The sequence below is a fragment of the Cervus canadensis genome, chromosome 27 (genome assembly GCF_019320065.1).
Source record: "Cervus canadensis isolate Bull #8, Minnesota chromosome 27, ASM1932006v1, whole genome shotgun sequence".
Lineage (NCBI taxonomy): Eukaryota > Metazoa > Chordata > Mammalia > Artiodactyla > Cervidae > Cervus > Cervus canadensis.
Window position 1 is genome coordinate 286,754 of NC_057412.1, and position 54,475 is coordinate 341,228.

At 45.9% G+C, this 54,475-nt stretch overlaps 1 protein-coding gene across 9 annotated transcripts; it reads left to right on the plus strand.

The window, feature by feature from the left end:
- The first annotated feature begins 20,030 nt into the window (after positions 1 to 20,030).
- On the plus strand, positions 20,031 to 26,714 carry KCNE1 (potassium voltage-gated channel subfamily E regulatory subunit 1). Of its 9 annotated transcripts, none has more exons than XM_043449121.1 (3): positions 20,031 to 20,268; positions 21,238 to 21,332; positions 26,080 to 26,714. In XM_043449121.1, the coding sequence occupies exon 3, from the start codon at positions 26,134 to 26,136 to the stop codon at positions 26,521 to 26,523; it is 390 nt and encodes a 129-aa protein (XP_043305056.1). In that variant the 5' UTR covers positions 20,031 to 20,268; positions 21,238 to 21,332; positions 26,080 to 26,133; the 3' UTR covers positions 26,524 to 26,714. The 9 variants fall into 9 exon arrangements, with proteins under 9 accessions (XP_043305056.1, XP_043305057.1, XP_043305053.1 ...); XM_043449122.1 differs by having other exon boundaries at positions 26,102 to 26,714; XM_043449118.1 differs by having other exon boundaries at positions 20,034 to 20,268; positions 26,098 to 26,714.
- Positions 26,715 to 54,475: the final 27,761 nt, after the last annotated feature.

Genomic DNA, 54,475 nt, shown 5'->3' on the forward strand with positions numbered 1-54,475 from the left:
GACCAGTTCACAAGGAGAGGAGCTACTCCAAAATGTCAGGAGGAAAAGAGTTTGGTGGCATATGTTCAAATGCTAGACCCTCAAAGAACTTGCTTTTCCTAAGGATGTACTTCCCTTAGAGTAAAGCAGGTGGTTTTTCTAAGGAAGGAGATTTTGGAAGATGAGAACTCACCCCTGCCTGATGGTAGCCATGGTGAGATTTGAGTGGAAAGCTCAGAAATTCTAGAGCTGCGCCTCTTAAGAGAAACAGCTGTGGCTTAATAAGGAGTGTTGTGGCCTCTGATCACGTGGTCATCTGACAAGCTCTGGCTCCATCCCAGCCTTGGACCTGTACCCTGAACGACTCTCGGCATTTCACCTGTCTCGGTAGTGAACGGTTGACAGCATGTCCTCAATGTGCTCTTATTGACTGAAGGAGGGACAGAGTCATCGGGTGGGGTCAGGTGACTGAGTGCAGCGGGTGGGGTGGGGCGGGGCATGGGCTTTCCTTCTCTTCGAATAATATGAGCTCCATCCAGGAGGCACTAGGGTTTATTTAATAATAAACTCCTGTTTAACAATAGGAGTGACCATCAACAAAAACTCCATGGTATATCTATACCAGTGTGACAGACAGGGCATGAAATGAAATGGAATAATGAAATGAAATGAAAAAGCCAATCTGAGTTTTGGTGTTTATTCCTGGTTGGTGCAAAGAGATGAGAAACTAACAACCTGGGTGACTTGGTCAAATGGCAAACCACCCTTAGGCCAGTTTCTTCACCTGTTGAATTCATTCAGTCATTCATCTCTGAAGTTACTGACACCTGCGTGGTGCCTGATATGGGGCAAAATGATGGAGCTAGAGCGATGAGTCTAAATCCTTACTATCTAGCCAGGAGGAAACCAAGCAGGACTCTGTGGGGCCCTTCTGAGTGTAAAAGCTTTTCTGTGTCCCCCACTTCTTGTCCGTAGGAAAATGGTTTCAGCCTCCTAGACCTTCCCTGAGTCCCATAGGCCAGATTGAAACAGTTAATAATTAGAGGAAAGACGCAAGGCAGAAACAAAAGAAAGGCAATCAAGAAACAATAGGGCCAGGGTGGGGTGGAGTCCTGATATTGAGCAGGGCTCCTAGACACAAAGACTTTCTGTGCTCCCCATTTCTTTGATCATAGGAAACAGCCTTCACTGAGCCTCCATGACCTTCCCTGAGTTCCATTGGGCAGACTCAAGCAGTTGTTAAATAGGGAAGGGAGGGGATGAGAGACCAGGAAGAAACAGTTAAGAGCAGCCTTGGGGTGAGGTTCTGTTTCCCCGTCAGTGAACACACACAACAGTGTCTTTGAGCTATTTTGTGGTATGCTGCCCACAAGGATGTAGACGGTAGACCAGTTGGACCTGAAGGTTGCCAACTTACCTCACCACCAACCCCCAGAAGAATGTCCACGAGCTGATCACACCCTCTTTCAACAGTTACTATAAAATTTCTCACTCTCTCCCCCAAGTTGAGACACATGGTTTTAAGGTCAGTAGCTCACTGTGACCCCCTTTGCCTAGCAAAGTTACAAGGTTGTCCTTTTCCACTTCACCCAAAATCTGTCTCCAAGATTCACTTTGGCACTGGTGTACAGAGAAGCTGAGTTTTCAGCATTAGTCATAGTTCCTCCTGAAGATATACTTAACGATATATCTCTGAGTTCTTCTACAGGAACCAAGGCCCCCACCTAGCAGGAGCATTCCAATCTGGTTGGGACCAGAGGCTGAACATCGCCCTATTACTTCACCACCCGCCATCAGAGGAAGGTCACATACCCTTCAGCTTACTGCCCCCACCCAAAATTTGCCCATTAAAACTCTTCCCCCAGGACTTCCCCAGCGGTCCAGTGGTCAAGACTCCACGCTTCCAATGTAGGGGGCATGAATTCCATTCCTGACCAGAGGACAAGGATCCACACGCTGCGTGGCATGGCCAAGAAAAAGAAAAAAAAAGAAATCTTTTCCTCCAAAATTGTTGGAGACTTTGGGCTTTTCAAGCATGATCTATCTGTTCTCCTTGCTCGACCTAGCAATAAGCCTTTCTCTGCCTCAAACTCCGACATTTTGGTTTGTTTCGCCTCCCAGTCCATCAGACACACAAACTTGGGTTCATCAACAAGGACCAAATACAAGAGGAAGGATTGGGCCATTCGACCTGAGAGGACCCAGGAAAGACTCTTGCAGTGGCTTGATGCTAATGGTGACACTTGGCACACAGGAAAGACTCTGCCACATGGATCAAAAAAAAGGAAAGGTGTTTTAGACAGTTGACACAACAGCAGACTCACAGCAGTGGAGTGTTTAATCCTGTCTGTCTCCAGTTCCCAGGACATCAACATTCACACCCTTACTGAGGTATGGGACTTCCAGGTCTACATCCATGGCTGGTGATAACCCCAAGCCAAAGCCCACCTTGGGATCCAGTGCCCCCCAAGGCTTACAGAGGTTGAGGATTACTATTAAGCTCACTGTTTCTGGAGTTCAGAGTGCAGCTGAAGAGTAACAGATGCTGGCCATCATTAGCGTGTAGAAGTCACGGACACTCCAACTGCCGGGAATGAGCTCATCGTTCAGGGGTGGGTCCTCCCGTCTGGGCTTGTTCCTGGGCCACTGGCATGGGGCCTATGAACCCACAGCTTTCTTCTGTGTACCCACCTTTACACTCCCAGCCTCTAATGACTCTTTAATACTCCCATGTTCTCACCGACCACACCTCTTGGACCCAAAAACCCTTCTCATTCACCTCCACCCAGCCCTCTGGGGCCTGAAACCTGCAAGATCTCATGACCTCATCTTCTCTCTCAGACGGTTGAGTATCTACCTCTAGAGCAATAACAAGAGTGGAGTCCTGGGGTTGGGCACGTCCTTCCAGACCAATGAATGCCTGTCCCCACTTCCGTACAGGAGAGCCATGGGCAGCAGTCATCAAGGTCTACCCTGATGGTAGTCGCTCATATCTTCCGTTTGGAGCAGGCAACTTCTGTGTTTCAGGATGTGGGGACACTTTTTCCATCACCTTTTCTTTGGGCAGCAGCTTACTGTATCAGATAACCTTGATGTGCCTAGGCCTACTCTCCGCTGTGATATGTATATGAGTTCCCGATCCCCCTTCCATATTTGGGGTGGCCTCCATCAGTCAGCTCCTGTGTGCCTCCTGGGCCATCTGCTTTCCATGGTAGTGCAGCTCCTTACCTGGCATCCACACACGCATATTCCTCCTTGTCTACAGTCCGTATCTCCAAAACTCAGCAGTGATCAACCAAGGCGAGTCCTGCAGCTTTAGGCTGTGGTCAGCTGACCCTGGAGCAATGTCCCATAACGTCTCACCTTCCTCACTCGTTCCAAAGCGCAATTTGGCAGGTGACACCTCATTTTAAGGAAACTTACAATTCTCATATCTTAGTGAAAGCAGGAAGTTACAACTTGGGAGTCAGGCACCCAGGCTCACTTCCAAAAGAGACCCAGAGTCAGGGTACCATCTATTTCACTGTTTACATTTCCAGTTCCCCAAGAAAGACACTTCTGGGACACCAAATTGGTAAAGAGCTTGGTTAATTTTTTTTTTTTAAGTTTACACACGTCTCAAAGAGACAGATAAAGGATTATTTTTTTTTTTAATCTGTGTATTTTATTTGCCTACACTGGGTCTTAGCTGCAGCATGCACAATTTAGTTCCCCGACCAGGGATCAAACCCGGCCTCCTGCATTGGGAGCCCAGAGTCAGCCACTGGACCACTTGGGAAGTCCCCAGAGAAAGGATTCTAAAGGAAATACTCTAAGAAAGGGAGGGAGGGAGGGAGTTCTCTTTCCCTTTTTGCATCAGGGAAAATCTTTTCCTTTCATTTGTATTTACAATTACGCTGCCCAGGGATGTCAGGAGCAGAGAGGATCCACTGAGGGGGCAGAGCTGCCTGGGAGGATGATGCCCCAGCCGGAAGTGCCCCTTAGACCATGGGGGCACCAATTCACTGGCTCTCCTTTTCACGTTCGCTGGCTGCCTTCATTCTCAGGCCACTGGCCAGTCCAGGGACCACTTGTCTCACAAGCCCCCTCCCCAATCCATGTTCCCACATTTTCCTTTCCTCATCTCCACCCTCTTCTCTCCTTCTGAAACATATCATTTGCAGCATGGAGTGACCTTGGAAACACAAAAGTCTTTCTTATTTTTGAGCCACTGGCATCTGCAAATAATTACAGAAAGTGTCACCAGGTCCTGGGGAAATGAACTAAAATCCAGATGCCTGGGACCCTCCCCAGGGTGATTAACCCACAATCACTGGGCAGTTTTTAAAGCTCTCCAGGATTCTAAAGTGTAGCCAAAGTGTCAGTTGAAAACCACTGACGGAGGAAGGACATGGAAGGATCTTTGTGTATTAGTAAGGAGTGCAGACTGGAGCCTTTGAGAAGGGAGAAGGATAGTAGATTGGAGACTTGAAAAGACGTTCGGCAGTATCTATCTCTCTGGGCTTCTTGGGGAGGGTACCCAGGAGAGGAACGGGTTGGGGACCAGGTAGGAGACTGTTGGGTGATCCTGGGGAGAGCCTGGGCTGGGGTTGGAGCAGCAGGGTCAGGAGGAAGAGTCAGAGAAGGATTAAAGAGGGCTTTGACCTTGCTCAAGGTTGTCCTTTCCCTGTCTTTCTACTCTCAGATTCTGCAGCCTCTAAGTCAGTTTCTAGAAGAATAGGAGTTAGCGTGCACATCAAGAGATGAGGCAAATGTCCCTTCATGAAAGGGCAGAAATGTCTGCTTACGTCATCCATCAAATTCTAGTGCAAGGTGATCCTAACAGCACAACGGTAGGAGTGAGAGATTCTGGATAATTTTATCTGTACCCATTTTTGTAACATGGTTACATTGCATAGCTAAAAGGAAAGCCAGATTTATAATAGTAAAGAGCATCATTAAACAATTTCTGCTCGTGGTTAAAGTTATTGTGGCAGATTTGAAGTTCCTGGGATGGGATGCTTGGGATCAAACCCAGGATTGCTGTCTTCAGTTTTCTTCACCTTGTTTCCAACAGTCTGCGAAGGAAAAGGACCAGTTTTCCAACCTATTTAGCAGTGAAATTTTCTAAAATGAAATAACAGAGGCTTTGTCACTCAGTAGGTGCTGACTCTTTGCAACCCCATGGACTGTAGTCCGCCAGGCTCTTCCATCCATGGAATTCTCCAGGCGTGAATCCTGGAGTGGGTTGTCATTTAGGGTGGGGCTTAAGTCTTGGGCACCTGTTGAGGTTCATGGACATCTCAGGTGTGATCTAATCAATCACTATTTCTGGCCAGTTCAGTCGCTCAGTCATGTCCGACTCTTTGCCACCCCATCGACTGCAGCACGCCAGGCCTCCCTGTCCGTCACCAACTCCCAGAGTTCACTCAAGCTCATGTCCACTGAGTCAGTGATGCCATCCAACCATCTCTTCCTCTGTCGTCCCCTTCTCTCGCCTTCAGTCTTTCCCACCATCAGGGTCTTTTCCAATGAGTCAGTTCTGCGCATCAGGTGGCCAAAGTATTGGAGTTTCAGCTTAAGCATAGTCCTTCCAATGAATATTCAGGACACATCTCCTTTAGGATGGACTGGTTGGATTTCCTTGCAGTCCAAGGGACTCTCAAGAGTCTTCTCCAGCAACACAGTTTTTTTTCTGGCCAGTAGGGGGCAGTGTTTGCTGCTCGGGCCTCCTTGCACCCTTACATTCACCAGAAGGTAAGATGCCCCCCTGCAGGGATGGACCGTATCCTCTCTTCCCAATTCATCCTCTTAGCTCCTGTTTCCAACCACTGCCACAAAAAATGTTTCTCATGTGTGAGAATTCATCAAGAATGATGGTTGCATTTCTTTTTTACCTGGAAAACCTTGATTTACTTTTGCATCTTTGTCTTATTAGACATTTCAGCAACGCTTGCCAGTTAACCACCCACTCCATCTTGAGATGTTTTATTTTCCTGACTCCCAGGATGGTACTCTTTCTTGCTCTTCCTCCTACCTCTTGCAGGTCTCTCTCAGTCTCCTCTCTTGCTTTCCTCTCCAGAGAGGCTGAAAATACAATAAACAATAGTCAGATCACATATAAAAAGAGAACCCTGATTCACAGCCTGGGCAATCTGTCCAGAAAGCCAACTCCTTGTCTACAGTAACCAGCCCAGGAAGCCAGCCCACTGTCAGACGTGTGGGCAGTCAGACTGCCATCTCCACTAATGACACAGTAAGCTCATTGATAACTTCAGCAACAACGGGCCCCAAATAGCCAGGACTTAATAATTGACAATTTTCCAATTTTTGTCCCCACTTCCAACTTAAGGCCAATCAGAGAAAGCCAAGTATACACCCTAAGCATTCACATAAGAATGCTGTAATTACCTCCCCCACCCCCCACCTCCACCCCCACCCCCAGGTACTTCTGGCTTCCCTAGTGGCTCAGAGGCAAGCAATCCACTTGCCAATGCAGGAGACTTGGGTTGATTGATCCCTGGGCTGGGAAGATGCCCTGGAGAAGGAAATGACAATCTGCTCCCGGATTCTTGCCTGGACAATCCCATGGACAGAGCATGGCAGGCTACAGTCCCTGGGGCTGCAAAAGAGTCAGACACAACTTAGTGACTAAATGACGATAACCAGGTACTTCCCCCATGGTCCAGCGGCTGAGACTGTGCTCCCAATGCACAAGTCGCAGGTTCAACCCCTGCTCAGGGAACTAGATCCCACATCCTGTAACTAAAAGATCCTGTGTACCCCAACTAAGACCCAGCACAGTCAAATAAATGAATAAAATATTTTAGAAAAATAATTACCCCGCACACACGCCCCCACAGCTTTCCTAAGTCCACAGCCTCAAATTAGGGCACACTGAAGCCTTCTTTTTTTTAACCACTCTGAGGTTTTCACAGTCTTTGTCCTGCCTTTGAATCTCTGCCAAAATGCAAGTGGTGGTGGCTGACTCTCTTGCTGGAGAAAGTTCTGAGTAAATAGCCTTTGCTTTTCTCATCTGATTGGTCCTCATTATTTCTGCACTTCTCTTGAGTAGCTCAGATGGTTAAGAATCTGCCTGCAGTGCAGGATACCCAGGTTCAACCCCTAGGTTGGGAAGATACTCTGGAGTAGGAAATGACAACCCACTCCAGTATTCTTGTCTGAATTCCATGGACAGAGGAACCTGGTGGGCTACAGTCCATGGGAGTCCCAATGAGTCAGATACGACTGAGCAACTGTGAAACTCGAATTCCTAGAGTGTCTTCATGCTTGAACTGCAGACATCTCTTCTCTAGCTACCCTTTCTCTAGTGGGGGTGGGGGGCAGGCATCTCAGCAAGTCCCTGGCTGAAGCACTGTTGGAATACTAATGACCTCCCAGTGTGTATATCTTTGAGCTCCACACTCAACACACAAGTGCCTGCTTCTAGACTTGGACTTTGAAAGGCATCCCTCACTCTCATGTTCAAAAGACACACTTCTTAAATTCTTTCCCATCTTCCTCATCTCAGTTAGTGACAAACAGCCACTCAGCCTTTGCTGCTACCCCAACTATCCTCTTAAATTCCTTTTCTCACTTCTTGGACTCTTGGGCTCTGCCATGTTATTCAGAACACATTCAGTGACTTTTGGCAGCTCAGCCTTGGAATGTTTCTATTTATTTGGTGTCCCCACCCTTCTTTCTCCTCTGCTACCAGCCTAGTTCAGATCTCACCGTATCTCACATGGTCCATGGTGCTGAGGGAAGCAACAAGTAGCCGGGTTGGTCTCTCACTGACCTCCGATATCTGGCCGTCCCCAGGGGTTCTAAAGAGCCTTGTCAGCAGATGCAATTTATCTTCCAGGAAAATTTGTGATTACATTTCATGAAAGATGTGATATTAACAAGGGGCTGGTGAAATGTCAAGGTAACTAATCTTTGAGTTGGAACTCTCGATAAAAAAGAAGCCAAAAATTTCCATATTGCAAAGGATCTATGCATCCATTTCTCTTCAGAAACACCGAGGCCAAGGATTGATCATAAAACACTTATTAATTCTCCTAGGTTGTTATTGTTCTATATGGTATGGGTTGCATGTTCTTATAGAACTTTCTATCTCTCTGTATACATATGTACATATCTGTGTGTGTTACTAGGAAAAAGAATAGAGGATAAAGTTATGATTAACCACGTAGCTGAACCCAACTATATGACAACTTACATCTTGCAACATGTATTCCAGATGTTTCATATTTATAAAATATTATAGAAACCCTCTACACCCCCAACTTGATTCTATTTCTTTGCCTCTCTCTGTAGAGGCAACTGCTATGACGAGTTTGCTACTTATAATTTCACGTGTGTTTTTATACTCAGATTACATTTTATGTCTGTAAGTAAGAAATAATTTGTTTTATTGTTGGTATATTTTTAAAAATTGGTATATTTTAGGTATTATTTGGCAGAGTATTTTTCAAATTCAAATTGTTTCTTATGTTTACCCATGTGGAAACATATTCTGAGTCATTCTTTAGGCATCCCTGTTTTCTTTCCATCATTGAGGTTTATTGAATTGTACAGAAAAGTAGACAAATGAGCATCAGCTCAATCAATTTACGTAACAGGAACATATCCCTGTGACCACAAACTGGATGAAGAAATATAATGTTAACTGCACCCCACAAGCCCACACATGACATCACATAGCCATCATCTGCTCAACTTCCCCAACAGGAACATTTTTTTAACTTCTCATGCCATAGTTGCTGACTCCTCACTCCCAGTACAGAGGACCTGGGTTTGATCCCTGGTCATGGAACAAGATCCCGTATGCTGCAACTAAAGATCCCAAGTGATGCAACTAAGGCCCAGTGCAGCCAAATAAAATATTTTTTGAAAAGAACTCTATATGGAAAGAATCAGAGTCCTTCCATATAGTCTATAGCCTTGTGTCTGACTTCTTTGGCTCAACTTTGTATTTGAAAAATTCATCTATGTTTTTTGCATAGCAGTAATTTGTTCATTTAAAACTTTCCCTTTAGTAGAGTTTATTTTTAGAACCATGTTAGACTGTCAGGAAAATTGAAGAGATAGTATAGAGAGTTCCCATATACCTTGTTCAGTTTCCCCTGTTACTAACCTCTGAGGTTAGTATGTACATTTAATGAGCCCATATCGATACCTTATTAACAAAGTTTGTGATTTATTTAGATATTTTTAGTCTTTACTTAATGTCCTTTTTTTTTCTTCTGTTCCAGGGTCCTGCATGACATTCAGTAGTCAGGTCTCTTTAGGCTCCTGGTGGCTGTGGCAGTTTCTCAGACGTTTCCTCTTTTGATGCCCTCAAGCGTTTCTATGGGGACTGCGCAGGTGTTTTGTGGAGTGCCTCGCTATTGGGATTTGTCTTGTGTTTTTCTCCTGATAAGACGGGGGTCCAAGTGTGGGAGGCAGACTAGGAGGTGAAGTGCTGTTTTCATGACGCCGTTCCCAGCACACGCACGGCCGACATGACTGATGGCTGTCGCTGGCGGCTCTAGTCACCTGCCTGAAGTTGTGTTCGTCCGGGTTCTCCCTGAAAAGTGACTCCTTTTCTCTCCCTGTATGTTGTACGGCTTGGAAGAAGGTCATTCTGTGCAGCCTTCACCTACAGAGTGAGGACTTCATTCCCTCTCCTTGGAGACAGAATATCTACATATATTCCTCGGAATTCTTCTGTATGGAAGAGTTGTCTCCTTTCTCAGTTATTAATTTATTCAATCACTTATCCACATCAATATGGACTTGCAGACATTTACTTTATATTCTGGGTTACAAGCCAATACTGTTTTATTTTGTTGCCCAGAAGTTCCAGCTTTGACCCCTGGGAACTCTTTCGATTGTTTCCCGTGGTCCTTTGTCCTTTGACATACCCACCAATGTTTTGTTCTGAGCTCTTCCTTACTTTCAGGGACTACCAGTTATCCAGACTTATCTTGTATATTTCCTGCCCCAGTCTTAGAATCATCCGTTTTCCCAAGGAGCCTTGATTCATTCGTCTTAATAGAAAATGGTGTTACAAACAAAAATCTGGGTACTAAACCAAGCTTGTTGATACTGGGGTGTCATTTTTTATAAGACTTCTCAGATGACAGAGCAAAAATACATGTGTTTGTACTAAGTGGTGTATATATACTTAGCTATAAACACTTGTATATGTAAACCATCTGTACCAATTCTAAGCCAAACATGGGTTCATATTAATATCTCAAATCCATTACTACACAGATCCCACCCTTGTTATAAACTCCCACTCCAATAGTGATACACGTGCCATCCATTGCCGTGACTGTTCCAATCCAGTGTATATATATAGCAGTCTCAGGATTGTTAACCAATACCCCAAAGGAAATAACTTTATCAACTAGGGTACAGAGTTCCTTTTGCCTGTAGTCTTAGAGACCTCACCCATTTCCAAAGACACTTAGGGTGACATCTCCCCCTGCCCCACCTATCCATCCATCCCCTTCAGTGAGGTTGTTTTGTATGTTTGGAATACAGTTAATTTCTCTTGTCACAGTCTGCATTCCTTTTAGATTCCCCCCAACTTCTAAAATGATTTTTTAAAAACTTGCAGTCATCAAATTTCACTCTTTCTTCTATAACTTTTGACAAATGCATACTACCGTGTATCCACCATTACAGTCATTTTATTGCCCTAAAAACTTACACTACAACAATTTTATTGCCCTAAACCACCCCCCACCCATGATATTCACCCTCCCCTCTTCCCCCTGAACCCTGGCACCCACTGATCACTTTACTGTGTATACAGTTTTACATTTTCCAGTCATATAACTGGAAGCATACTCTATGCACTCTTTTTATACAGACTTCCTTTACTTAGCAATATGCATTTAAGAGACAAAAAATTAACCACCACATCATAATGTTAATATATGCTAATATGTTAATTATACCCACTGATTTTCTTATATTACACTATGTTAAATCAACCTGGCATTCCTGGAATAAACCTACCTTTATTATGATACAGTGCTTATTTTAGAATTGCTGGATTCCATTTGCTAATATTTCATCTAGCATTTCTACATCTATTTTCAGAAGTAATATTGGTTGTGATTTTCTTTTTTTCGCTTTGTCCCTTTTTCCATGTGGTTTGGCATTACACTGTTCGAGGTTCATAAAATGAGTTGAGGATTTTTGACTGTTTTTCATTTGAGGTTTCTTTACATGCTTTAGAGTTTTAATTTTTAGGTTTGTTTTTATTCTTTTCATTTTTCTGCTCACCTGCCTCCACCCCATCCAATGAGGCTCTCCTTGACGATCATTCTGTGATAGTTTTTCCCTGGATCTAGGACTTCATCCTGGACTTTATCAAGGCAGTTTGGGGTTTCTGACCCAAGAGATTGTGGACATTTGTACCATCATGAGACCAGTATATGACTATGCTTAGTTTTTAGCTAGGGGTCGAGTCTTCAGTCTCTTAGCCCCAGACCCTCATTCTTCTAAAGTCTTGGACCCCAGACAGTGTAAACCATGATTTCTTTTTTTTCAGGGCTCCCCGCAGTTCCTGACTTAAGCCATGTACCTGTCTGCCATCTTGGGTGTTTTTGTCTTGGGTTTGACCCACAGGAGACAAACTCTCGCTGGTTTTAGACAAAGAGCCCAGTGAGTCAGAGGCTTCTGGCAGTTTTCTTCTGCCTCTGTTGAGCCAGACTTCTCTTTTTAGCTTTCTATTTTTATACTTTATCTGTCATGGCTCTGTGTTCAGAGAAAAGGATGGATCAAAGCAAGAGCTCATTGAGCTGTCTTGTTCAAAACACTCTTCCCTATCTTTCTTGCTTCCAATGTACTGTCTTGTGGCATAGGAATTTAAAGGGCTATTTGATTTCATGACACCAATGCAATGAGTCAAATAGAGCAGGTATTCTTATCACCTTGAATGACAAATGGGCAAAGCAAGGAACAGAGTTCAAGCGCTTCACTTCAGGTTTAGTGAATGAATGGATGGTTACCTGCAAGCCTGTGCGTCCCATTTTATCAATACTTTCCATCACTCTTGCTACCAAGAGAATAGAACACTGAACAATCATGGCATTCATTAAAGACAACTCCCCTGACTGATTTCTCAAAGCTTTGATACCTTGAGCATTTTGTGATTTCAAGAATAGTATCAGAGGGAAAAACGTCCAAACTGCTGTCACAGCGCTGGATTTTAATTTAGATACTGTCATTTCAACTTATCCCACCCATTTATCATTCTTGTCCAAGTTTCCATGCTCCAAAATCCTCTTCTATTCCATTCAATTCAGCAAATGTTCAGTGAAGCTCTGTCATGCTCAAATACTACCAGGTAATATGGTCTGGTCTGTGACTGGCCCAGAAAGGGACATCCCCCAAATCATGAATAGATGCTGTTCAGTCACTAAGCAGTGTCCAACTCTTTGTGGCCCCATGGACTGCAGCACGCAAGGCTTCCCTGTCCTTCACCATCTCCCAGAATTTCCTCAAATTCATGTCCATTGACTCCGTGAATAGATGAATATCAAGTCCACGAATAGATGAGCAACCAGTTATCCATTCAAGAAGTATCTAGGCTTCCCCCTTCCACATGCCAAGCTCCTTGCTGGTTGCAATAGAGGACGGAAAGGCAAGTCCTTTGGGAGAGCCCATCCTTCTGGAGCTTATTGCTGGAAGAGAACTGGCAAGGCCACTGATTACTGATGAGTGAGGCAGAAATTGATGAGTGGCAAAGTGGACCATGAGAGGACAAAGGAAGAGGGTCAGACTTGACCAGGAGATCAGCCCAGAAACTCTTGCAAGATTCCTGGTAAAAGCTGACCCAGGCTGGCCTTTGGTAGGGGCTTCAGAAATGAAAGGAGAAAAAAACAGTCCCGAGATCACTATGAGGGTAGAGGACCATGGTCAGAGGTGATGCCCTGTTGCTGTTGGAACCTTCAAAGCCATCCTCAGCAGGGAGAGAAGACTGTTTCTGCTGGAAAATCTTTCGTGTGTTTGGGGGGGAATGTGGGGAAGGTTAGCAAGAGAAAGGATATTTTCGCTCTAATTTGCAAGGTGAGTGAATACCATTGATTGAATGCACTTCAACCTACCCATAGAAGAACTCAGTAAATACTGAAATGAACTGACTAGTCATCCAAGGAGAAGATTTGGTTATTGATAAAAATTGTAAGGAAAGGAGTCTGAGTTCAGACTAGGACATAAGTTAGAATAATGATTCAGTTTCAAGATCGAGATTGTTATCAACCAACAAGGACCTACTGTACACCACAGGGAGCTATACTCGATATTTTACAATAACTGATAAAGAGAAAAGAATCTGAAAAATAATATATAAACACAACTGAATCACTGTGCTGTATACTCGAAACTAGCATAATATAAATTGACTTTACTTCAATGAAAAATATTTTAAATAAAATAAAAGTTTAAAAGTTAATAAATGAAAGATTGTTATCCAAATCTTTTCACTGTTTACAAAGCTTGCACTTAAAGGTATTTTGGAATTTGCCTTTTTAAAGACTTTCTTTTAATATTTTCCCTCTCATTCCCCTTTGCATCATGCCAGATGCCACTCCTGATTTCTTCACTTATTCCTTCAATTCCCATGGAGGACCCACAGAAACCCACGTGAATCTAGACTTCCAGGCTGAGGTCCCCACTGAAATAACACAGAAACCATGACAAGGGCTGTGTTGGAAAGGACAGATCACTTCTAAAACAGTGACCTTCACACACATTCCCAGAAAGGCTGCCTATGCTGATTTTAAACTCAGGCCTGCCAATGCCCTTCCATTTCAGGCACTTTGGCCACAAGAGTGCTTCTGTGTTATCAGGAATTGGAGGTACACCAAAATAATCTCTGACAGGCAAAGAACTGAAGAGATGCTAATCTCACTCTTGCATCTCCTTGTTCTTTGGCTGAGTAAAGCAGCCAGCACATTGCTACGTTTGTGATTTTAAATCTACAACATTTAAAAGGATTAGACATATGTCAGTGTAAACTGGAGAGACGGAGTCTAAAAAAAATTAACACAAGGGAAATGTTTGTATTCAAATGTCAAACACTTTATGTGTAGATTTAGCGTTCTTTCTTAGCCACAAATAACATTCCAGGCTGTAATTAATTTATCCGTGTTCCTATCGGCCCAGCATTATTCCAGAGCTTAAAGGGGTAGAGAAAGGCGGGGTGGGGGTGGGGGGTAAACCAACACTGTTATTTCTTTTGGAAAAACTTTCTTAATTAGACTTGTGCTCTTGTCATAACAAGGTGAAGGGTTTTTTTTGTCAAACGCAAGGGCAGCTGTGATGCCTGGATTTGTGGGTCTGTAGCCAGATGTATCATCTTGTTTGGATGATTCAAGGGTGACAAAAATTAGTGCAGGTGCCCCCAAGCTGAGCTTAAATGAGTATTTTAGTGGATGGATCTTGCGGTCCACCCATCAGGCAACATTCAGTGGAACCAGTCACAGTAGGACCCCATAGAATTGATGCTATAGAATTGAATTTGTTTTACAGGAAAGGCAGTCCTTGGTCTAAATCCTAACGTAACAGCCATGAATTACCCAGCATTTCAGGGGTCCATAGGTCTGCAGAGGTGTAGGTAAAATATTGCCCGTGTGTGCCTTTGGGGTGAGCATTGGGGAGAGCCATACCTTTTCTCAGATTTCCAAAAGAATCCAGAAAAATCAAGAACCATTGCTCTGAAAGGATAAACAGAATATATACATCAATTCAGTTCAGTTCAGTCACTCAGTTGTGTCCAACTCTTTGTGACCCCATGGACTGCAGCATGCCAGGCCTCCCTGTCCATCACAACTCCTGGAGTTTACTCAAACTCACCTTCATCCAGTCGGTGATGCCATCCAACCATCTCATCCTCTGTCGTCCCCTTCTCCTCCCACCCTCAATCTTTCCCAGCATCAGGGTCCTTTCCAAGGAACAGCCAGAGAAAGGCTCTTGCAGAAACTTTGTTCTGAAAGGGACCCAGAACAAAAGAGACAAACTCAATCCCCACAGAACCAGGCAGAACATTCCATAATGTCTTGGCACCAGGCAGGCCTGCTAAGTGTCGTTGTTAATAAAAGTGCTGGTCACCCAGTCATGTCTGACTTTGCCACCCCATGGACTGTAGCCTGCCAGGCACCTCTGTCCATGGAATTCTCCAGGCAAGAATGCTGGAGTGGGTAGCCATTCGCTTTTCCAGGGGATCTTCCCGACTCAGGGATCGAACCCGGGTCTCCTGGCATTGCAGGCAGATTACCATCTGAGCCACCAGGAAAGCCCCAGAGAGAATATGGAGTTTTCATTTTTCTGGAAAGGGGCTGTGCCATTAGCTCCTGTCACTTGCTGTTCTGATAAATATGGGCATGAAGTTTCTGGATCCAATGGGTTTGGTGAGAGAAGCCAAACGTCTTGATAAGTTTGTATAAGAGCTCTCAGTCTTTTTAATCTGAAAAATCAATTCAGAATTAAAGCAAACAAACAGACCCTCTGCCTGGAGGCTCAGAACTGGCCCACGGGTTCCGTCCTCTAAGACCTTTGCGGAAGATCTGGGATTTGACCAAGTCCTGAGCCCCAGGTGGAGGATGATCATCGATCTGTGGTTTGGGAAGTTGGAAGCAGAGGGCCAAACCCGAGGAAGGGTGTGGGGCAGGGAAAAAGATGGGCCATGCACAGAGGGGCTGCATCTGCTGCTCTGGGAGCTCAGAGGAGCAGAGGTGAGAAGTGAGGTCGGGGAGCTGCAATGGCCTGTAGGACCCAAGCAGGCTGGGGATGGTCTCTTTTTGGACCAGGAGCAGCCCCTGAGAGGGTGTTAGGAAAATGCTGCCATTGGGTAAGACGCCTCTTCTGGGCAGGACTCCCAAAGAGGAAACTGAAGCTGGCCTCCTGTGACCAGGTGAATCAGATGGGAGATGTCGACTAAAGGAAGAGGAAAAGATAAGATGTGAGCACCTAGTGGCCAGCAGAGAAGACATGAACAGGTTCACTCATCTGTGAGGGATGCTGACACGGCCGGAGCAGCACTGGGTGGGGGGATGAGGGGGTGGGGGCGGTGTCAGGTCCCAGATGGCATCACCAGGCTCTCTTCCACCACTCTGCATCTCCCTACCTGTCACCAGAGGCAGGACGGGGACTTCAATGTCTCCTCCTCCATCTTGTCCTTCTCGGAGGGAGGAAGTATTACAATTTCAGCACAACGCAGCACCCAGGTTATGCCCTGCGGCTGCTCGAGAAAAGTTGCCGGCTTTCCAGGCATTCTTATTGAGAAGTGAGAGCTGCCCCTGGGGGTAGTAGCAGCCCTGGGGAAAGGGTCAAAAAGCAAGAAGGAAGGGGGCCTCGGGGGAGGGAATGTCCCCAGGTTAATGCAGGGGCATCTGGACGCTCATGGGACTGCAGCCAGGGGGAACAGAGATGTCTGCATGATGCCAGGCTTCATATGTGCATCCAGGATGAGTTCCAATGAAGACGGTCCTCTCTGGTGAGTGTGGCAGCATGTGGAAAGGGTTGGGAACGTGACCAGGCTCTCCAAGCTGTGAGTTGAGATTTGCGATCTCGCTCAGAAAGAATGAAAAGTGGCTGGAGCTCTGGCCTCGGATGTCCTCTGCATTGAGGTGGAATACAGGAAGAAGAGAAATAAATCCACTGAAAGGAGCAAGGCTCAAGTCTGTAGACCTTCTTCTTGAGACCAAGAAGAAGGGAGAAGGTGGAAGAGTCAGAGAGAAAAAAAAATACGGAAATGACTCAAGGACTCTGCGGCTCTGTTGTTACGATTGTTTAAGGCCAATCACACCTGTTAAACGGGAAGGTGCAAAAATGAAAAAGTAAAAGAAGAAGGAAAGAAAAGAAGCCACTTCAAGTTCGCCAAAGGCAACAAAAGACACTCTTTCTCATCTGTAATCATGTTTTATTATTACAAACAGGAAATGACAGCAACAGTATCGCCAGCAATAAAATAACTCATCACAGGTGGGATGAAGAGAATCAGAGTGAGAAATAAGGACATCACCACTCTTTAGAACTCTGCGCTTGCTTCCACACACAGTGGGACCTACTGTGTAGCACAGAGAACTCACCCATCACCCAGTTACTGTGCAGACTCTGTATTTGTATGTTGGGAAGTGTCTTCAAAGAGGTATTTTGTGAATGGCAATATTTTATTTTTCCCATGCCTCTTGGCATGCAGGATCTTAGGTCCTCCACCAGGGATTGAACCTGGGCCCCCTGCAGTGGAAGCAAGCACAGGGTCCTAATGAGTGGCTGCTGCTGCTGCTAAGTCACTTCAGTCGTGTCCGACTCTGTGCAACCCCACAGACGTCAGCCCACCAGGCTCCCCCGTCCCAGGGATTCTCCAGGCAAGAACACTGGAGTGGGTTGCCATTTCCTTCTCCAATGCGTGAAAGTGAAAACTGAAAGTTAAGTTGCTTAGTCGTGTCTGACTCTTAGCAACCCCATAAACTGCAGCCTACCAGGCTCCTCCATCCACAGGATTTTCCATGCAAGAGTACTGGAGTGGGATGCCATTGCCTGCTCTCCTAATGAGTGGGGATGTTCTTATTTCTCTCTCTGATTCCATCCCATGTGTGAGGAATTACTTTATTGCTGATAATACTGTCAAAGGTTGAGATGCTGTCCCAACCCCTGACAGGGAGGGGCTTCTGCAGATGTTCTGGGGTGCTCCATCCATGCATGCTTACCTGGTCCACAGGTTATTACTGAAAAGGGGAGCACATAAGTTCAAGAGGACAAAGAGTTTTGCTTCAGTGATCCATTTTTTCCTTCTTGGTGTGGAGTCCTTTGTGAAAAAGTGAGCAAAAAAAAAAAAAATACATACAGCATGACCTTGAGGGAGTAGGATCTAGGGAATTTTCAGATATAGTTTATGTATTTTTCCTAAATATTAAAGAACATAGTTGCTGCAAAAAAAAAAAGAAAGGAAAACATAGAATGGTATAAATATGAAAATGAATCCAATGGAAGCCATCAGTAGCAAATAATCTTAAGATTGTGGCATGCTTTCTTACAGTCTTTTGAAATAATGCAAAGAAAGTAGGGAAAACCACTAGACCATTCAGGTATGACCTAAATCAAATCCCTTATGGTTATACCATGGAGGTGATGGATAGATTCAAGGGACTGTATCTGGTAGACAGAGTGCCTGAAGAACTCTGGGTGGAGGTTTGTAACATCGTACAGGAGATGGTGACCAAAAGCATTCAAAGAAAAAGAAACACAAGAAGGAAAAATGGATTTTTGATGAGACCTTACAAACAGCTGAGAAGAGAAGTGGAAGACAAAGAAGAAAGGGAGAGATCTACCCAACCGAAATAGCAAGGAGAAATAAGAAAACCTTCTTAAATGAACAATACAAAGAAATAAAGGAAAACAATAGAATGGAAAAGACTAGAGATTTCTTTAAGGAAATTGGAGATACCAAAGGAACATTTCATGCAAAGATGGGCTCAATGTACCATTTAGGGTTTGTATTTTTCACATAACAGTACAAACTATTTGTAAACATTGTCCCCCACGTTGTTACCAGCTATTTGTAAGCATTATGCTAATGACCACATACAATATTCCAGTGTGTAGGATAACATTCTAAAATACCTACCATAATGCAACTGCTTTTCTATTTTGAGACACTTAGATTCTAGTTATTTAAAGTAAAACTGCAAAGAAGTTTTCTAAGCATAAAGCTATTCTACAATTCAGATCCGCACCATAGAATAGATTTCACACAGTATAAGTGCACATCAAGGCCATGGACCGTTGACTTTCCAAAGTGGCTCTATGGGCTTAGACTAGCAACCATGGTGCAGGGTAGTGCCAGCTCCACTTGTACCCACTGGGCTGCGTCCCAAGATGCCACACCCATTGGACCACTTACCAGAGCCTTCATGGGGTCCTCCCCAAGAGAACTCCCAGGTGCAGGCGCAAGAAGTGACTGGCATCCTTGAAGTCTTTAGGCGCAAGAGAAAATGTCTTCTATCTGTAGGTCAAGAATCGAATTTCTCTGCTTCCTGCCTGCAGACTGCAAGCCTGGACCTTCTTCCCTAGTGCTTTCAAGGGACTGTCATTTAGGAACTGCCCCTCTCAAGCTGGTCTCCCCCACCACCTCCAGGCTAGTGGGCAGCTGCTGGGAGATTTGCCTGGAGGTTACTGGGGCCATGGCTTTGTTTTTTCCCATGATGGCCCCAAAGTCTGCTCCCCACCACCCCAGGAACTTTGGATCTGGGCTGCCAAGGCATGGGTGGCTCCAGTCACTGACACTTGTGCACCGACACCTGTGCACCCTCCTAAACCACCCCCCTCCTGTCTGTCTGTCCACAGCTGCACCCCGAACTCAGGACAGGACACCTGGTCAGTAGGTGCTCAATGAAAGCTTGCCGAATAGATGTATGGCCACTAGTGGGTTTCAACTGATGCTTTTGAACTGTGGTGTTGGAGAAGACTCTTGAGAGTCCCTTGGACAGCAATGAGATCCAACCAGTCCATCCTAAAGGAAATCAACCCTGAATATTCACTGGAAGGACTGATGCTGAAGCTGAAACTCCAATACTTTGGCCACCTGATGCGAAGAACTTACTCCTTGGAAAAGACCCTGATGCTGGGAAAGATTGAAGGCGGGAGGCGAAGGAGACAACAGAGGATGAGATGGTTGGATGGCATCACCTACTGGATGGACATGAGTTTGAGTAAGCTCCGGGAGTTGGTGATGGGCAGGGAGGGCTGGCGTGCTGCAGTCCATGGGGTCGCAAAGAGTCAGACACGACTGAGCGACTGAACTGACTAACTTGGGCACAGTTAACAAGGGTCAGCTGGGGTTTTGAAAAGCGTGCTTGAAGTGATTGTTTGGAGTTGTTTGCAAAGGAATTTAGTGAGTGTCTGGCGGAGAGTGGGGGGTCTCCGGGACTGACTTCTCTTGGCCACTGCGGCTTCTTGTTTGCCAACTGCACCCCACCCCACACCCTCCCCCCAAGAAGGTACAGCTGTCTGGCTGTCCGGCTGGCTGGCAGTTCTAATACAAACTCTCGGCGGGCTCTGCGCCTACTCCAAGTGCCAGAGCATTTGCTGGGGCTAAACACAGGGTGCTGAGGATCGGGGTGAACCCGGGGCTGGACCGGGACGCGCGGGGATGGGGCGGGGCGCCCTGTAGCTCCGAAGGCCCCGCCCGCTCCGCCGCGCTCCCCGGGCCGAGCGCGCAGCCGGCCGCGCGGCTGTCGGTGCCCTGCTCTTGGCCCGCGCGGACTCCGCTGCGCACCCGGCTCTCTCCGCGCCCCAGATCCGGTAAGTCAAGGGCTCCTGCCTCCGGGGCTTCTCGCCCGGCGGCGCGCGATGCCCTAAATCGGGCGACCCTGAGGGGAGGGTCCAGGCATAGGGTCTCAGCCCCTCTGGGCTGCCGTGGGTGCCCCCAGGCAGGGGGCGCCGCGACCCCCTTCTTGGAAGGCAGAGTAGATGACCCGGACTCACGCCTCTGCCCTCTTCACTTCTAGAACGCTTGCAGAGAAAAGTCATCTCAGGGCCAAATAACAACTCTTCCCCGTTATTATTAAATGACAGTCGTTCCTGTAGAAAGTTGGGGAAATACTTAAAAGCATCCAAAGAAAACTAAAACCGCCCACGATCTTAGCCCCCGCTTGGGTTCAGAGACCTCCAGATCAGGCAAGACGCATACACACCAGCCTCAAAGGGGATTTTTTCATTTTGGGGGACCAGAAAAGTTCTTGGGCCTTGGCACGTCCCCAGGGAAAAGGCAAGGGACACGGAGAACATTACTGATATCTGATCTTAAGTGGGGAAAACCTGGAACTTTTAGAAGAAAGTTGACCTGGTACCAATCACCTGTTATGCGCCCAGGCTATCACGTGCTAACCCACCCACCCCATCCCCATCACTCCCAAGCTCCACCCTCGATTTTTTTAGACTGCTGTACCTGAACTGACCCTTTGAGTCCCCTTTCAGGTTAAGAAAGAGCTTCCAGCTCCATAAAGGATGGTCTTGTCAATAACCACAGCTGTTACTTATGGTCAGAATGATGGGGAACTTTGCTGTGGTTGACCACTGCTTTAAATCATGTGATCAATTAATTGCCAGCAGGTGCAGTGGACTCTGACCTCTGGGCTTCTAACCAGGGTGCAGAACCCCTCGGCTTGCTCTGGTCTGTTTCATGCTGCCGATCAGAGATGAGCTGAGGTTGGGTCTGAGGAAGGCAACCTTGGTTTTCAGAATATTCAGGTTATCTCTGGCTTTTGACAGGTTCTTAGGAAGTGGATTACTTTGAAAATAAAGTACACCGTGAAGACCTCTGAGGGACTCGCTCTTGTCATCTCAAGTCTCTGAAGGCAGAGCTGGTGAGACAGTTTCTGTGTGTTTTGGGCTTTCTGGGAGTTGAATGGGACATTTACTCACTCAAGTATTCATGCATGCATGCCTGCATCTGTGAATATTTACTCTGTTCCTGCCATATGCCAGACATTGTTCTAGTCTTTGGGCTACATGGGAACAAGATAGGCAAAGATCCTGGCCCTCCAAAGCCCTCCAAAGATAGGGAAGACAAACAATAAACAATGAACACAAGAAACAAGAAAACTGTACTGAATGCAGTTGATAAGTACTATGGGAAAAGGCAGAGCGAGATAAGAGTTACAGGATGTGGAAGGCAGGAGTGAAAATTTTCCTGTATTACTGACAATTACTGATGGCCTTAAACCTTTCTAGGAAAAGCAGAGTTGTACATATATATAACTATATTAATATTATATATATTGCATGCTATATATAATATACAACTATATTAACATAAAGTTTAATATATAAAATAATGCTAATTAACTATACATAAAAATAATTTACATTTTATTACATAAAAACATACTACATTGAAAGAGGTTTTCATTCGGTTACCCACTAGCCTCTTTCCAGTGTGAATTCTACTTTATTGGTTATTTGCTCCTCACATTCAGGTCATAGTTGATTGCACTTTCCTATTTAATTCAGCAAACCGTTACTGAATCATTCTGGAGGCGTGAATGAGGTCAAGGTGAACAAGACAGTCTCTGACCTTCCTGAGACCCCTGGAAATGCACAGAAACGTCGACAAAGGATTGCAACACAACTTAGAATCTGGGTAGTAGAGACAGGGAACTCTAAGGGCCCAGAGGAGGGGAGGGGACCCCTGAAAGGGGCTTCACCGGTTGGCATAGATGTGCGTGTATGGTGGACCCATGGAATTCTGACAAGCAAACACAGGGGTCTCGCCTTTTTTGCAGAGAGACCAGCAAAAGCAAAAGACAGGAAAGCATGGGCTCATTCCAGGCCTCCCTTACGCCCTGTAGTATAGTCAGGGGGAATCCCATTAACCTCAGTTTTCAGATGAGGAAACTGGGGCTCCCCGAGTTCATTTAATTTGCTGAACCTGAGATTCTTCCTTCTCTGTGACTTCAGGTGTCCTCCTAGAGAATGCCCTTCCATTTTGCATGCCAAAAGGCTCATCCTTTTCACATGCAGAGTTTGACCCGGTCCCTCTCATCAGCTCCCTGGTTCCCATCTCCACCCTTCACACCTCAGAGTTCCTCTCTGTAATCCACAGACAGGTCTGAGAAGCTCTTGATCCTATAACCAGACTCGAGCCAGCAGGGAGTCCTTTTTCGATCTCAAGTCCTTTTCCGATCTTTGAGGGCAGTCGGGTGTCATGCCTCTGTACAGGTTTCATCCTGATTTTTTGAGACTGTGGCCACTTTAGTGACTCCCCTGCTGGGAGGGAAGGAGGTAAAAAGCCCAAAACAAAGCCAGCTGATTGCCTGGAAGGGTCTGAGCCCCTGTTGGTTTCTTTGCTGCCAAGAGGCAATTTGGACATTCGGTGTTCAGTCTCCCAGTCGTGTCCGACTCTTTGTGACCCTATGGACTCCAACATGCCAGGCTTCTCTGTCCTTCACTGTCTCCTAGAATTTGCTCAGATTCATGTCCGTTGAGTTGGTGATGCCATCCAACCATCTCATCCTTTGCCACCCTCTTCTCCTCCTGGCCTCAATCTTTCCCAGCATCAGGGTCTTTTCCAGTGAGTCAGCTCTTCGCATCAGGTGGCCAGAGTATTGGAGCCTCAGCTTCAGCATCAGTCCTTCCAATAAATATGCAGAGTTGATTTCCTTTAGGATGGACTGGTTTGATCTCCTTGGACATAGTGTTGTGATAAAGATGAAAACAATTGACAGTTACTTCCGAGGAAAATTGGAAATTTCCTCACCAAATTCTTGACTCAGTAAGATCCTGTTCACCCAAATGAAGCTTATCTGTAATTGTTTGAAACTAGTTCTGCTTCCTGAAGCAAAGAATGTTGATTTCAAAACTGGTCGCTCTTTCAAGGAAAGGGTTAGGGAATGCTGTCAAGCGTGAGGGGAATGTCACCCCCATCCCACCTAGATAAGTCCACTACGGTCCCTGGGAGCCTCCTGGTTTCGCCAGAACTGAGCCAGGGCTGGAATTTGTATCCCTGACCTTCCTCCTTCCTGGACTCTACCCCAGAATCTGGCCCTTGCAGCAGAGAGCTTGGAGTCAGCCACAAAAGCCCTTTCAGTAAACGTGTAGGAAAGAGTCAGAGGTGCAGTGCTGGGAAAGCTGCTCTAAAAGCGTGTTATCAGTGCTGATACGCGACAGACCCGGAACTCCACGGAAAATGTAGAAGGTGAGGCCTGTGCTGGGAATACAGTGACATCACTTGCTGCCCCCTCTTCCCCTGGGGTGCAGGGGGAGGTGCTGGAGGCCCACTTGGTCTCCATTTGCAACTGTTCAGCTCACCCCAGCGGCCCACAGTCATGAATCCTGAGTGAGTCTCGGTGGACCAGAAGCCCTGGGACTAAGCTTTGAAAAAAAAAAAAAATTGCACTAACCTTCACTGGACAGCAAGGAGATCCAACCAGTCCATCCTAAAGGAAATCAACCCTGAATATTCATTGGAAGGACTGATCCTGAAACTGAAGCTCCAATACTTTGGCCACCTGACGCAAAGAGCTGACTCATTGGAAAAGACCCTGATGCTGGGAAAGATTGAAGGCAGGAGGAGAAGGGGATGACAGAAGATGAGATGGTTGGATGGCATCACCGACTCAATGGACATGAGTTTGAGTTAGCTCCAGGAGTTGCTGATGGACAGGGAATGTGACATGTTGCAGTCCATGGGGTTGCAAAGAGTTAGACATGACTTAGCAAATGAACAACAACAATCCTTGGTTAGGGGCAGTGTCTGTGAGACCCTATGAAACGTCTCAAACCCAGGCAGAAGTAGAAACTTCTGGAACCAACCCTCCCCTCTTTCTGGGTCCAATAAGGCCAGTTTGAAAGTGTTCAGCACAAGCTGAGCATCAAGCTGGTTGTGTTTGGAGTTGGACCTTCCTGGTTCCTGCTGCTCCTGCCCCCTCCAGCCTGACATTCCCTGAGTGAGATACGAAAAGCTGTGGTTCTCCCTGGTCCGGGAGAGGGCTCTTCTGTTGCCTATTTAGATCAGAAGCCAGTCCCCACTTGGGTAGACCCAGTTTTATCTGATACAAGTGTCTGGCTTCTCAGTTTCTTTGAGCCTGAGTACAGATCCACCTTCTCTCTGCAAGATCCGGAGAACTCCCTTTTCTGTGCTAATAAAATGTGAGTCCATGGCTAAAAGATTAAAGTTGACAGATGCATTTTTGATAGGAGACATGACCTCAAGCAAGTCAGCTCACCTCTATTCAGCCCAGTTTTCTATAAAGTTAAGGTTGAATCAGCTGGTCTCCAAATCCACTGGAGTCCAACAGTCTTAACTGTGGCCACCAGGCAGTGCTTTGGCATTATAACGGATGTGAGCTTAGGGAGTGGGCCATAAGCCCCCAGCTGTCATGCAGATTAGATTCTGTGTCATTTGTATCTTGCTGATTATTAGAGGATGTTGCCAAGCTCATCTTGTGACTCATTATGCAAACACACATGTGACCCAGCAGGCAAGCCTTGGGGGGACAGAAGGCATTTAGCAAAAGCAATACGACAGAAGTGTAAAGTCAGAAAAGACTTTTCGTTAAAAATAACAGCATTGTTATTTGAAAGGCAGTTAATTCACTTGACTTTTCTGGTTTGCCCTCAAGTTCCAATAGGCTCAGCAGAGATACCAGCATGAGTTCAGACGGGGGCAGCTGAGGTCACGGTGATGACTTAGGAATTTTTCTCCAAAACTCCTGTTCAGTTTGTATGAGGGATGCACAAGACTGAAAAAGAAAATCTGAAAAATAAGCAAGATGAGAAAATTATACTATGAAATTGCTATTTCTCCTTTTATAAAGTTCTTCCAGGTATTCAGGGAGCACAAAACACTGATTGGTCAGTTTCCTAAGGGTTAGGGTTCTCAATCATGGCTACCGAGTAGGATCACCTGGGAAGTTTGAAAAGTCACAGTGCCAGACAGGAACCCAGGCCAAGGGTCTCTCTTCCTTTCTTTGTAAGGCCACTGCCCTGTCAGACTAGGGCCTTACCTTTAGGACCATACCTAGGTGGCTCAGTGGTGAAGATTCCACCTGCCAATGCAAGAAACCCAGAAGACGCAAGTTTGACCCCGGGTTGGGACAATCCCCTGGAGTGGGAAATGGCAACCCGCTCCAGTATTCTTGCCTGGAAAATTCCACGGACAGAGGTGCCTGGCCAGCAAAAGTCCATGGGGTTGCAAAGAGCCAGACATGACTGAGTGACTGAACATGTATGCACAACCTTAATTAGCTCCTAAAGACTACCTCCAGCCACATTGGGGGTTGGGGCTTGAACATATGAATTGAGGGGGACACAGTTTGGTCCATAGCATGTAAACTAACAGATATACCTATCACACAATATGTGCATTCAAGGAACTCTTTCTGCTGACCCCCTGTGGTGACAGGGGCTGGAAATGATGAATAGAAATAAACGCAAATCAATTAATCGTTTGCTCAATCAAGAGAGGGCACTGTGCAAATCCCAGGTGGCACACCCCGTAACAGAGGAGTGTGGTTAGGGCACCCTGGGATTTTTAAAACCTCTGTGCAGTGTGTGTCTGGTGGTGGTGGCAGTGGGGTGGGTTTGAGGCCAATCCATGTTTTGTGATTTCAGGTTGCACTTTTCTTTAAGACAGTTTTCCTGGGAAGTTCAACCTTGGCTCTCAGGATGATCCTGTCTAACGCCACGGCCGTGACACCTGTGCTGACCAAGTTGTGGCAGGGGACAGTTCAACAGGGCAGCAACACGTCTGGGCTGGCCCGCAGGTTCCCGGGCCACGAGGATGGCAAGCTGGCAGCCCTGTACATCCTCATGGTCCTCGGCTTTTTCGGCTTCTTCACCCTGGGCATCATGCTGAGTTATATCCGCTCCAAGAAACTGGAGCACTCCCATGACCCGTACAACGTGTACATTGAGTCTGACACTTGGCAGGAGCAGGACAAAGCGTACTTCCAGGCCCGGATTCTGGAGAGCTGCAGGGCGTGTTACGTCATTGAGAACCAACTGGCTGTAGAGCGACCCAGTGCATACCTTCCTGAGATGAAGCGGTCGTCCTGACCCCAGGACCGGTCAAAGCTGGACAGAGCCTCCCTGATGAGCTGATTTTTCTAATCACATGTTCCTTATTTTCTTTATTGTATGAGTATAATTGGGGGTTTTGTCTATCATAAGGGGTGAAAGGGGGATTTAATATCACTACATTTCTAAAATCACATTCCTTCTATAATAGATTGTCAGCCGTTCCCCAATATCCGTGACTGCCTTGTTAATTGCAGCAAAATCCCCACGATCATGGCCTCTGAGAATAAGAGCCATATTTCCCTGACTCCCTTGCAGCTCGCAGGGTCATGTGTATGAAATTCTGGCCAGCAGAAGGGAGAGTGATGAGTGCAGTTTCCCAGTGAGCCTTGAAAAGGAAAGGATATGTCCCCCAGCCCCCTTTCTCCTTTCCCACTGGCTGGGACATGAATGAGGTGGTGAGCCAGCTTTGAGTCTGGAAGAGGACTGTGTTTTCACAGATGGCAGAGCAACAGAAGTCTGGGTCCCTGGGCAGTGGCATGGGCCAGGTCTGGTCGGTCACCAGCTCAAACTTCACAAGAATGGGAAACCAACTCTGATCTTCCTTAGGCCACTGTCATTTTGGTTTCTGTTAAAGTAGCAGAATGAGCTTCCCTAGTGGCTCAGTGGTAAAGAATCTTCCTGCAGTACAGGAGCCTTAGGAGATGCAGGTTCAACCCCTGGGTTGGGAAGATCCCCTGGAGGAAGGCATGGAAATCCACTCCAGTATTCTTGCCTGGAAAATTCCATGGACAGAGGAACCTGGTGGGTGATAGCCCATGGGGTTGCAAAGAGTGGGACATGACTGAAACAACTTAGCATGTGCACACAAAGTAACAGAATCAACATACTAATGAACACACCTTTCGTGTGGGACTGAGACCAAAGGCATAACATTTCCATATTTGTCACAAGCATGCTTTCCCCCCTGTTACAGGACATCCTTTGCCCTCTTCACCTGTACCTTCACTACAGAGGCTCCATCCTCTCTCTGCTTTCCTGCCTCCCACTCCTCCCTCCTGACCATCCTACACACACACACACACACCCACCCCTCCCAAAACACACACACCCACAGGCGCACACCCACAGGTGCACACATGCACACAGAAACACACACAGATACGTAAGGACACCACATACATTTCCTGGTCACGTAGCTCAATCTCAGTACTGTGGGATTGACATGCAGGGAAAAAAATAATCCCACTTCAGAATATGTACCAAGGGGGAGGGTACTCAGGTATCATGGCAGGAGGGATGGTGGCACCCACCACCTCAAGATCCCCAGGAGGGATTTCCCTGATCGTCCAGTGGCTAAGACTCTGCATTCCCAAGGTAGGGGCCTGGGGTTCGCTCCCTGGTCAGGCAACTAGATCCCACATGCCACAGCTAAGACCCAGAGCCGCCAAATAAAGAAAAAATAAAAAAGACCCTGGGGAAGGTGTGGGTGTGGGCTGGGAGCAACCCAGGGGACTGAGGTGGCAGGGCCTTTTGAGATGATGTGCCCACCATGGTTGAATTGTGTTCCCCTCCCCCCTCCAAAGACACCTTCAAGTCATAACCCCTGCACCTGTGAATGAGACCTTACCTAGAAATAAGGCCTTTGCAGATGTGATCAAGGAAGTTACGGTCATTGTTGTTTCATCACTAAGTCTTGTGTGGCTTTGCGACCCCCATAGACTGTAGCCTGCCAGGCTCCTCTGTCCATGAGCTTCTCCAGGCAAGAAAACTCAAGTGGGTTGCTATTTTCTCCAGGGGATCTTCCCCACCCAGGGATTGCACCCTCCTCTTCTACACTGGCAGGTGGATTCTTTACTGCTGAGCCACCATGTGGGTCCTAATCCAACACGGCTGATGTCCTTATAAACTGAAGCGAAGTGAAGTCACTCAGTCGTGTCTGACTCTTTGCGACCCCATGGACGGTAGCCTACCAGGCTCCTCCATCCATGGGGTTTTCCAGGCAAGAGTACTGGAGTGGGTTGCCATTTCCTACTCCAGGAGATCTTCCCGACCCAGGGATCGAACCCAGGTTTCCCGCATTGCAGGCAAACGCTTTACCCTCTGAGCCACCAGGGAAGTCCCTGATGCCCTTATAAGGAGAGGGAAATTCAAGCAGCGCCTGGGTGATGCAGCAGCAAACCAAGGACTGCCAAGGACTGCAGGTCATGACTGGAGCCTGGGAGGGGCAAGCAAGGACGCTCACAGACAGCGTTTCGGGCAAACGTGGCCCCAGGACGCCGCTCTCACACTTCAGGCCTCCAGAACTGCAAAGACAAGCGGTTTATACGGATTGAAGCCCCTCAGGCGGGGCCAGTTTGTTCCCGCAGCCGCGGTAACTCACACAGCACCTCTCCCCCACCACCTCTGCCGGAGACAGCACGTTCCTCTTGGCTCTTCTCCTCACAAGACAGAGATTCCCTTGGACACTTCCCTCCCAACTGAGAGATGGGGAAGGGAGTCGGGGTGGAGGCAGATGGTATCGGGGACTCGCTCATGGCAGCGGAAACATACTTATGAGCCTCGATGAGAGACTCAAAAGACATATGCCCTTGGTCTCAGCCTTCTTCCCCAGAGGCCCTGGGTCACCTGCCCCATCCTGAACACTTACCTGCCTGGGCATTCCTAAAGAGGATGGAATCCTTACAGAAAACATGCTGTTAGAAACCTGCATATAAAATAATAAAAATAAAATAATATAAACATTTATGTTATAATAAAAATAAATAAATGCACATAGTATAAATTTGAAGCAACACGCAAGGATTGCAGGTCATCCTCAAATAGACCACTGGGACCCAGTCCTTGCTTCATGTAACAGACAGCGATTCCTTCGTGAGTTGAAGGTGGGGTTCCTGACGGAGCATCTCTGAGCGGAAGCCTGGCAAGGTTACTAGTCTCCAAGAGGAGTGGTTATTTGCATCAGAGTACTTTGAAAATCTAATGAAAACTATGATCACCCCCCTCCCCGCTGCCAAGTTGAACACAGACACATTTTTACCCACCATCTTGGGGGTTCTTGGGCTGCTGGAAGCCCACCTGTGATGGCTTGTATCTCCAGCCCCTTGTGACCACCCTCCTGTGACAGACACACGTGGCCCCTAGTGCAGGTAAGCAGGCTGAGCGCGCGGGTTTGGAGAGGGACCCAGAGCGCATGTGGTCTGCAACGTGACCCTCAGCAGCAGGCGGACTCGGGGATTCCAGGCACACAAAATAGTTCTTTATCACCGGTTCACATTCCCCCACTGAGATTCCTGCCCCTTTTAAGGCAGGATTCCTGCCCCATGAGCTATAGTCCTCCCCGTCCTTGAACAACCGGGCGTTCAACTCACTTCCCCACGTCCATCAAACCTCTTATAAGGCACACCGTGTTCAAATGCTTGTTGCCATATTTAAAATTTTGGTTTAACATGCATGGGGTGCTGACTATGAGCCAGGCACTGTTCTGAGCTCTTTAAAACCAGAATCTCAGTGTTTCGTATGCAATAGTGGATGTGTCCACTGGATAGGACAACAGGCGTTTTGTGGTGATAACAACATCTTTTTTAAAAAATTAGAGTCTTTTATCATGATCTGTCGGAGAAGGCAATGGCACCCCACTCCAGTACTCTTGCCTGGAAAATCCCATGGATGGAGGAGCCTGGTAGGCTGCAATCCATGGGGTTGCAAAGAGTCACACATGACTGAACGACTTCACTTTCACTTTTCACTCTCATGCATTGGAGAAGGAAATGGCAACCTACTCCAGTGTTCTTGCCTGGAGAGTCCCAGGGACAGGGGAGCTTGGTGGGCTGCCATCTATGGGGTCGCACAGAGTCGGACACGACTGAAGTGACTTAGTGGCAGCGGCAGCATGATCTGCGGTGTGTGTTCTGTTAATAGCACTCTGATACTTTAAAAAAAAGTCAGTGTGGGTTCTCGGGGGTCTCTGCCCAGGCAGTTCAGGGGCTCTGGAATAAGGAAGTGTGATCGCCTATGGATAAATTGCCATCGACACCCCTGGTCCTACAGCGAGAAAGCAAAGGGGCAACGTCCCGGGGTGGAGGACTCCTGTGAAGGGAGGGCTGAGGCTCTCACTGGTGTTCTCAACCAGCCAGAAACTCAGGCAGAGTCTCCCTCTCTCTCGCACTTTCTTTTTTTATTGTAGTTGATTTATAATGTTGTGTTAATTTTGTACAGCAAAGTGATTCAGTATTTTATATATATATATATATACACACACACATTCATTTGGGCTTCCCTGGTGGCTCAGATGGTACAGAATCTGCCTGCAATGCAGGAGTCATGGGTTCGATCCCTGGGTTGGGAAGATCCCCTGGAGGAGGCCATGGCAACCCACTCCAGTTTCTGGCCTGGAGAATCCCACGGACAGGGAAGCCTGGTGGGCTATAGTCCATGGGGTCGCAAAGAATCGGACATGACTGAGTGGCTAAACACAGCACAGCATAGACGTTCATTTACATGTTGTTTTCAATTATGGCTTATCACAGGGTATTGGATATAGTTCCCTGCACTATACAGTAGGACCTTGTTGCTTCTCCATCCTATATATAAAGTTAGCCTCTGCTAACCACAAACTCCCAGTCCATCCGTCTCCCACCCTCCTTCCCCCTTAAAACCCACAAGTCTGATGCCGACATCTGCGAGTCTGCTTCTGTTTCTGTCGTATTTTAGATTTCATATAGTAAGTGACGTCACAGAGGCTTTGTCCTTCTCCTCCTGACCCCAGGCAGTGTGAAGGTCTCTGGGTGCCTCCGTGCCGCCGCGTGGAGTGGCTGAGCGGTGCCCCGCTGTGCAGATGGGCCTCATCTCCATCTGCTCACTGGTTGGTGGACGTTCAGGTGGTTTCGGTGTCTTGGCTCATGTGAACGGAGCTGCTATGAACACAGGGGTAAGTGGGTCTTTTTGAATTATAGCTTTGTGTACGATTTTTGGGCAGAGTCTAGGTGGACTTGCTGGTTTTGAAGAGAAGCTGAAAATCTGGATATTCATTTGAAATCTCCTGATTTTTAAAGATTGGCGACTAATTCAATTTTTTAAAAAATTTGTAGGCCAAACAAAATGTGCCCTTGAACTGAATTCTGCTCAAAGACCCACTGACGTACAACCTCTGCTTTGAGGAGGAAGAATAGCCTCAGGCCAGCCCCACACCACACTTGGTAGAAAGCTGAGTAAGGAGACGATCCCGCCTCTGCCGGGCTGCCCGCCCTGGTGGCAGAGGCGGGCAGGGTCACGGGCGGCAGAAGTGGGCAGGATCACTGGCGGCAGCTGACGAGGTGCCGTCCTGGCCACAGACACTTGGAGCCCAGTCCCCATAATGGGGACACGGCATCGGGCTGGCTTCACTGACACCTCCCATTTGCATGCCAGGCCCTGCACTCTCCTTGGTATATGATGGTGGTTTAGTTGCTAAGTCGTGTCCAACTCTTGTGACCCCACAGACTGTAACCTGCCAGGCTCCTCTGTCCGTGGCATTCTCCAGGTAAGCATACTGGAGTGGGTGCCATTTCCTTCTCCACTCTTTGGTATAGGAGAGGGCATGAACTCCAGCTTTGCTCTGTAGACTCAGAACCGCTTGTGGAGTTTGCCCTGGAGCAGGGGACCCACTCTGTGAGCAGACAGTTTAAGCTTGTGAGCCTCCTACAGGACTGAGGATGGACTGGGAGCTGGGCTGCACTGGCCAATTCAAAGAGTAGCTGGGCACCTCACCTCAGCGGGACGCGCCCAATCTGGCTGGGCGAGTGGCTCCACGTTAGGTAAGACGTGCGGTTCACTGGACAGCTGGCCTCGGAGAACAAGCTCCCTGAGGGTTAACTGGACCACAACTCTCACTTCCATGCTGGGGAAACAGCCTCAGCGAACTTCAAGGACACACCCAAGGTCACTGGTTGCCAGAAGGACAAAGCCAGCAGGACGTGTGCTTCCTTAACTTCTGCCTCGCTGACCAGTCAAGGGCTCCTAGGAGCATGTGAGGTGGGGAAGGAACGAGGGGCCTCTGACTTTATTCTTTAATACACACTAATTCTACTCGATCATTTTTTTATGAGATATCATTTAGCAAAATGAGACAATTCACTCTCAAAAGCAACCCCAATACCATCTGTACAGTATACCTAGAGGTCTGCTTAGACAAGGCAGAAGATAGTCCAGCATGCGGGTTGGGACATTAAAAAAAAAGCAGACTGAGTCCCAAAGAAGGCAATTGCAAATTCTCATAATATGACTTGAAATGTTATCTTTGCACTGACTCTGAACTTCGGCCTCCCCTGAGGATACTATAGTAATTCAATAGCAGCCATCACAAGAATTAGAAGTAAACTGACAGACAGAGAAAATTGTTATGGATTCTACAGTCTTTGAATCTCCAGGCAAGGTTGTGCGGAGAGCAGGTTAATGGCATGACTCTCTCCAGGGGGACACCAGGTCTTAAATCCACTTCAGTAGATGGCTTCGCTCTGGGCACACAAATGTTGAAAAAAAATGAGACGTAAATGCCAAATCAGTTTAAGGGAGGTAACCAAAGGCTATGAGGATTTGAGAACAGAAGAAACGTACCGAAAGTGAAGGATGGATTAATGGGTAAACTGGTCAATTCTTTAACTGATTCCTTGGATATATAAATCCAAATGCAAGTGCAAAAAGGAGTCAGGGAGTTAGAGTGACTGGGCCCTCGGCTTCCTTGGTTGTGTCTATTTAAGGCCACAGGTACCCCAGTTATTTCCAGAGATGCTGGGTTTTGTCTGCTGTTCTTGGAGGAAAGCACTCTGGGTGTGGCTGCCCCCTTGTGGACACCTTGAGAATTTCTCAATGCCCTGAGCTCCTGGAGCCAGATTGGGTGCAAGCTTGGGGCCCGCTGAGGTCCTCCAGGTGGGCTTTTATACATCCACAGGAAGCTAGACGTCTACTCACTCATCAAGTTCAGCGGGAAAGATCCACTGTGGTCATTATTATGAAACAAGAGGGAGAGAGACAGAAGCAAGCCTCTGGAAGGGCCTTCTGAGCAGGGGCCTGGGGGCCCAGAATCCTGAGGAGCCACTAAGACCCACTTCTCCCTTCCTTGGTGCTAGAATCTGCTCACCCCCTCCTCCTCTCCAACCATCTCTTTATTGTCTTTTCCAGCCCTTTGAAACCACCTCTCACCCAGACCTAAGACCCTTTAATGGTCCAGGCCTGTGGCCACTGGTCTTCAGTGAAGATGCTGAGCAAATTTGGGTACCAGTCACCCAGGTGACCTGGTTCAGACACTCTCACAGTGGGGGGAGGGGAACGGGGAAAGTGGCTGCTTGTCTAGGACCCCCCACTGCTCGCCCACCCCCCACCCCCCCACTGGGCATTGTCCTCTCACTCCCCACAGTCCCCGGAAGCAGCTCCTCTCAGAGTACAAACCAGGAGGGAGTGGGAGGAGGCTGGGTCTGGGGGCTGGGCTCACCCTGGGGACGGGGCAGGGGGCTTCCCCCAGGATGAGAAGGGCTCTGGGGTAAGCTGGCAATGAAAGACCTTAAGGAAGCACAAAGAATGGAGAATGTGGCTTCTTTGGTGACAGTCCAGGAGATCCATAGAAAGGAACCCAGGCCTGCTAACTGCTTTTTAAAACTTTGTTGTTGTTTAGAAAAAAAAAAAAAAAACTTTGTTGTTGTTTAGTTGCTCCGTTGTGTCCAGCTCTTTGTGACCCCATGGACTGCAGCACGCCAGGCCTCCCTGTCCTTCACCAACTCCCGGAGTTTGCTTAAACTCATGTCCATTGTGTCGATGATGCCATCCAACCTTCTCATCCTCTGTCGTCCCCTTCTCCTCCTGCCCTCAATCTTTCCCCACATCAGGGCCTTTTCCAATTAGATGGCTCTTCGCAAATTAATTAACTTTTTATGTTTTTGTCTGCACTGCGAAGCATGCGGGACCTTAGTCCCCTGACCAGGGATTGAACCCACAGCCCCTGCAGTGGAAGCACAGAGTCTTAGCCACTGGACAGCCAGGGGAGTCCTCCTCACTGCTTTTTAAAGATAGCTTTCCTGGGAGAATTCAGTGAACCATCGTATTAACTTCCTGTGGCTGCCATGAACAATGGCCACTTGAAACAACATAAATGTATCCTCTCATGGTTCTAGAGTCCAGAGTCCAAAATCTGGGTGTCAGTAGGGCCCTGCTCCCTCTGGGGCTCTTGGGGAGGACCATTCCTGACTCCTGCAGTGCTGGTGCCCGCTTGGCTTATGGTCACATCACTCCAGCCTCTGTCTCTGTCTCTGTTGGCCTTCTGCTCTGTGCGTTCCCTTCTCTTCCTATAAGGACACCACCCTCTTCCAAGATGATCTCATTTAGTTCCTTACCTTAATTACACCTGTAATGACCCGATTTCAAAATAGGGGCATATTTTGAGATTCTGGGTAGACATGGATTTTACTCAATTCACTACAGTGATTCTGGGCTTCCCTGGTGGCTCAGATGGTAAAGAATCTGCCTGCAATGCAGGAGACTCGGGTTTGACCCCTGGGTCGGGAAGATCCTCTGGAGAAGGGAATGGCTACCCATCCTTGCCTGGAGAATCCCATGGACAGAAGAGCCTGGTGAGCTACAGTCCATGGGATCGCAAACAGTCAGACACGACTGAGCAACTAACACTTTCGCCTTGCACTTTCACGGTGATTCTCGGCCATGGGTGTAGACAGTGCCTAGCACATAATAAACTCTCAGTATATGTCAGTATCACCTGTTTTCACCCCCTGAAAGGTGCTGCTATAAATGCAGGTGTGATTTTTCTCCAGTGATGTCCTCACTGCGTATTTTCCTTCCTCCACCACGGGCCTCATCACTTGTTTGTGTCTGATCAGTCAGGGTCCGATGAGGAAGAGAGAAACCCCACTGTTTGTTTTGGCAGAGAAATTAATGGGAAGAAGTGGTTAAGCAGGTGTTGAAGAACTGAAAAAGGTGAAAATGGGAAAAGAGACTGAGAAAACCAGGAGGTATTAACAGCACGCGGCAGCCAGAACTGCACGACAGAGTGCCTGTCTCTTCTGGGAAGGCGACTGGCCTGTCAGTCCTCACACGGGCTGCCTCACGCAGGGACTCGGAGGTGAGATTGATTGTTTGGGCTAAAATGTAAACTGACCCATGGGGACTGCTGCTGCTGCTGCTAAGTCACTTCAGTCATGTCCGACTCTGTGCGACCCCATAGACGGCAGCCCACCAGGCGCCCCCGTCCCTGGGATTCTTCAGGCAAGAACACTGGAGTGGGTTGCCATTGCCTTCTCCAATGCAGGAAAGTGAAAAGTGGAAGTTAAGTCGCTCAGTCATGTCCGACTCCTAGTGACCCCATGGACTGTAGCCCACCAGGCTTCTCCATCCATGGGATTTTCCAGGTAAGAGTACTGGAGTGGGGTGCCATTGCCTTCTCCACATGGGGACTACTCCTTGGATGTCAGAGGCTGCCTTCCAGGGCTCCATGTTGGATATATACTAGGTCAAACTCCCTGCCTGCTTTACTAAAGTAAATGGTGGACTTTCTGATATTTGTGGCCAACAGGAAAAAAAAAAAAAAGAGAGAAGAAAAGAAAAAGTCCAAAGTTTCAGCTGTTAAGCAACCCCTTGAGAGCTTGCAGGACTGCCCCCCTCCCTGTTAGGGATGTGTGAATTCAAGGAGTAGCTAAGGGCATGTGCATGTTAAGCAACCCTTTGAGAGCTGGCAGGACTGACCCCCTCCCTGTTGGGGATGTGTGAATTCAAGCAGTAGCTAAGGGCATGTGCATACGTCAGGGTGCTCGCGTGCATGCACACACACACACCCCCACACACACACCCAGGCTGATGCTGCACCAAAGGAGGAAAAGACAGGGAGAAGTAAAAGCGTCCCGAGGTCGGGACTTCCCTGGTGGTCCAGTGGTTAAGACTTCACCTTCCAGTGCAGGGCGTGCAAGTTCGGTCCTGGTTGGGGAGCTGAGAGCCCACGTGCCTCGGGGCCAAAACACCAAAACAAAACAAGCAATGCTGTAACAGATGCAGTAAAGGCTGTAAAAACAATGGTGGCTTGTGGCTCAGATGGTAAAGAATCTGCTTGCAATGCAGGGGACCTGAGTTCGATCCCTGGGTCAGGAAGATCCTCTGGAGAAGAGAATGGCAACCCACTCCAGTATTCTTGCCTGGAGACTCTCACAGACAGAGGAGCCTGGCGGGCTACAGTCCATGGGGATGCAAATGAGTCAGGCCTGAGCAACTAATACTTTCACATCAGAAAATCATAAAACAAAACAAAACATCACCTTGCAGTCAAATCAAAGGGAAGGAGGGGGCCCCACGTGGTGCCTGGAGGAAATGAGGTAGGAGGTGTGTTTTCCCTGTGCCCGCGTGTTCACAGAACCTTTGGGAGAAATTGAAGCAGGTGTGGGAATTTTGTCTTTTGATGAAACCAGAGGAGGATGAGGATGTTTGAGGACTGTATTTTTCAAGTTGATTTCTGGGGACTTATAAAAGCACTGAGGCCTTCAGGGTGTCACGCACTCCAGCTCACAAAGGTTACAAGATGTCAAGACGTACTGCACTTGGGACAGACCCAGAGTGGACTTGCTAATGGGGCACTGACCCTGTGCGTGTCCCGCTGCCAGACTACGCTCAGCTCCATGGGAGAGCAGACCACAAAATTCACACCACTGACATGGTACATTGGATTTTGAGGATGGGGAGGAACATTCTAGACTAGGGTTTGGCCAAGTATGGCCTATAGGCCAAATCTGACCTGCCCGCTGTTTTGAAGTTTTTGTTTGTTTGTTTTTTGGCTGTGCTGCATGGCTTATAACATCTTAGTTCCCTGACCAGGGACTGAACCCAGGCCACAGCTGTGGAAGCACTGAGTCCTAACCACAGGAGGCTTCCCTGGCGGCTCAGTGGTAGAGAATCTGCCTTCAATGCAGCAGATGCAAGAGATGTGGGAGACATGGGTTTGATCCCTTTCGATCCCCGGGTTGGGAAGAACCCCTGGAGGAGGAAATGGCAACCCAGTCCAGTGTTCTTGCCTGGAGAATCCCATGGACAGAGGAGCTTAGAGGGCTACGGTCCATGGGGTACCAGGAGTCCAACGCATCTCATCAACTAAACCATCACCACCACCTAACCATTGGACCGCCAGGGGATTCCTGTTTTTATAAACAAAGTTTTATTGTGACACAACCACATATTTATTTACATACTGCTTAAGACGGCATGCTTGCTACAGAGGCAGAATTGTGTCTTTGGGACAAAGATCACATGAATCACAAATCCAAAACTATTGATTAACTGGCCCTTTACAGGAAAAAAAAAAAAAGGATGCCGACTCCTGTTCTGGACCCACCCTGTGGTTTTTGATGACTTGGCAATACTCAGTAATATGGCCCCACATGGCCCCGAGGAGGTACATTCTGCAACGGGTAAATATAGGAGCCACAGGTGAGAGGCAGGTGGGTTTTCTCTGGAGTTAAATGGAGTCAGACCAGGGCTAAACGTCCTTCACGGTTCTTCGAAGAAGTTTTGTCTGTTAAGCATGGAATAACAGAATTTGTATTTTTTTAAAAAAATCAATGACTGTTGAATTATGCACTTCACAATTTTTTTGAGTGCTTTTGTACGCGTCATGTGCAAAATTCACGTTTCTAACCATTGTTCTAGAAAGCATGGAGCAGGTCCCACAGTAAACAGGGCCGTCTCATTAGCGCCCTCTATTGAAAACCCTCAAGCTGGTCACCCAGGGAATCCTTTTCCGGGCCGCCCCCGGGGATGGTCTGGTTGCTATAGCAGCCTCTGAGCGCAAGGTGGCAGAGCGTCCATGGAGTACCATGGAGCCCTGGCCCGCAAGAATCCCTGAGTCCAGAGTCCTCAAGGGCCTCCTGGAGCGCCCTTGGACAGAGGAAGGCTAGCGGTGGTCAGGTCAGGAGAGCTGACACTGAACGACTGAATCAGCAGTTACTGGCAGTGCCAAGTCAGAGGGAGAATGAATTACTGCATTTCAAAGGTCCGTTGCAATAAAGTCAGGGCAACCTGCACACACATAGTTCTCCTCCCTCTTCTGAGTCTCCCTCCCGTGGCAGGCTGTTTCTCTTACACAGTGGGACGTTTCTACAAGAAGATGGCAATCAAGCGCAGAGATGGATGTCTAGGGCATTAGATTTTAAAATGTTTGAAAGCTAGAATGTCAAACATCTTTAGCACAGAAATGGCTGCTTTCCTGTAATGAGTTAATACGTTCATTGCAAGTTCTTCACTCTTAAAAAAATGGATTTGCCTTTTTAATCAGTAATAGACACTTAGCAAAAAAAAAAAAAAAAAAAAAATCACTTAAAAGGAAACTGCCCAAAGGACAATAACAGGATTCTTAGGTCTTTTCAGAAGTATTCTTTGCATATACGAGAATATCCAGCTTTTATATACAAATGGTGAACAGCATGCCATCAGCCTCTTGCTTCTTTTCTTCCTACTTATCAAGATGTTGAAGGCTGTCCCTCTTTCACACACAAACATCTGCCTCATTCCTTTTAATGCTTGACCAGGATCCCACTGTGTGGATTTCCATACCATCTTTTTTTTTTTTTTTTAATTGGGAGGAAATTGCTTTACTGTATTGTGTTGATTTCTGCTGTACAACAGCACAACCCACACCATTTTTATCCTCCTCTCTTGATGGACATTTAGATGGTTTCCAGTCTCTTGCTTGCAATGACCAGACCTGCACGTATATCCTGGATATACTCTCAGATCACACCTAAGTCCCCCGAACTTCCCAGAAGATGGCTGAGTAGTCAGAAGATTATAAAATTTTATACTTATATTTTTTATATTTTATAAATTTTATGTCAGAAAATGTGAATAGTGCCCCTTATCCTCAATAATGATAGTAATAATAACTGACTTCTATGATCCGTCGCTGGGAGTCAGACACCATTCAGACGGTTTTGTACACTGTAGTGAACACACTGTGGATAGACCCATTTTACAAGAGTTTTTATACTCTCCTCTGTGCTAAGTCACTTCAGTCGTGTCCAACTCTTTGCAACACAATGAGCTGCCAGGCTCCCCTGTCCGTGGCATTCTCAAGTCAAGAATACTGCAGTGGGTTACCATGCCCTCCTGCAAGGAATCTTCCTGATCCAGAGGCTGAACCTGCATCTCTTACGTCTCCTGGCGTTGGTAGGCAGGTTCTTTACCACCAGCAATCCCTGGGAAGCCCTTTCCACTTCTACCAGAGGTAAATGAGATCACTTTATAATTTGAATTTGCATCGATATTATTATAAGTGAGAATGAGTATATTCTTTCTACTTAAAAGTCATTCGCAAAGGAGCTTAAGAGAACTGTACAGACAACCCACTCTGCCTGGGTATGGTTTGTAAATGTCAGGCTCTGAAATTGGGTCAATGGTCTTGTTATTTGTAGTCTCTGTGTTATGTCTTCTTAACTAATTAATAAATGTATACACATTAGGGACTTTGAAAAAAAAAGTAATTCACATTTGTTTTTCTTTCTTTACATATTTTTAAATCTTTTTTTCAATTTTTCTGTGACATAACTGTCTGTGTCCTTTGACCATCTTTCTGTTGAACTGTTTTTAATGTTAGAAACCTTTTACATGTTAAGAAGTTTGACATATTACCCTGTATGTTGCTAATGCTTCCCCCAAGTTTATCATTTATTTTTTTGTCTTGACTTGGTTGATAGTATTTTGGTTTTTTTGCCACAAAGAAATTTTCAATTCTTATGTAGTTGGATTTATCAGTCTTGTCTTTTGTGAATTTTGACTTTTGTGTCATGCTTGGAAAGATTGCCACAATCTGGGATTACAAAAATAAATCTCCCATGTTTGTTCCAGCTCTTTTATAGCTTTCTTTTTAAAAATCATAATTTAGCTCCATCTGGAATTTATTTTGATATACTAAAGTAGAGATCCAATTTTACTCCTTCCCAGATGTTGACCCAGTTGTCCCATGCATTTATGAGACAACTGGTCTGAAATGTCCTCTTTATTTTATACTCTTTTCCTGAAAGTTTTTTGAGTCTGTTTCTGGAATTTCTTCTGTTCCACTCATCTGTCTGCCTGTTTTATGTGCTAGAATCAAGCACTTTTAATTTCTGTGGTTTTACAATTTATTTTGGTTTCCCAGGTGGCAGACATGGTAAGGAACATGCCTGCAATGCAGGAGACATAATGAAGTGTGGGTTCGATCCCTGGGTCAGGAAGATCCCCTGGAGAAGGGCCTGGCAACCCACTCCAGTATTCTTGCCTGGATAATCCCATGGATAGAGGAGCCTGGCGGGCTATAGTTCATGGGGTCACAAAGAGTCAGACACGAGTGAAACAACTTAGCATGCACGCCCACAATATGCTTTAACATCGTGCGGGGATGTTTCATTACTTTTTTTTCCCCTAGAAAATTATTGGCTATGCTTGCATGCTCAATTTTCTGTATAAAATTTAGCCTTAACTTACCTGTGTGAATTTGAATGGAGCAAGGCTCTCAAAGTCTTTGTTTAAATTTCGTGGATTTATTTACCTTATGCTTCAGGTGGAAGAAGAGGAAATCCAAAGAAAGAAAGATAACAGTGCTTATAGTGATGCTTTTGAGGAAACAGTTATCCATTTTTATCTTCGCCAATGTCGACATAAGTTAAGTAAAATGACCAGCTTGAATGACAGCCTTTGGGAAATCGAGTTTACTTTTCTCAGGGCACAGAGGCAACTTTGAGAATCCAGGTGATTCACCTGTTCCTTTGTTGCAATGATCCCTGCAAGTTTGTGTGTTGAGGATGAAGGATGCTCTCTGCTGTTCTTTCCAATTGCACGGGAAGAAGGAACGTTTGCTCCTTTAGACTTTGCTGAGGTTTTGCTGTGATTTTTCAGGTCAAAAAGCTGAAATTCTATTCATTGGTGCTGAAAAAATGATGGGCCTGAAAACTTGAAATATATCATTGGAAAGGAAGAGAGAAGAAAAAGATCATTAACAAATGGAGTAAGGACTCCGAAAACTTGGCATTCAGTGTAGTTCTGGAAAATGCAATGAGAACAACAAAAAATCAGAAATGTCCATTGATATTTTGTTGGGATTATACTAAATCTACAGAAGAGGTGACTCATTAGAAAAGACCCTGATGCTGGGAAAGATTGAAGGCACGAGAAGAGGCTGACAGAGGATGAGATGGTTAGATGGCATCACCAACTCAATGGACGTGAGTTTGAGCAAACTCAGGGAGACAGTGAAGGACAGGGAAGTCTGACATGCTGCAGTTCATGGAGTTGCAAGGAGTCAGACACCACTTAGTGACTGAACAACAACAACAAAAACAACAACAGATGAATTGGAAAAGAATTGTCATCTTCACACAAGTCAGTCTTTCTAAGGATAAGCAATATTTGCATTTAGTTAAATCTTCCTTTTTGTCCCTCTTTTCAAAGATTTTTGTCTGTATGAATCTTCTGCATTCATTCTATTCATGGGTGTTTTATCTTTTTTGGTTCCAATTGTAAGTAGAATCTTTTCTTCAGGTGTATTTACAAAGTTATTGCTGATAACATAGATTCTTAGATATTAATTTTTTTAGAATTTATCTTGTGCCCACTCAGTTTACTGAATTATCCTCCTATTTCTAACAGTTTTGCAATTGATTCTTTTTATTTTTCCAATCATACAATCAATGATAATTTTTTGTCTTCTCTTTTCCAGTTTTAGTACCTCTTGTCTAATTGAATTGAGTAATTCTTCCAGCACAATATTAAATGGCAGTGGTGATAATGGGTGATTGGAAAGGAGTATGTCAAGGCTATATATTGTCACCTTGCTTATTTAACTTACATGCAGAGTGTGTGTGTGTTAGTATCTCAGTTATGTCCGACTCTTTGTGATCCCATAGACTGTAGCCCACAATGCTCCTCTGTCCATGGGATTCTCCAGGCAAGAATACTGGGGTGGGTTGCCATCCCCTTCTCCAAGGGATTTTTCCAACCCAGATCTCCTGCATTGCAGGCAGACTATGTATGCACAGTACATCATGTGAAATGCCAAGCTGGATGAAGCACAAACTAGAATCAAAATTTCCAGGAGAAATATCAATAATGTCAGGTATGCAGATGACACCATCCTTATGGCAGAAAGCGAAGAGGAACTAAAGAGCCTCTTGATGAAAGTGAAAGAGGAGAGTGAAAAAGCTGGCTTAAAACTCAGCATTAAAAAAACAAAGATCATGGAGTCTGGTCCCATCACTTCATGGCACATAAATGGGGAAACAATGAAAACAGTGGCAGACTTTATTTTGGGGGGCCCCAAAATCACTGCAGACGGTGACTGCAGCCATGAAACTAAAAGACACTTGCTCCTTGGAAGAAAAGCTATGACCAACCTAGACAGCATATTAAAAAACACCATGAGCGAGCTGTCAGTGCACGGCATCTTGGCTGGGAATCCACTGAAGAAGTCACCTGGAAAGGGAAACGGCTCCTTTCACGCTCAGGGTGAAGCAGTGTGTTCATGCTCAGCCACTTCAGTCACGTTGCACTCTTTGCAACCCCATGGACTGTAACCTGCCAGGCTCCTCTGTCCATGGGACTTCTCCAGCTGAGTCAGTGTGTTGTGGTACTGTCTCATATCAACCTGGCTACTGGAATTCCCAGTAGCAAAGTGAAATATTCAAGACTCTCTAGTACAGACGATGGCTACATTGACTTTCAGTTTAAGAAAAGCCCGCCTAAGATCCCATATAAGGCCATTGCACTTGCTACAGTGCTATTTTTTTTTTCTTTTCCATTTATTTTTATTAGTTGGAGGCTAATTACTTTACAATATTGTAGTGGTTTTTGTCATACATTGACATGAATCAGCCATGGATTTACATGTGTTCCCCATCCCGATCCCCCCTCCTGCCTCCCTGTCCACCTGATCCCTCTGGGTCTTCCCAGTGCACCATCCCCAAGCACTTGTCTCATGCATCCAACCTGGGCTGGTGATCTGTTTCACCCTTGATAATATACATGTTTCGATGCTGTTCTCTCTAAACATCCCACCCTCGCCTTCTCCCACAGAGTCCAAAAGTCTGTTCTGTACATCTGTGTCTCTTTTTCTGTTTTGCATATAGGGTTATCATTACCATCTTTCTAAATTCCATATATATGCATTAGTATGCTGTATTGGTCTTTATCTTTCTGGCTTACTTCACTCTGTATAATGGGCTCCAGTTTCATACATCTCATTAGAACTGATTCAAATGAATTCTTTTTAATGGCTGAGTAATATTCCATGGTGTATATGTACCACAGCTTCCTTATCCATTCGTCTGCTGATGGGCATCTAGGTTGCTTCCGTGTCCTGGCTATTATAAACAGTGCTGCGAAGAACATTGGGGTGCACGTGTCTCTTTCAGATCTGGTTTCCTCAGTGTGTATGCCCAGAAGTGGGATTGCTGGGTCATATGGCAGTTCTAATTCCAGTTTTTAAAGAAATCTCCACACTGTTCTCCATAGCGGCTGTACTAGTTTGCATTCCCACCAACAGTGTAAGAGGGTTCCCTTTTCTCCACACCCTCTCCAGCATTTATTGCTTGTAGACTTTTGGATAGCAGCCATCCTGACTGGTGTGTAATGGTACCTCATTGTGGTTTTGATTTGCATTTCTCTGATAATGAGTGATGTTGAGCATCTTTTCATGTGTTTGTTAGCCATCTGTATGTCTTCTTTGGAGAAATGTCTGTTTAGTTCTTTGGCCCATTTTTTGATTGGGTCATTTATTTTTCTGGAATTGAGCTGCAGGAGTTGCTTGTATATTTTTGAGATTAATCCTTTGTCTGTTGCTTCATTTGCTATTATTTTCTCCCATTCTGAGGGCTGTCTTTTCACCTTGCTTATAGTTTCCTTTGTTGTGCAAAAGCTTTTAAGTTTAATTAGGTCCCATTTGTTTATTTTTGCTTTTGTTTCCAATATTCTGGGAGGTGGGTCATAGAGGAGCCTGCTGTGATTTATGTCAGAGAGTGTTTTGCCTATGTTCTCCTCTAGGAGTTTTATAGTTTCTGGTCTTACATTTAGATCTAATCAATGAATATAGTAAAGTTGTAGGATATAAAATTAACACACAGAAATCCCTTGCATCCCTATACACTAACAATGAGAAAACAGAAAGAGAAATTAAGGAAACAATACCATTCACCATTGCAACAAAAAGAATAAAATACTTAGGAGTATATCTACCTAAAGAAACAAAAGACCTATACATAGAAAACTATAAAACACTGATGAAAGAAATCAAAGAGGACACAAACAGATGGAGAAATATACCGTGTTCATGGATTGGAAGAATCAATATTGTCAAAATGGCTATACTACCAAAGCAATCTATAGATTCAATGCAATCCCTATCAAGCTACCAATGGTATTTTTCACAGAACTAGAACAAATAATTTCACAATTTGTATGGAAATACAAAAAACCTCAAATAGCCAAAGTAATCTTGAGAAAGAAGTAGGGAACTGGAGGAATCAACCTGCCTGACTTCAGACTATACTACAAAGCCACAGTCATCAAGACAGTATGGTACTGGCACAAAGACAGAAATATAGATCAATGGAACAGAATAGAAAGCCCAGAGATAAATCCACGAACCTATGGACACCTTATTTTCAACAAAGGAGGCAAGAATATACAATGGAAAAAGACAACCTCTTTAATAAGTGGTGCTGGGAAAACTGGTCAACCACGTGTAAAAGAATGAAACTAGGACACTTTCTAACACCATACACAAAAATAAACTCAAAATGGATTACAGTGCTGTTTTTGATTGGTGCCTTTCTTATCATCATAGACGCCCTCCTGCTTGGAGGCTGTATCGGCAAAGGGAGCAGACCTGCCGTTCCTGTCCTGATCGTTGGCATCCTGGTGTTCCTGCCAGGATTTTACCACCTGCACATCGCCTACTATGCATCCAAAGGATACTGGGGACACTCCTACGATGAGGTGCCAGATTTTGATGACTAGCACCCACCCCAGCCCTAAAGAAACGAGTTGCAGATGGAACCGAGCCCAGGCTTAAGACATTGAGCAGAAACGATGCCTGAGGGCTAAGGAGTTCTCCAGTTTGCAGATGTTTAACAAAACAGCAGCCAGATTTTGTGGGTCCATCCTAAAAAGATGTTAACTAACTCACAAGTAACTGTCATTAGGGCATTCTCTATTTTTCATTTCCTGGCCCTGGCAAAATCTCCTGACAAGTTTTTCTGTATAAATATGTCAGATTTCTTATTACTAAGTAATTTATTTTGAAAATATCTAAGTGTCTTATCTCCATACTCTAACTTTGTGCTTCAGTGGAAGACCTTAGCACAGTCAAATATCAGTGTGGTGCATCTATAATATTTTCTACTTGGTTTCTTATTAACAACAACCAGCAGTTTTTTAAACCTCAGAGCAAATTTTCAAAATGTAAACACTTTTCTCTGTTCACCAGTCCTTGGCCTGCTCTGATCTGGCTCACTGATAGGTTGGCCAGCATATTATTTGGATCATTCTGTCCTGTGTAGATCAAGATGTTCTTATATCATACATTTATGGACTAGACTTTTGGCTGTTTCCTAAGGAAAAAATGTAGATGAATGGTTATTATTTAGAGTTTATAATCCTCTTGTTAGCACCTTGTATTATGATGTCATTCTGCTGAAGATTTTAAGAATTGGCCTGGATCTCTAGAGGACTGGACTGCCTTAGCTTGATCTGCCTCCTAAGTTGCAAAAAGTTACTTGTATTCAAAAGAAATCAAAATGTCAAAATCTAAAAAATAAAAACAAACACAGAGATATTACTTTACTGACAAGGGTATAGTCAAAGCTATGGTTTTTTCCAGTAGTTAGGAACAGATGTGAGGATTGGACCATAAAGAAAGCTGAGCGCTGAAGAATTGATGTCTCTCAACTGTGGTTTTGGAGAAGACTCTTGCGAGTCCCTTGGACTGCAAGGAGATCCAACCAGTCAATCCTAAAGGAAATCAGTCCTGAATATTCATTGGAAGGAATGATGCTGAAGCTGAAGCTACAATACTTCAGCCATCTGATGCAAAAAAACTGACTCATTTGAAAAGACTCTGGTGCTGGGAAAGATTGCAGGTGGGAGGAGAAGGGGACGACAGAGGATGAGATAGTTGGATGGCATCACTGACTCAATGGACATGAGTTTGAGCAAGCTCCCGGAGTTTGTGATGGACAGGGAGGCCTGGCGGGCTGCAGTCCATGGGCCTGATGTCTTTTTCTCTTTCCAGCTTTATTCAGGTATAATTGACATACAGCACTATGTAAGTTTCAGGTGTTCAGTTCAGTCAGTTCAGTAGCTCAGCGTGTCCAACTCTTTGTGACCTCATGAACCGCAGCACACCAGACATCCCTGTCCAACACCAACTCCCAGAGCCCACCCAAACTCATGTCCATTGAGTCAGTGATGCCATCCAACCATGGCACAACATGATATACTGTTCCAAACTGTTTTCCATAGCAGTTCACAAAGTTTTCCTTTTCTCCACATCCTCACCAACACTTATTAGTAAATTTACACAACTGTGTACATTGCATTCAATACAAATGATATGAACAGGGATATTTCTGCTTTCTTTACATTTGCATTTTCTTTGTGTTTCTATGCCCATTCTTTGTCTTTCGATCTAAAAATGATTTAGATTAGCTAATAATTGGAAGCTGACTGCAAACACACCTAGCACGTAGAAAGTGCTAATTATCTGTTTGATGAAATAAAAAATAAAAACAAACAAAGACCTTTTGTATTTCTGAATAGGAATATAATTGGCTATTGTTTGTGTTGATCCATTTTTTTCCATCTGTAATTTATAGATAGGACAGATATATTTGATCTTGGTTTATTATCTGGTTTTAGATCATGCTTCTTTGTTGTTAATGTGTTTTCATTTTTTTATTTGTCCTATTTCCTTCTTTAATTTTTCTCTGTGAGCTCTAATGCAGCATGGGGTTTGATTTCCCCGCCCTGTGTTCAGGTTGGGGAAACGGTCTTGATTCAGTAATTACGATGTGCAGTCTCGTGTCACAGTGAAAACTCTGAGCTCGCCCTCAGGCTGGGGCTCCCCCGGCTCCAGCCCAGGCTGCAGTGGCAGGACAGCTGCGGTGGGAACGCGGGGCGGCCTTCTTCCTCCCGTCGCTGCTCTGCGGCTGCTTCTCTCAGCTGTGACGGTGGTGTCTGACCTCCGCAGGCCTGAAGCTGGGGAACAAGGGTGGGAGCAGAGGAGAGCAGTCCTAAGTCTCAGTTTTCTGGTGTGCGATTTGCCGCATGACAGATTTTTTTTTTTTTTTTTTTCAGATCCTTTTTTTGCTGCAGCATGTGAACTCTTCCCTGGAGAAGGAAACGGCAACACACTCCAGTATTCTTGCCTGGAGAATCCCATGGACAGAGGAGCCCGGCCGTAGGGCTTCCCAGGTGGCTCAATGGTAAAGAATCCTCCTGCCAATGCAGGAGACATGGGTTCAATCCCTGGGTTGGGAAGATTCCCCTGGAGAAGGAAATGGCAACCCACTCCAGTATTCTTGCCTGGAGAATCCCATGGACAGAGGAGCCTGGCAGGCTATAGCTCATGGGGTCACAAAGAGTCGGACATGATGGAAGTGACTTGGCACATGTGAACTCTTAGTTGGGGCATATAGATTCTATTACAGTTTCCCTGACCAGAGATCAAACCCAGGCCCTCTTGCATTAAGAGCCCAAGGTCTTAGCCATTGGACCACCGGGAAATCCCTTGGGTTCATTTATTTTAAGTCTTTTAAGACTTGCTCGTCGTCTTCTGTGACTAGGCCAGGACTGTGTTCAACAGCGGCGCCATGTGGCAGCTGGAGGCAACAACAGCAGAGGATGTTTCCGGGTCCTCCGGGCTTGGTGGAGGAAGTCAGGCTGCCTTCTCCCTACTCTGGACAAAGTTCCTGGGACTCCTGGTCAACCTGGGAGGCCTTAAGAGGGAAAGAAATATGGGAGTTGCTGTGAACCAAGCAGTTGAGGGCTGAAGGAATTAACTGGGAGAAGATGAGATGGGACTGTATTGGCCCCTTGGAGTCCCTCATGGCATCACAATTTATCATCCTTTGTTTAAAACCCAGGTTCAGGGCAATGAAGCAACTTGCCCAAAGTCTCTCAGTTAGTAAGCGACAAAGCCCCGTCTAGAACCTGGGTCCTCCAATTCTGAAGGCTCTGAGTTCATCTCTGCCTCTCCCTGGACACAGCAGTGACCTGCATGCTAGAAGACATCAGTGAAGGTGAAAGGAAATGGAGGAGTGACCTATACATTCAAGATGTTTTAGAAACACGCAAAACATCTTTTTAAAGTTCTCTGGGAGGCTGTACCCCCTGCAAAGGCAGACACGTCTGGAATCTGTGTTCTTGGCTGTTGGACTCGGGCATCAGTTTTAATGTCCTCTGGTGGTGCTGGGTGTCAGAACTGGTTGGCAGGCTCTTCCTCCAACCGTCAGAAAATACTCCTCAGAAAGAAGGTCAAGTGTGGATATAGGCACTTATTTAATGACACTTTAAAAATGCTCCTCTGGTCCCTTGAAATGCAAAAGCCTTGGTTTGTTTTCTTTTTCTTTTATTTTGGGGAGTCAAATACACATCACGGACACGTTGGCTCCTAATTTAGCCATCCTCTGAGCTGACGGGCTCTGTGAGTGACAAAAATTAAAAGTCATGGCCCCCTGGGAGAGTTCAGGTTCTAATGTCAAGGATTTAGAGCGTATTGGGGTCCTTCTCCCCAGATCTGTAGCTCAGACAAACATTTACTGGGTGAGTGGTTTCACTTGATTGCCTTGAGGTTGGTATTGGTCTAGACTGAACCAGAAGGCCAGAGTTGACAGACCCAGGAGGGACAGAAATTCTTGGCCCATGTGGCGGTATGTTTTGCTGTTATGTAAGCATTTGGGAACGACAAACACTGCCCAGACCCTGTGACTGTGATGTTGACCATGCCCCCTGCCCTCAGGCACAGGGCACTTTTGCTTAGATGGTATCATGTGCCCACAGCCATGATAGAATATAGAAGCCTTTTTTAAAAACAGCATTTGCATTTTTCTAGATAAACCTTCAAAACCTTCAACTTTATTTTCCCATCGCCTATCAGGGCTTTCCGTGTTAAACAGCAAGGTGAGGTTTGCAATGAAGTATAACAAACATGGACGTGAGTTTGAGCAAACTCTGGGAGTTGGTGATGGACAGGGAAGCTTGGCATGCTGCAGTCCATGGGGTTGCAAAGAGGCAGACACGACTTAACGACTGAACAACAACATAACATACATACTGAAAAGTGAACCCAGTTCTAAGAAGTGTCCCAAATTGAATAAACCCCTGAAACCAGGACATGGCCAGCACTTTAGAGCCCCCTTTCTGCCCCCTCTAGTCACCTTTACTGAAGGATATACATTACCTTGACTTTTAACATCATAATTTAATTTCAGCTCACTATGGGAGGGCTTCAAGGTCATGGTTATGTCTCAGCAGGGACCATCTACAATTCAACCTATACGGCAAGCAATCAGGAGAATTCTTGGGACTCTGGGTCCAGCTTAAAGGTGAGACTCAGGGTGTGGAAGGAGAGCTCCTTTGGTGCCAGACTGCCCAGCTCTGGCACCTGGAAGCTCTGTAACATCAGGCAAGGCTCTGGGTGGTACTCCTGCCTCTCAGGGGTTCTAAGAGAGGGACTCAGGAGGAAAGTGCCTTGCTGCTGTTCAGTCTCTCAGTCGTGTCCAGCTCTCTGCGACCCCCTGGACTGCAGCACGCCAGGCCTCCCTGTCCTTCACCATCTCCCGGAGTTTGTTCAGACTCATGTCCATCGAGTTGGTGATGCCGTCCAACCATCTCATTCTCTGTTGTCCCCTTCTCCTCCTGCCTTCAATCTTTCCCAGCATCAGGGTCTTTTCCAGTGAATCACCTGGCACAGAGCTCTTTCCTAATGTCAGTGCCCCTTGATGGCATGGATGAGACCAAAGCCCCCCTTTCCTTGCACCTCCCCTATTTTTCCAGAGCTCATTTCTCCCCACATCCCACGCCGACATCCTGCTGAAACTTCTGACTTCCCAGCTGACGCATGCTCCTAAGCCTCCACCTCTTGGGCTCCAGCTGCCTGGATGTGTCCTCCCTGTCCCCAGATGGCCGGAGCTGGCAGCCTTCCTGTTTAGACACCTCCAGGAGGAGTAACTTTTCCCTATGCCCCGGGCTTCCTCCCTGTCTCCCTGGGATCAGAGGGTATAGATCCTGCTGATTCTCCATCTTGCAGGTGAGAAATCTACAGGGTGGGTGGGGACTTGCCCAGGGTTACACAAGTGTGCATCGGGGACCAGAGCGCTGACTTACATCCCTAGTCGCTGCCATTAGCCTTTGATCATGAAGGATCTCCAGCCCCTTCTCACCTCTCATGGTCGGTGTTGAAAACCCTTAACTCTGGGGCAAAGTCAGAGGTGCCAGTGTCCAGGCATCCCACAACCAGGACAGCAAGAGCAGAACTTTGACCAAGATTTACATGAAGTGAAGCGAAAGTCTCTCGGTCCTGTCCGATTCTTTGCTACCCCATGGACTGTATAATCGATGGGATTCTCGACTATAATCTCGATGGGATTCCAGGCTAGATTACTGGAGTGGGTAGCCTTTCCCTTCTCCAGGGGATCTTCCCAACCCAGGGATCGAACCCAGGATCTCCCGCATTGGAGGTGGACTCTTTACCAGCTGAGCCACCAGGGAAGCCGAAGAATACTGGACTGGGGACCTATCCCTTCTCCAGGGGATCTTCCTGGCCCAGGAATTGAACCAGAGTCTCCCGCATTGCAGGCGGATTCTTTTACCAACTGAGCGATGAGGAAGCCTCAGATGTACCTGAATGGGTGTGTTTAACACAGTCAGGAAATGCGTGTGTGTGCTTAGTCAGTCAGTCGTATCTGACTCTTTGTGACCCCATGGACTGTAGCCTGCCAGTCTCCTCTGTTCATGGAATTCTCCAGGCAAGAAACACTGAAGTAGGTTGCCAGGGGCTCTTCCTAGCCCAGGGATCGAACCCAGGTCTCCTGCGTTAGCAGGATTCTTTCCCACTTGTGCCCCCTAAACTTCTTTATATTCATAAGAAATATATAGTAAGAATTCTCCTTCCCAAACTGCCCTCCCTCTAGTCAGTTCTCAGCTCCACAAGTTCCTTCTCTTACTTTCTCAGGCATCCTTAAAGGGGCTCTTCAATGCCCATATGAGCAAAAAAAAATCTGCACGATTTTTCCTCCTACTTTTTTACATAGATGGTAACATACTCCCTTCTTGGCTGTTTTCATTCAACAAAACATCTTGGAGTGATTCAGCTTCCCAGGTGACTCAGTGGTAAAAAACAAAAAAACAAAAAAAAAAACCTGCCTACGCTTGCAGGAGACGCAGGAGATGCAGGTTCGATTCCCAGGCCAGGAAGATCCCCTGGAGGAGGAAATGGCAACCCACTCCAGTTTTCTTGCCTGGAGAATCCCATGGACAGAGGATCCTGGCAGGCTACAGTCCATGGGGATCTCAAAAAGTCAGATATAATTTAGTGACTAAACAACAACAACAACACAAATAGCTTCCTCATCCTGTTTCACAGATGCATAGTATTCCATTGTTTACCTATATTATATTATTAAAATGCAATTCATATCCCACAAAATTCACCCACTTAAAGTCCATAGTTCAATGAATTTTAGTATGTTTACAGATTTTCACAATATCACTACAATCAATTATAAAACACTTTTATCACCCCAAAAGAAGCTTTATATCCCTTAGTTATCATGCCCCAGTCCCCTACATCAACCCAAGGCAACCACTAATCTACTTTCTTCCTTTATAGATTTGCCTGTTCTTAACATTTCATATGCACGGATTCATATAACTTGTCCTTTGCAGCTGTTTTCCTTCACTTAGCATAGTAATTTCAAGGTTCATTGATGTTGTAGCCTGTATCAGTACTTCTTTCCTTTTTATTGCCAAATAATACTCCATGGTACATATAGATCAAATTTTATTTTCCTGTTCACTAGTTGGACATTTGGATAGTTTCCACTTTTTAGCTATTTTGAATCATGTTGCAGTGCATGTTCATATGCAAGTTTTTTTGTCTGGATGTACATTTATGTTTATCCTGAATATGCACCTAGAAGTGGAATTGCTGGGTTCTATGGCTTATTTCTAAACTGACTTATCTAGTCCCTTATTGATGAAAATGTGATCAAATTACATCTTAAAAACCAGCGAGCCTCAGGAGTTAGGCAGATCAGGGCCACATTAGTGAGGATTCAGGAACAGTGAACCCGCCCAAGTCTTCTGACCTTTCCTCCCAGTGTTCCCATTTCTCCCAGACACTTCTCCTCTTTTCCAGTTTAATTAACTTTAATTCCAATGTGGTCCACGGCTCAGGGGTGTGGGAAAGAGCAGCCCCATTCCTCATGGCCTAGCTTACGAGTTCATCACCCACTGATCCCCGAGGGGACCCAGGGCCCTCAGCTCTGTCTTCCTGCACAGACTCCTTCCTGTCTGGGTTTCTGCATCCAGGACAGTCCAAGAGGAAGCTGGTGACTTCCTCTAGCCCTTGACAATGGGTCCCTGCCACACCTGACTATGAGCACACCTGCCACAGGTGCAGAACAGGGAATTTCAGGAACCATCCAGGCTATAAGCCAGCCTCGGAGAGCTTCCTGCCCCGCCGCCCCAGATGGGACCTGCAGGAGCTGCCGTGTCCTTGGTACTAGTGTGTGCTTAAACACTTCTTGTGCTTTGGATCTTCTCAACAAGCCAGCAGCAGGAGGTGTTTTTTATTCTGTGCCAACAGAAGACAGGTCAACTTTTGATTCTCTGATTCATTGGATGAGAGAAAACGAGTCCAGCTTCTCTCTGCTAAACTTCTATTAGGTGCTGCCCTAAGAGTCTTTGGATATCAAGTTACTCTGTGCTCTTGAAACCTCAGTGTTGACTTTGGAAAGACTGTGATCCTTAGCAAAAAGAAGTTGCCCTCTTTCCATGGCAGATGTTTAAACTTGCCTCCCTAAGGGTCAAGAAAAACACCACTTCATGGAATGTGAGTATTCGGCTCTGACACAAGGATGAGCAGTTCTAGAATTTCTTACATGTTTCACATTATTGATTTAGATGTTCAAAACAACACAGATAAAAAGCTTGGTCTCTTCTACAGGATATAGAAGATACCATCTAACTTATTCTTCTATATTTTTTTAAAAAGGTAAAGAACAATGTACTGCCCTAACTAAAATAGTGAAAATCTTTCATGTGACAAATGGACTGGTTTTCAAATAATTTTATGCTCTGTTGTTCTTGGCTTTATTTTATATATATTTGAACATAGCACATCATTCTGCAACAATTCACAGAAAGGTCTATGAGTTTATCCATGTATTCCAAGTTTAAGCAAGTTCTCTTACCCTAATTAAAGTTTATGATGTTGTTGTTGGGTTTATTTGTTTTTAATAATGATGGGAACATTTTTCTCTTCCTTATTTAAGTTCTCAAACTATGTTATCAACAGCGGTAGGAAAATTCCTGATCACTGTACTGTTTCTTATGACTGACCAATTTTATATAATGAAATCTGTTAATTTGGACTTTGTCACATGTGGTTTGCACAGTTATTTTTAAATGGTTTCTCCCTTAATCTCAAAGTAATAAGATCATTCACTCATTCAACAGTTAATTATAATAAAAAAAGAATACTGGTCTCCTTGAGCTTTGCGTTAGCAAAGTGAATTAACAAGCAGATATTAAATAGAAAACACTTAATGCAGCACCTTTGGGCTGCTCAACAGGTGATAGGATTTATCCTGACGTGTCTGGACATGTCTATATGCACATAGAGCAAGAAATGAAAATGTGAACCTAGAAAACTCAGCTGGAAAATGTCTCACAGGATTAGGTACTACTTCTCTGACTTTTTATCATTGCATTTTCACCAGCT

Coding starts and splice junctions, on each gene's coding strand:
- KCNE1 (XM_043449121.1), top strand. CDS start 26,134: ATGATCCTGTCTAACGCCACGGCCGTGACACCTGTGCTGACCAAGTTG.